The sequence below is a fragment of the Rutidosis leptorrhynchoides genome, chromosome 8 (genome assembly GCF_046630445.1).
Source record: "Rutidosis leptorrhynchoides isolate AG116_Rl617_1_P2 chromosome 8, CSIRO_AGI_Rlap_v1, whole genome shotgun sequence".
In the NCBI taxonomy this organism is placed as follows: domain Eukaryota; kingdom Viridiplantae; phylum Streptophyta; class Magnoliopsida; order Asterales; family Asteraceae; genus Rutidosis; species Rutidosis leptorrhynchoides.
The window spans coordinates 64,227,245-64,299,333 of record NC_092340.1 but is presented as its reverse complement, the minus strand read 5'-3'; positions in this window follow the sequence as shown (position 1 = coordinate 64,299,333).

The following is a 72,089-nucleotide window of genomic DNA, read 5'->3' as shown; positions in this document are numbered from 1 at the left end:
GTACCCGAGAATAAACATGCTTTAAAGTGTCAACCAATAGGTTGGTGAGTTCATTAGTTTATCATAAATAATCATTTCATAATTTTAATAGACCACAAGATTTCATATTTCCATTTCTCATAAACATACGTCCCATGCATAGAGACAAAATAATCATTCATATGGATTGAACACCTGGTAACCGACATTAACAAGATGCATATAAGAATATCCCCATCATTCCGGGATCCTCCTTCGGACATGATATAAATTTCGAAGTACTAAAGCATCCGGTACTTTGGATGGGGCTTGTTGGGCCCGATAGATCTATCTTTAGGATTCGCGTCAATTAGGGTGTCTGTTCCCTAATTCTTAGATTACCAGACTAAAAAGGGGCATATTCGGTTTAATAATTCAGCCATAGAATGTAGTGTTTGATCACTTGTGTCTATTTCGTAAAACATTAATAAAATCAGCGCATGTATTCTCAGTCCCAAAAATATATATAAAAAGGGAGTAATGAAACTCACGCATATAAATATTGTAAAACAATTAATAAAGCATTTGCATGTATTCTCAGCCCAAAAACGTAAAGAGTAAAAGGGAGCAAATGAAACTCACTATACGGTATTTTGTAGTAAAAATATGCATACGACGATACTGATCAATGCAGGGTTGGCCTTGGATTCACGAACCTATATCAAATATATATATTAACACATATAATTGTACTCAAGTAATTTCATCTATTAATTATATAATATATATATATATATATATATATATATATATATATATATATATATATATATATATATATATATTAGTGTAGTAGTTATATAAAATTTATACTAGATCGCAATTAGAATATATATATTTTATTTAGTATATCTTAAATTATATGTTATCGATATTTATCCTGTATATATATTTAAAATAATTAATGATTATAGTTATATCAATATATATACATATATAATTAGTATTATATTAGTAATTTGTTATATGTATCCTTTATATATATAAAAATTACGTTTAATATATAATTATATGTAAAAAAAAATATATTTTTATATGTAAAATATTTATTTGTCATAAAAATAATGATAATAATAATGATCTTTAATAAAAATGATAGTTTTAATAAACATGAAAATTTTTGTAATAATGATAATACTAATAATAATAAGAATGATAATAATTCTAATAATAATACTAATAATAATAATAATAACAACAATAATAATAATGTTTATAATCTAAAAGGAGACTACCTTCAAAGAGATTTAATAAGCTTCCTAAAAAAAATTGTCAGAGCCCGGCCTCGAACCCGCGTCCTCTCGTTCCCCTACCAAACGTCCAACTATCTACTCTACTTCTCATTTCTGTTTTTAATTCATACCCATGTCTATATATGTGTATTCGGCCCAACAACATTAAGTAGCCCAGTAGCAATTTGATAAGTCCAATAAGTAAAATTGATTCATAAGCCCAATATAATAGTCCATTAACAATAGTCCTGCTAGTTTCTGGAGCCCAACAAAAATGGTCCGGTTGTTTTAATTGTTAGTGCAAACGAAAAAAATAAAATAAAAGAGGTCGTCGTCTTCAATTCTTCCTTGTCTCATCATACAGTTTCAATCGAAAAGAAAAAAATAACCGCTGCAGCAGTTGTTAGAGACGGTTGTGGTGTAATTGATAGAAAACAACTAAGTTTACTTCATCATCACCATGATCTAATCATCCTCATCTTAACAGAATAGAGTAGCAGCAACAACAGTTAACAGAAAAACAAAAGAAAGAAAAAGAAAAGAAAAAAAAAATATTGTAGGTCGTCTTCTTCGTTTGATATCATGCATCATTATCTTCGTATTTTCTTCACTGTATTAGAAACAGGATAGAAGGGAGCTGTAGCAACAATATACAGGTGGTTTCAAGGGATTTATAGTTGTGTTTATCCAATCGAAAGTAAACAGAAAAAAAAATGTAATTGCAACATAAAAATTCATGGCGGTTTCTTAATGGTTATGGGTTGTGTATGGTGGTGATTTGGGATTGTTTACAGCGAAGTAAAAAGGATAGAAGCAGTAATTAAAGGTAGGGGAGATGATGTAGTCGTTGAAAAAAAAAATTGAGCAGCGGTTTAACCAGTCATTGGTGGTTTGTTGTGTTTGTTCCAAAGGTTGTAATAGAAAATTTTAAATAGAAGAAAGAAAAATAGGAAGGTGGCGTAGTAAACAGCTGCAAACAACAGTGAAAACTAGTAGAGGTCGTGGTGATTTGGTGGATTGAGATGATGGCGTGGTGTTGTTGGTTACTCAACGAAGAATCAAGGTGATGGTTAAGGTGGTGGTGATGTATAGCTCACAATGGTTTGTGGTGGCGGTGGTTTTCATGGTGGTGAACGGTTGTGATGGTGGGGGTGGCCGATGGTTGCTGGGTGTTCAAGGTGGAAGTGGGTTAGTTTAAATAAGTGTTTTGTGTTAATGTATATGTGCATGTCTATAAGCATACAGTAAAACCTCTATAATTTAATACTCGATAAATTAATAACCTCGATAAAATTAATAAATTGTCCGATCCCAACTTGGGACCAGTATAAAATTGGACACCATTCGATAAAATAATAAGATAATAATTTTTTTGAAATCCCAATGTACATATAGTGGTCCCAGCGAAACTATAAATTAATAATTACTAAAATATTCTAAAATTTTAGAATTTTCTAATAAAAAGTTAATCTATAGTGATCGATCTAGATGTGATTTTAAAATTTATCACTAGACATTTTATGGTGATCAATCCAGATTTATGTACATTGAACTTGACAAGTTCTTTTACGTGTGAATGTACAGTTCTTTTACGTGTGAATGTACGTACATGAGAATTTTGAAGGTCCTTGTTTATGTTTTATTCAAATAGGTAAAGTGAACGGACATAGTAATTTTGAATGTCGATGCATTATTTTGAGAGTTGCTCACAAATATAAGCCAATTTTTTTAATTAATAATTTATTAATTTATCGATATAATAATATCTCGCTAAATTAATAAAATATCTCGGTCCCAACATTATTAATTTATAGAGGTTTTACTGTATGTATATGAATATTTATAATATGTGAGTGGTGGTGTGTTGGTTATGATTTTGATCATACGGAAACAGAAATCAACAAGTTGGGATATTTGTGATTAGTGGTGGGTTCCTCTTATCTCATAACTCACTATATATATATAAATATAATACTAATAATAATTAATAATAATAATTATAATATAGTTTAGTAATAAGGCATGTGATGGTATATGTTTGATTGACTATGAAACAAAGACAAACTTACGTAGGAGTCCCACTTGTAGTTGTTGGATGGATGTAAAATGCATGTATCTATAAGTTAAGTATCATATTCATATTCATATGAGCTATATATTGCACAAATAAGTTCATCAATCAACAATAGTGATTGAATAATAATAATAATAATTTAATAATAATTAACAATAATAAACTTAATCACAATCATGTAAAGAACGTGCAGGAGGAACAGTGCAGCCAGATATTCTACCGACAGTTTTCTTGGATATTAAATCGTGTCCATTGCTAAACAGTTAAAATATAAAAGTGTTCCTAAAAATCCCAAATTTTTAGATTAAGTATATTTAATTATTTCACTCATTAACTGTTTGAAACCTAATCAAAAAGGTTCGATAATTATTTATTTTCTGTTCCAATTTATATGTACGGAGTACTAGTATTTAATCTTAAAAAGGTAAAAATATTTTCATGAAGCCTAAAATCTTCGTAATCGATTTACAGTTCAACCTTCATTTTAAATCTTCATACATATGTACTATATCATTATGAACACTAAAGAAATGTCAATCGAGTGTTACAGACATTTACAGAATAGGTCCAAAATCATATTTATTCAATATGCTCTTTATATATATAAGAACAGTTTTAAATAATAAATTTTTACTAAGTAAATATATTTATTAATTATATACTTTAAACAATTAAATTTAATATAACAATATATATATACACAAGTAATATTTATATATATACTTACACATATTATATATATATATATATATATATATATATATATATATATATATATATATATACATATTTACATATTTACAAACACTGGTTCGTGAATCATCGGAATTTGTCAAAGGGTAAATGAATACATGAACATAGTTCAAAATTTTTGAGACTTCAATATTACAGACTTTGCTTATCGTGTCGGAAACATATAAAGATTAAGTTTAAATTTGGTCGGAAATTTCCGGGTCGTCACAGTACCTACCCGTTAAAGAAATTTCGTCCCAAAATTTGAGTGAGGTGGTCATGGCTAACAATAAAAATGTTTTCATGACAAATATGAGTTGGTAAAAAAAAATTATCACCATTGTGTAATATGAATAAATAATTCAATTATTCGAAGAGTACGAATGAAGCTATCACAAAAGAGTGAAATGAGAGAAATAAAGTTTAGTCTAACTTTTGATGTTGTCTTGGTTGAATTCCGGAATTCAAGGAGTTTAGGGAAAATCTTCAAAATTTAAAAGATTTGATTCTTCGGTGAATAAGAAAATTATGATCTCTATAATTAAATACGGTGATCTGCCTTGATTACTATGTCTGATATTTCCATTATAACTTAAACTCTTCCGTTCCGTTATTCTCACCATTCTTATAAAAAAAAGAAATTTTCTTAGTTTATACATCCAAAAGATTGTGAAAATGCTTAATCCCGTTCTAATTCTTGATATTTTCCTAATTATTATTTCTGTCATCCTTCTTTTCAATCTTTCATCAGAAAAAACTGTTTACTTCTACTATTACCTTGGGGTGATACTATTCTTAATTCTACCATGTCCTTATATTGCTATTCATATTAATATCTATGGTTTGTAACCTTTGTGTTGTTATTGGGTTTTATATTTTCTCTTATATTTTGGATCTCTTTGCCTTTTTATTATCCTCTCGACCTCAAGTAAAGCGAGTAACGGTCTAGAATTCGTAAGTATGGAATTTCGAATGAACTTAATGTTCTAAGAAGGAAAGAACGAAATCGCACGATCTGATTTGTCAAATTACCTGAATCACTGAAAATAGAACTATCAAGAATATACCTTCTTGATATGTTCAGAAGTTAAGCAGAATGAAAGAGTTATGTAACATGACACATAATGACGTTAGGATCTGTGAATCATCATGTTCCATTAGAAACTCAGCATGACTTACTATAATATAATCACATTGATCAAGTGTCATTATATTATACTAACTCATGCATCAATTTCCATCACTACTTCAAAACCATTCATAATTCAAACTCAAATTTTAAAGAAATTTAGAAACTAAAGTAGTTTCCTTTATGATGTAATATAGATAGCACGAAGAGATAAATAATTTCGGACGAGAATACTTATGAAAATATCTTCAGAAATATCGAAGATATTTATGATGATATTTTGGAATTTACAAGTTCGAAGGTTGATGAAGAAAAATTTTCCGCAAGATTTTAACATGACTTCGGAGTAAGATATTCTCTAAGGATTTCAACGGATCCAGAATTACTTGGATTCTTTGAATATAGGGTATGGTCCTTGTATTTGTCCTTGGTCTCCTTCGTGGTTAGCTTAATCCGTTTTCCTGTTCCAACGTTTCTGAACTTTTCCAACATACTATTCTTTATCATCAAACTTCCGACGACTAAGGTCGTTTATAGTTGTCTACGGCTTCTGCTGCTTCATTCAGCTTTTTCAACATTCAGAGTATTGATTTGTAGACTGAGTGCTTTTCAGAATTTTAGAATGAAAGATCATAATTCTAAGAGATAAATGTTATACATATAACTGTTGATGTAGATATGCTGTGAGTTTTCAAAGTACTGATTGCTGATTCCCGGTAATTGGTATGGCAGTTCTCGTTACAAGATGCGGATGAGTATATGATAGGGTTTCAATGAATAAATACAATGATTTATCGGAGAGATTTAAGCCAAGAAGCAACGAGGTTGCTGGTACATCTGCTGGTAATATGGTAGAATATGAAAGGTTCTCCAGTAACAATAAATGAGCATGCATATATATCAAGGTTATAATAAGGTTGTTTCGAATGAAAAGTCGAAGTTGACTTGCTGGAGCTGTGACAAAATTGACTAATTTGGAAAGAGATTGCAAAGTTATTTTCGGTAATAATAACGCTAAAGAAATTAGCACAGCTACGCGTTAAATGTTTACTCAGTTTCTGAGAGTTTTCAGGTGCATAACTATACGCATCAATCTTTCTTTCTGTAGATGAAGTGTGGTTGGTTCATCCTCTCGATTGAGGTGTTTTCAAGAATCATGAAAGATTTTAACGCAGATTGTAATCGCAAGATACAAATGAGGTTTAAGACGAAATCAAGTGGCAAACTTGAAGAAATATTTAGTTTCATATGTTATAATCAATATTTTAATTCATTTTAATTGTCCAATGTTTTTAGTCCACAGTCGATAGTCCACAGTTAACAGTCCAATAATCCATATATAGTTTAATATATAATATTCGAATTAATTAATATGTATCGTGACCCGTGTACATGTCTTAGACTCGATCACAACTCAAACTATATATATTATTTGAGAATCAACCTCAACCCTGTATAGAGAACTCGATCATTACTGCATATAGAGTGTCTATGGTTATTCCAAATAATATATATAGATGTGTCGATATGATATGTCAAAACCTTGTATACATGTCCCGATATTTAAAGTGCGTAAAATAAATAACAGAAATTAAATGACGATAGATAAAGTGTGTAAAGTAAATAACAGAAATTAAATGACGATAAAATAAAATTGCGAGAATGTGAATTGCGATAGTTAAATTGCGATAAATATAATGTAATCAGTTAGCTAGGAAAAATTAGCTAGGATTTTGTTAGCGTGAATTCTTAACAAAATTTCTCATAGTTAATTTGTCTGTTTCTAACAAATTTTATTTTGTCAAATGTTTTCTTCATTATACCACTTGTTGGATTCTGATAGGTCAAAATCCAAATATGAAATTGAATGAAAATGGTTATTCTGCGGTGAACGGGTACGTATATCTGTGGATGTAAGTAGGATTGTAAATGACTGTTGAATCAGATTCGAAGAACGTACAATGTAACTTATTAATGTGAAATCTAAATATTCCTCGGGTATTACCTACTCGTTAAAATATTTTCACCATTAACAGTTTGTACAATAAAACTTTTAATTACAATCTTTATGAAAACATATTTACATATATATTTTCTTCAGACGAAATCATGGATTTAATGAGTCAATGTGATATTAAACTCATCAGATTTACGGCTAGAACTAGACTACATAATCTCTAAAACATTAGAGATTACATAATCGCCATGAAGGACGGAGATAGTTTATGTAGAACGATTCGTAGAACGATGATTATGCTTGAGGTATAGATTGCGAGGTTGAGAAGTGTGATGATATTGTTGCTTTTGGTACTGGTTATGCTGTTGGTGCTGCTGATGGTGGTACTGTTGCTGTCGGTGCTACAAGTGTTGTTGGTGCTGAGGTTGGTGATGATGTTGGTGTAGTAAGTATAGTTTATAGATTACGCACCATTCTTGTCAGGATTTCTATCCTACCCTCTATCATTTCTATCCATCCACTCATCTGATTCGATAGATCTTGATTATCAATTCGAAGTTCCCTTACTTCTTCTAATATTCCCCTTCGATTGGTATTCGGAAGTAGAGGTTGAATATTTTCTGAGATTGCAGTAATGCGACCTTCGAGGTGGAAAACTTTAGCAAGAAGGGTGAATACAGTGTTGCGCATAGGTTCACCGGTGAGTACATCGTTTTCTCCGATGTTAGGAGGTAAGTTTGGTTCGCGGTAGGGCTCACCTTCTTCATTTCTCCATCGATTGAGTAAGTCTTGGACCCACCCCCATCTCCTCCAGAAAGAAAAATAAATAAATGGTTGAGGCACTTCTGGTTCATTGACTTCGGAGTCTACTTCAATATACATCTCAAAATCGCTTCCGGAACTAATGGAATCCAAGCTAGGTGTAGGGTCCATCTCTCAAGGGTTTTGATATGAAATGATTTTCGAATATCGAATGATATCCTAATTATATATAGAATATCTATACATACTTCCAAAGATCCCGTGAATTACGGAGAAAATTAAGGAAACGTGTCAGATAAAGTCTACAGTGACAGATACGCTAATATATGGATTAGTAGATATGCTAAGATATGAATTTTTGTCTATACACTATTCATGCAATCAATGCAGTAAGATGTGTCTAGACTAGGAATGATAAGCAGGTAATTTCCTAAGGATAATAAGTAGATGATTTTCGACACGAATGATAAGAAAACTTTTGACATGAAGACACGGTCGAAGTCCTAACTCACTAATGCATCCTAACGACTTATCAGTTAGACACACTAATGCAGACCCGGTTCACTAAGACCACCGCTCTGATACCAACTGTAACGACCCGTCCTAATCCATCTGGACGAAGTCCATATCGATTACAAATGATTCATAATAGTTGATTACATCGCGAGGTACTTGACCTCTATATGATACATTTTACAAACATTGCATTCGTTTTTAAAAGACAAACTTGCTTTACATCGAAAGTTGACGACACACATACCATTTCATAAAATATCCAACTATAATTGACTTAATAATAATCTTGATGAACTCAACGACTCGAATGCAACGTCTTTTGAAATATGTCATGAATGACTCCAAGTAATATCTTTAAAATGATCAAAATGTACAGCGGAAGATTTCTTTCGTACCTGAGAATAAACATGCTTTAAAGTGTCAACCAAAAGGTTGGTGAGCTCATTAGTTTATCATAAATAATCATTTCATAATTTTAATAGACCACAAGATTTCATATTTCCATTTCTCATAAACATACGTCTCATGCATAGAGACAAAATAATCATTCATATGGATTGAACACCTGGTAACCGACATTAACAAGATGCATATAAGAATATCCCCATCATTCCGGGATCCTCCTTCGGACATGATATAAATTTCGAAGTACTAAAGCATCCGGTACTTTGGATGGGGCTTGTTGGGCCCGATAGATCTATCTTTAGGATTCGCGTCAATTAGGGTGTCTGTTCCCTAATTCTTAGATTACCAGACTAAAAAGGGGCATATTCGGTTTAATAATTCAGCCATAGAATGTAGTGTTTGATCACTTGTGTCTATTTCGTAAAACATTAATAAAATCAGCGCATGTATTCTCAGTCCCAAAAATATATATAAAAAGGGAGTAATGAAACTCACGCATATAAATATTGTAAAACAATTAATAAAGCATTTGTATGTATTCTCAGCCCAAAAACGTAAAGAGTAAAAGGGAGCAAATGAAACTCACTATACGGTATTTTATAGTAAAAATATGCATACGACGATACTAATCAATGCAGGGTTGGCCTCGGATTCACGAACCTATATCAAATATATATATTAACACATATAATTGTACTCAAGTAATTTCATCTATTAATTATAATATATATATATATATATATATATATATATATATATATATATATATATATATATATATATATATATATATATTAGTGTTGTAGTTATATAAAATTTATACTAGATCGCAATTAGAATATATATATTTTATTTACTATATCTTAAATTATATGTTATCGATATTTATCCTGTATATATATTTAAAATAATTAATGATTATAGTTATATCAATATATATACATATATAATTAGTATTATATTATTAATTTGTTATATGTATCCTTTATATATATTTATAAAATACGTTTAATATATAATTATATGTAAAAAGAATATATATTTTTATATGTAAAATATTTATTTGTCATAAAAATAATGATAATAATAATGATCTTTAATAAAAATGATAGTTTTAATAAACATGAAAATTTTTGTAATAATGATAATACTAATAATAATAAGAATGATAATAATTCTAATAATAATACTAATAATAATAATAACAACAATAATAATAATAATGTTAATAATCTAAAAGGAGACTACCTTCAAAGAGATTTAATAAGCTTCCTAAAAAAAATTGTCAGAGCCCGGCCTCGAACCCGCGTCCTCTCGTTCCCCTACCAAATGTCCAACTATCTGCTCTACTTCTCATTTCTGTTTTTAGTTCATACCCATGTCTATATATGTGTATTCGGCCCAACAACATTAAGTAGCCCAGTAGCAATTTGATAAGTCCAATAAGTAAAATTGATTCATAAGCCCAATATAATAGTCCATTAACAATAGTCCTGCTAGTTTCTGGAGCCCAACAAAAATGGTCCGGTTGTTTTTATTGTTAGTGCAAACGAAAAAAATAAAATAAAAGAGGCCGTCGTCTTCAATTCTTCCTTGTCTCATCATACAGTTTCAATCGAAAAGAAAAAAAATAACCGCTGCAGCAGTTGTTAGAGATGGTTGTGGTGTAATTTATAGAAAACAGCTAAGTTCACATCATCATCACCATGATCTAATCGTCCTCATCTTAACAGAATAGAGTAGCAGCAACAACAGTTAATAGAAAAACGAAAGAAAGAAAAAGAAAAGAAAAAAAATATTGTAGGTCGTCTTCTTCGTTTGATATCATGCATCATTATCGTCGTATTTTCTTCACTGTATTAGAAACAGGATAGAAGGGAGCTGTAGCAACAATATACAGGTAGTTTCAAGGGATTTATAGTTGTGTTTATCCAATCGAAAGTAAACAGAAAAAAAACGTAATTGCAACATAAAAATTCATGGCGGTTTCTTAATGGTTATGGGTTGTGTATGGTGGTGATTTGGGATTGTTTACAGTGAAGTAAAAAGGATAGAAGCAGTAATTAAAGGTAGCGGAGATGATGCAGTCGTTGAAAAAAAAAATTGAGCAGCGGTTTAACCAGTCATTGGTGGTTTGTTGTGTTTGTTCCAAAGGTTGTAATAGAAAATTTTAAATAAAAGAAAGAAAAATAGGAAGGTGGCGTAGTAAACAGCTGCAAACAACAGTGAAAACTAGCAGAGGTCGTGGTGATTTGGTGGATTGAGATGATGGCGTGGTGTTGTTGGTTACTCAACGAAGAATCAAGATGATGGTTAAGGTGGTGGTGATGTATAGCTCACGATGGTTTTTGGTGGCGGTGGTTTTCATGGTGGTGAACGATTGTGATGGTGGGGTGGCCGATGGTTGCCGGGTGTTCAAGGTGGAAGTGGGTTAGTTTAAATAAGTGTTTTGTGTTAATGTATATGTGCATATCTATAAGCATATGTATATGAATATATATAATATGTGAGTGGTGGTGTGTTGGTTATGATTTTGATCATACGGAAACAGAAATCAACAAGTTGGGATATTTGTGATTAGTGGTGGGTTCCTCTTATCTCATAACTCACTCTATATATATAAATATAATACTAATAATAATTAATAATAATAATTATAATATAGTTTAGTAATAAGGCATGTGATGGTATATGTTTGATTGACTATAAAACAAAGACAAACTTACGTAGGAGTCCCACTTGTAGTTGTTGGATGGATGTAAAATGCATGTATCTATAAGTTAAGTATCATATTCATATTCATATGAGCTATATATTTCACAGATAAGTTCATCAATCAACAATAGTGATTGAATAATAATAATAATTTAATAATAATTAACAATAATAAACTTAATCACAATCATGTAAAGAACGTGCAGGAGGAGCAGTGCAGCCAGATATTCTACCGACAGTTTTCTTGGATATTAAATCGTGTCCATTGCTAAACAGTTAAAATATAAAAGTGTTCCTAAAAATCCCAAATTTTTAGATTAAGTATATTTAATTATTTCACTCATTAACTGTTTGAAACCTAATCAAAAAGGTTCGATAATTATTTATTTTCTGTTCCAATTTATATGTACGGAGTACTAGTATTTAATCTTAAAAAGGTAAAAATATTTTCATGAAGCCTAAAATCTTCGTAATCGATTTACAGTTCAACCTTCATTTTAAATCTTCATACATATGTACTATATCATTATGAACACTAAAGAAATGTCAACCGAGTGTTACAGACGTTTACAGAATAGGTCCAAAATCATATTTATTCAATATGCTCTTTATATATATAAGAACAGTTTTAAATAATAAATTTTTACTAAGTAAATATATTTATTAATTATATACTTTAAACAATTAAATTTAATATAACAATATATATATACACAAGTAAATATACTTACACACACACACACACACACACATATATATATATATATACATATTTACAAACACTGGTTCGTGAATCATCGAAATTTGTCAAAGGGTAAATGAATACATGAACATAGTTCAAAATTTTCGAGACTTCAATATTACAGACTTTGCTTATCGTGTCGGAAACATATAAAGATTAAGTTTAAATTTGGTCAAAAATTTCCGGGTCGTCACAGTACCTACCCGTTAAAGAAATTTCGTCCCGAAATTTGAGTGAGGTGGTCATGGCTAACAATAAAAATATTTTCATGACAAATATGAGTTGATAAAAAAAATTTATCACCATTGTGTAATATGAATAAACAATTCAATTATTCGAAGAGTACGAATGAAGCTATCACAAAAGAGTGAAATGAGAGAAATAAAGTTTAGTCTAAATTTTGATGTTGTCTTGGTTGAATTTCGGAATTCAAGGAGTTTAGGGAAAATCTTCAAAATTTAAAAGATTTGATTCTTCGGTGAATAAGAAAATTAAGATCTCTATAATTAAATATGGTGATCTGCCTTGATTACTATGTCTGATATTTCCATTATAACTTAAACTCTTCCGTTCCGTTATTCTCACCATTCTTATAAAAAAAAGAAATTTTCTTAGTTTATACATCCAAAAGATTGTGAAAATGCTTAATCCCGTTCTAATTCTTGATATTTTCCTAATTATTATTTCTGTCATCCTTCTTTTCAATCTTTCATCAGAAAAAACTGTTTACTTCTACTATTACCTTGGGGTGATACTATTCTTAATTCTACCGTGTCCTTATATTGCTATTCATATTAATATCTATGGTTTGTAACCTTTGTGTTGTTATTGGGTTTTATATTTTCTCTTATATTTTGGATCTCTTTGCCTTTTTATTATCCTCTCGACCTCTAGTAAAGCGAATAACGGTCCAGAATTCGTAAGTATGGAATTTCGAATGAACTTAATGTTCAAAGAAGGAAAGAACGAAATCGCACGATTTGATTTGTCAAATTACCCGAATCACTGAAAATAGAACTATCAAGAATATACCTTCTTGATATGTTCAGAAGTTAAGCAGAATGAAAGAGTTATGTAACATGACACATAATGACGTTAGGATCTGTGAATCATCATGTTCCATTAGAAACTCAGCATGACTTACTATAATATAATCACGTTGATCAAGTGTCATTATATTATACTAACTCATGCATCAATTTCCATCACTACTTCAAAATCATTCATAATTCAAACTCGAATTTTAAAGAAATTTAGAAACTAAAGTAGTTTCCTTTATGATGTAATATAGATAGCACGAAGAGATAAATAATTTCGGACGAGAATACTTATGAAAATATCTTCAGAAATATCGAAGATATTTATGATGATATTTTGGAATTTACAAGTTCGAAGGTTGATGAAGAAAAATTTTCCGCAAGATTTTAACATGACTTCGGAGTAAGATATTCTCTAAGGATTTCAACTGATCCAGAATTACTTGGATTCTTTGAATATAGGGTATGGTCCATGTATTTGTCCTTGGTCTCCTTCGTGGTTAGCTTAATCCGTTTTCCTGTTCCAACGTTTCTGAACTTTTCCAACATATTATTCTTTATCATCAAACTTCCGACGACTAAGGTCGTTTATAGTTGTCTACAGCTTCTGCTGCTTTATTCAGCTTTTTCAACATTCAGAGTATTGATTTGTAGACTGAGTGCTTTTCAGAATTTTAGAATGAAAGATCATAATTCTAAGAGATAAATGTTATACATATAACTGTTGATGTAGATATGCTGTGAGTTTTCAAAGTACTGATTGCTGATTCCCGGTAATTGGTATGGCAGTTCTCGTTACAAGATGCGGATGAGTATATGATAGGGTTTCAATGAATAAATACAATGAATAAGAAAATTAAGATCTTTATAATTAAATACGGTGATCTGCCTTGATTACTATGTCTGATATTTCCATTATAACTTAAACTCTTCCGTTCCGTTATTCTCACCATTCTTATAAAAAAAAAAGAAATTTTCTTAGTTTATACATCCAAAAGATTGTGAAAATGCTTAATCTCGTTCTAATTCTTGATATTTTCCTAATTATTATTTCTGTCATCCTTCTTTTCAATCTTTCATCAGAAAAAACTGTTTACTTCTACTATTACCTTGGGGTGATACTATTCTTATTAATATCTATGGTTTGTAACATTTGTGTTGTAACCTTTGTGTTGTTATTGGGCTTTATATTTTCTCTTATATTTTGGATCTCTTTGCCTTTTTATTATCCTTTCCGAGGTAACAATAATTTCGGTATTAACACCTAGTTTTATCGTTCATAAATATGTATAAACATGATTTTGAATTCATTTATTTGAAAATTTTGAAAAATTTTACTAGAATTGGGTAGTCAGTATATAAGACTAGGGCTGTTCTTTATTATCAGAGAGCACTAGATTCTAATACAACTACTGCGTTACTAGTATTTTTAATGGTAACCAAGTGTTTAAGTCAAAAAAATTTAAAAATCCGAAAAATTTAACCCCTTCCCACACTTAAGATCTTGCAATGCCCTCATTTACAAGAAATCAGTAACAATTTAAATTATTGAGGGAAATTAGCGTAGAAAAATGATTAAATTTTATCAAAGTTTCCAAACATATTGGCGTTTGTTTGTTGAATGATAAATGGTGCACATCATTTGTTCATTCCGTCTTGTTGTTACATCACATATGTTTTTCATTTTGTCATCAAAATTAGTAGCTTTTGCTGAACTTAATGCCAGTCTTTGAAAATGCGCTGTTTTACCCTGTTGTGTATATGAAATAAAATACATACAATACAAATATAAACATGAATGGTAATTTGAAATGGGACTTAAAATCCCACTTTCAAATTAAATATGAAATATTAGTACAACATAATAAAAATATTAAACATTACAATAAAAGTATCACAATATTATATGTTTAAACATAAATAAATAGAAATAATAAATAATAAAAAGATAAAAATCATAGAAATCACCAACGGGAACTATATCAATCTGGATAGGGGTTCCAGTTCATGTCGTCTGTCGGGTTCCATGGTTGGTGATAGGTGTACTGTTAGGCCTGGTTAGGGTCGTAGAGAGTAAATGATGATCTCATCTCAGGCTGGTGTGGAGGATAGTAAGCGGGTCGGGTCGGTACGTAGTGATCCTGAGGTGATAGCCGACTCATGATCTGACACTGATGATAGTCCCATCTATCATGTTGTCGTTGCCTAGAATGCTCGTACTCATTCTGGGCTTGCCACTGCTCGCATCGATTATGTCTATACTGGTTTGTCATTTCTACCTCATTTATACGCTGGTAGACGTCAGTTATAGGCTCCCTAATGACATCCCTAATGTCATCTGCTTCCTCCATTTCCTCATCTGAACCTCTCTCTACCTGTGGATGACGACCAACATTGGGTACTGCCTGATTGTGTCTGCTCTTCAATAACTTAGCACCCTGATAGACCTTCAATCCTAAAGTATCAACCTGTTCCCTACAAACCAAGAGTGGACCCCCTTGATCCCTATCTACACCCAAATACTCTCCAATGAGAGTAATAAAAATACCTCCTCCTATTATTCCCCCTTCCTGTATTCCTTCCACTATCTTAGACAAATAAAAACCAACACAGTAGGGGATATTAACAAAGTTTCTTGGGTCTCGAATACACTTAAGGTAGAATAAATCATGTAAGGTCATTTTCTCCTTGTTGTGACCTCTCTGTGTAATCGAGTTAGCCAGAAATCTATGAATTATACGAAGCTCGGTTATGTGAATATGTAAGTAGGTGTGTGTTCATGCCCGCCCAAAAACATTATAATCCGACATATGCCTCCAGACGGCGTTAGCATCAAAATTCCTATCTACCCTTTCACCATGATAAATCAAATTCATACAATCGGGTAGTAGTAATTCAGCGGGCGTATATATCTGTAAAGCCCTGGCCATGTCCAGCATGGACATCCTGTACATCCTACGGCCAAGTATAAATCTAAGAAAACTTCTATCATCTAACCTAACTACATCAGCATTTAACGCTATAGTACTTATAAGCTCAACACACCATTCCTTATATACAGGTCTAAGAATGGTGAATAAACATTCCCAATCGGGAAAAGAAGTGCTGCCATACCTTTGGATCAGATGCTGCCTAACTGAGTTAGCAAGTTGGACCCTTTTCAAAGGCTCCCAATCGATTACCCTTGGCACTTCTAAATTTTTTGTTACCAGTTTGAATTTGTTACTTTGATATGTCGGGTAATCTCTCCAACTTCGATCAAACCTCAGATTAGGATGCAACTGTTCTTCATGAATCGTTGGGTGTTGTACTATCGGATGCATCGGAAATACTACGTATGCATCAATATATTCTTGTTGCGGATCATAATAAGGTACGTGTTGATCAGGTGGTTGTTGTTGTTCCTGTTGTTGCTCCTGTTCAGGTTCATATTGCATTTCTGGTTTAGGTTCTGGAGCAGGTTGTCTAGAAGATGATGATGATGCACCATTAGTATTAGTAAATCTCTGCAAAACACATTAAACACAAATTTTTTGCATCCAAATATGCATTAGTGTTAGCAAAATAACAACTTGAAACAATTACAATAACATGTTTAATCAAAATTAAACTTATACACATTTTCACAATTTTAACAATTCTACACTTTTTCAAATAAGCATATATGAAAATGTTTACAAAGTTCAAAAGCATTCAACTCAAATAACATGTTAAAACAACCATTACTAGCAATTAAACAAGTTTCAAATGGCATTTACATCAATTTAATCAAGTTCATGAATTTTATACCTAAAAAGTCCACTTTAATTCTCAAAAATCAAGTTTAGGATCAAAGTTTGGATCATTTAGCTACCTAAACATGTTACACTACTTAATTTAGCAATAATTCATGGAAAAAATCAGCTATAACCTGTTTATATCAAAAAGCCCCAAATTGCTCAAGAACACAAACCCTAGATTCCTAAAAATTTTGAAGTTTTTGGCCTTAAATCATGTTAAATAGCATCAATCTAGGTTATACATGCATAAAATACTAACAATTTAACTCTAATTACACTAGAAATTAACAAAATCAAATTAGGAAAATTTTAGCTCAAGAACACTAAAAATCAAATTTAAAGAGGTTTAGGGGTGAAATTGTTACCCTTCTTGATAAACTTCTTATCAAATTCATGATTAGAGCGGATTATAGCGAGAAATTTGGTTGATTTTGGTGAAAAATTGGTGAAACTAGGGGTGTTTGTGTGTGTATGTTCGTGTATTGTGTGTGTTGGAGAAGTGAGACAGCAGCAGACTCGCTGAGCTTTTGATCCTGGCCAGATTTTAGGCCTCATGCGATCGCATGAGGTTGAAGTGTAAACCCCATGCGATCGCATGGGGTCCGGATTTTTTTTTTTTTTTAACCTTATACTTTTTAAAATATAGATTAATAAATTTTAAAAATTTGTCCCTTTTTAGGAGTGAAGGCGTTTCGGATCGTTGTCCTAGTCCGTCCCTCGATAAAATTTTAAAATTTGTCATTTTTAAACGCAATTTTAAAAACAAAGATTTTTGTGTGTGTATGTTCGTGTATTGTGTGTGTTGGAGAAGTGAGACAGCAGCAGACTCGCTGAGCTTTTGATCCTGGCCAGATTTTAGGCCTCATGCGATCGCATGAGGTTGAAGTGTAAACCCCATGCGATCGCATGAGGTCCGGGTTTTTTTTAACCTTATACTTTTTAAAATATAGATTAATAAATTTTAAAAATTTGTCCCTTTTTAGGAGTGAAGGCGTTTCGGATCGTTGTCCTAGTCCGTCCTTCGACAAAATTTTAAAATTTGTCATTTTTAAACGCAGTTTTAAAAGCAAAGATTTTTGGGTTTTTTAAATGTTTTTGACATACTTTAATTCAATAAGATTAAAAATAATGATAATAAAAGTTCTCGTCCCTCCCTTGGGTAGAGCAATTTCAGTTCAACGACCTAGTTTTCAACTCACGACGAATTTTTAGAAATCACATTTTTAACTTAATGAAATAAAGTAAATTTTTGTTTTTAAATTCACACCAAACTTAAATTTAAAATCCATAAAATTAAAAATTCATATTATTAAAATTAAAAATTCACACCAAATTCATATTATATTTTTATTTTTAAACATACAAACTTATATTAAAAATATTAATTTTTTTAAATATTTACAAACTTAAATATATTGATTTTAAAAAGTTTACAATATTAATTTAATATTTATATATTAATTTTAAAAAAAAGGTAAAAAAAAAAATTTTGGTCTTTTATCCCACTTTAATCAATCAAATATTATCAAAAATATACGCCCCTCTTTTCGGTAAAATAATTTTGGTTCAACGACCTAGTTTTACTCCTGACGAATTTCTGAAATTTTTTAGGTTGATTGATTCAAGATATTTATACCTTAAGAATAAACGGTAAATTTCGCAGTGATGTAACACCCTAGGCAAATCCCACATCGCCCATGGACATGAGTGATCATGAGATTATAATGTAGTACTCACGCTTAAATGGCACAACACGTTTTGGGACCACATGCAGAGCGGGTGAGCGAGTACGTTGTGGTTAAGCTTGCTCGGGCGAGAGCACTACCAAGATGGGTGACCTCCTGGGAAAGTGCTTCTCGTGTGTGGTCGCCAAGAAAAAGCCGTGCGCCTGCGGGCAAAGCGGACAATATTGTGGTCATGTTAAGCTGGGGTGTTATAGAATGGTATCAGAGCCACTCATGTGTCGTTGGGGGGTGGTGGGGTAAACCTCATCGAGGACGATGAGTCCCTGAGGGGGGTGAATGTAACACCCTAGGCAAATCCCACACCGCCCACGAACATGAGTGATCATGGGATTATAAGGTAATACTCACGCTTAAATGACACAACGCGTTTTGGGATCACAGGCTGAGTAGAAGTGCGAGTACGTTGTGGTTAAGCGTGCTCGGGCGAGAGCACTACCAGGATGTGTGACCTCCTGGGAAAGTGCTTCTCGTGTGTGGTCGCCAAGAAAAAGTCGTGAGCTTGCGGGCAAAGCGGACAATATTGTAGTCATGTTAAGCTGGGGTGTTTTATTCTGTAACACCCCAGCTTAACATGACCACAATATTGTCTGCTTTGCCCGCAGGCGCACGGATTTTTCTTGGCGACCACACACGAGAAGCACTTTCCCAGGAGGTCACCCATCTTGGTAGTGCTCTCGCCCGAGCACGCTTAACCACAACGTACTCGCTCACCTGCTCTGCATGTGGTCCCAAAACGCGTTGTGCCATTTAAGCGTGAGTACTACCTTATAATCCCATGATCACTCATGTCCATGGGCGATGTGGGATTTGCCTAGGGTGTTACATTCACCCCCCCTAGAGACTCATCGTCCTCGATGAGGTTTTCCCCACCACCCCCAACGGCACATGAGTGGCTCTGATACCATTCTGTAACACCCCAGCTTAACATGATTACAATATTCTCCGCTTTGCCCGCAGGCGCACGACTTTTTTTTGGCGACCACACACGAGAAGCACTTTTCCAGGAGGTCACCCATCTTGGTAGTGCTCTCGCCCGAGCACGCTTAACCACAACGTACTCGCTCACCTTCTCTGCATGTGGTCCCAAAACGCGTTGTGCCATTTAAGCGTGAGTACTACCTTATAATCTCATGATCACTCATGTCCATGGGCGATGTGGGATTTGCCTAGGGTGTTACAAGTGATGTAATAAATTTTTGTATGATATCAATAATTTCGGTTACGCATACCTAATTTTATTGAATACCAATTTAATACTTTATAGCGAACGATTCAGCGTTTATTATCAAAAGGTTAAAAGCAATAAAAAAAGTAAAAACTGTACATACTTACCTGTGAGAAAGAATTCTCAGAGACCTGCTTTAGCCGACTCATATGAGAGTCGTGTGATTTGGTTTTCCATAGCTACATAAGCATAACCTCGAATCTTCAATATCTTTTCTTCTAAACATATAAACGGTCCTTCTCTGCATAGAGTAACAAATTCAGTATTTGAATATGTTTGATTGTTTGAACATTTACCTTCGTGTGACCATTTTCCGCATTTGTAACATCTTTCAAGGTGTCGTGCTCTTCTTTTGTTGCGGATTTTGATTTTCCTTTACCAAAATGTATCTTATGATAATCTTTTCTGAGTTCTTTTCTTACTTCGTCCATTTTGGCGCTTATTACTGACACCAGGTCATTCGGGAGTGTGTCATTATTACGTTTAGTAATCATAGCGTGTAGCATTAGACCATGGTTCAGATCAAAGGAATTTTTCATCTCGTAAAACCTAAAAAAAAATAAAAATTCAGAATGGGGGGAGAAGACTAGTTCTTTTGGGTCTGCTAGGGAAAGACCATACGGATTCCATTTTCGAAACTACACGAAAACAGAAAATCTAACTCTAACAGAAATATAAATAACTCTAAATAGATTCGATTCTCCCCACACTTAGTTAGCTGTGGTGTTGAAATTGTGATTAACTTCGTTTTCAATTGGACTATCAACAACTTGTATATCTTTGACTTTTACTTCAAGCCAATTGTTGATTTCCTCTGTAACTCTCACAAATTCAACTAACATTGCCTTTTCTTTTGGCGATAAATTGGATACTAATCGGTTACATAACTTAAAGTTCCCCTTAATCCTAGCATCGTGAATCCGTTTATAAAGTTTCTTCGTTGAACTGTTAAAAACGGGTTCATCTAATTTCGTATCATCAACGGGGTTCTTTGTTATCGGATCATCATTAAGTGTTTCTTCATCTTCCCCACACTTATGCGTTTTTATTGGTTTAACAGTTTTGGTTGGTGGAGATCTAAACTTTCGGTTCACAAAGGTGACCGATTTATCACCATCCCTAAGTGTCATTCTACCTTCTCTTACATCAATGAATGCTTCGGTGGTTGCTAAAAATTGGCGACCTAAAATTAGAGGAATATCAAGGTTTTCCTCCATATTAATAACTATGAAGTTTGCAACAAAGGTCAAACTTCCCACTTTAACAAGTAAATTATTTGCTATTCCAACCTGGTGTTTAATGGTTAGGTCAAATGATTGAACACCTATTTTGGTTGGTTTTAATTTACCCATACTTAATCTTTTGTATAAGGAAAGAGGCATAATATTTGCACTTGCTCCTAAATCTGCGAGTCCATTATATATAGCACCATCATTAAGCAAGCAAGAAATGATAAATTCACCCGGGTCTCCTACTTTAGTAAGTCGAGTTGGTTTGTTAACCTTTTTTGGGTGTTCTTTTCTTGGTTCTTTCACTTCTATTTGAACTTCTTTTTCTTCATTTCTTGGAATGGGAGGTTTGTATAGAAATTCTTCTTCATCACTCCAATTTGAATCCTCCCCTTTTTTTCAATTTTGATTTTTCATATGTTGTTGATAACATATTTATGTTTTCATTTTGAAGGTTTTCTAGGGTGGTGAAATTATGATTGACTTCATTGTCAACTTCCATCGGACCATGTATGTAATGTTTAACTCTGTGACCATTAACTTTAAATTCAATCCCTTTTGAATTTATTAATTCTACTGTTCCGTATGGGAAAATTCTTTTGACTATGAATGGTCCAGACCATCTTGATTTCAATTTTCCAGGAAATAGCTTGAATCGTGAATTAAAAAGAAGAACTCTATCTCCTTCCTTAAATTCTTTTGAACTTCTGATTCTTTTATCATGTCATTTCTTCGTTCTTTCCTTATAGATTAACGAATTTTCATATGCTTCATGTCTTAATTCTTCTAATTCGTTTATTTGACTTAATCGTAGACGTCCAGCTTCATGTAAATCAAGATTACATGTCTTCAAAGTCTAAAATGCTTTGTGTTCAATTTCTACTGGAAGGTGGCATGCTTTTCCGTAAACGAGTTTAAAAGGTGTGGTTCCAATTGGAGTTTTGTAGGCTGTTCTAAAAGCCCAGAGTGCATCCTCCAATTTCATGGACCATTCCTTCGGATTTGATCCTACGATTTTCTCTAGAATACGTTTTAATGCTCGGTTGGTATTTTCAACTTGTCCACTTGTTTGTGGATGATAAGCGGTTGAGATTTTATGAGTTAATCCATATCTTTTGAGAACTTTCTCAAGTTGATTATTACAAAAATGAGTACCCCGATCACTTATTAAAGCTTTCGGTGTTCCAAACCTTGCAAAAAGACGTTTTAAAAAGTTGACTACAGTTCGTGCATCGCTAGTTGGAAGAGCTTGTGCTTCCGCCCATTTAGATACATAATCAATGGCAACGAGAATGTAGAGATTATTATGAGATTTTAGAAATGGACCCATAAAGTCGATACCCCAAATGTCAAATAATTCACATACTTAAATGATATTTTGTGGCATTTCATCACGTTGACTTATTTTTTCGGCCCTTTGACATGCATCACAGGATTTGCAAAGAAGGTGTGCGTCTTTGAATATTGTAGGCCAATAGAATCCAGCGTCGTAAACTTTTCTTGCTGTGAGTTGAGGCCCATAATGCCCCCCTGTTGGTCCTGTGTGACAATGGTTTAAGATTTAACTTGCTTCATCCCCGAATACACATCCGCGTATTATTCCATCGGGACAGCTTTTAAACAAATGTGGATCTTCCCAGAAATAGTGTTTTATATCACTAAAGAATTTCTTTCGTTTTTGGTACGACAACCCTTTTTCAAGGAATCCACATACTAAGTAGTTTGCATAGTCTGCAAACTATGGAATTTCACTATAATCTATCTTCAATATATATTCATCAGGAAAGTTATCTTGTATGGCCGATTCATTGAGAACTTCTAATTCAGGATTTTCAAGACGAGAAAGATGATCAGCGGCGAAATTTTCTGCTCCCTTTTTATCTCGGATTTCAATATCGAACTCTTGTAAGAGTAAGATCCAACGGATTAATCGTGGTTTGGCATCTTGTTTCGAAAATAGGTATCTAAGAGCAGAATGGTCAGTATAGACCACCGTTTTAGCTAGAACGAGATATGAACGAAATTTGTCAAAAGCAAAGACAATAGCAAGGAGTTCTTTTTCAGTAGTTGTGTAATTCGTTTGTGCTCCTTGTAACATCTTACTAGCATAATATATAGGTTGAAATCGTTTTTCAATCCTTTGTCCTAAAACGGCTCCCATTGCAAAATCACTTGCATCGCACATGAGTTCAAACGGTAAATTCCAATTTGGAGTTATCATGATCGGCGCATTAGTGAGTTTTTCTTTAAGAATATTAAAAGATTTGATGCATTCATCTGAAAAGATGAATGGAGCATCCTTTTCTAGGAGTTTATTCATAGGAGTGGCAATTTTAGAAAAATCTTTTATGAAACGTCGGTAAAAACCGGCATGCCCTAGAAAACTCTTAACTCCTCTAACATTGGTGGGATGTGGAAGTTTAGCAATTACATCTACTTTAGCTCTATCCACTTCAATTCCTTCTTTTGAAATTTTATGACCAAGAACGATGCCTTTTTTAACCATGAAATGGCATTTCTCCGAATTAAGAACTAGATTTGATTGTTCGCATCTAATAAGCATTCGTTCAAGATTAACTAGACATGATTCAAAAGTATCACCGAAGATTGAAAAGTCATCCATGAAAACTTTCATGCATTCTTCTATCATGTCGTGAAAAATCGCCACCATGCACATTTGAAAGGTTGCAGGGGCGTTGCAAAGTCCAAATGGCATACGTTTGTAAGCAAAAGTACCATAAGGGCACGTGAACGTGGTTTTCTCTTGATCCTCGGGTGCTATTAGAATTTGGAAATATCCAGAAAAACCGTCAAGAAAATAATAGTAACTATTTCCGGCTAATCTTTCCAACATTTGATCAATGAAAGGTAAGGAAAAGTGATCTTTTCTGGTGGCGTCATTTAATTTTCTATAGTCAATACAAACACGCCATCCTGTTACAGTCCTAGTAGGAATAAGCTCATTTTTCTCATTTGTAATGACAGTCATGCCACCCTTCTTAGGTACGCATTGAACTGGGCTTACCCATGGACTATCAGAGATTGGATAAATTAAACCTGCATCGAGCAGTTTAATAATTTCTTTCTTAAAAACATCTTGCATATTAGGATTTAGTCTTCGTTGGCGTTGCACATACGTTTTATGACCTTCTTCCATAAGGATTTTATGTGTGCAATACGAAGGACTTATTCCTTTAATATCATGAATCTTCCATGCAATAGCTGGTTTATGAGCTTTTAGCACAGCAATGAGTTGAGATTTTTCATTTTCAGTAAGAGAAGACGATATTATTACAGGTAATTCAGATTCACCATGTAAATAAGCATATTCCAAATGGTTTGGAAGTGGTTTTAATTCTAATGTCGGTGGTTCTTCTATCGATGATTTATATCGATACCTGTCTTCTTCTTTTAGCATTTGAATTTCTTCTGTTGTTGGTTCATATCCATTAGCCATAAGTGTAGCTAACATTTCAGCTTCATCAATTGGTTCATTTCCTTCTCCTAAAGAACATTCTCCTGTTCCTTGTAATTCTGGAAATTCTTCTAATAATTCTGCATGTGAATCTATAGTTTGAATATAATAACATGTATCATCTGCAGATTGCGGTTGTTGCATGGCTCTATCAACTGAAAAGGTAACACTCTCGTCCTCTATACTTAGGGTCAGTTTCTTACCGAACACGTCTATTATTGCTTTAGCCGTGTTTAAGAATGGTCTTCCTAATATGAGAGGAACTCGAGAATCTTCTTCCATGTCCAGAATAACAAAATCTACTGGAAATACTAAAGTACCAACTTTAACTAGCATGTTCTCCATTATCCCTCTAGGATATTTTACTGATCGATCGGCTAGTTGTATACTTATTCTTGTTGGTTTCAATTCTCCGAGGTCTAGTTTAGCGTATAGTGAATACGATATTAAATTTATACTAGCACCTAAATCTGCCAATGCTTCTATTGAACTAAGACTACCCAGAAAATCTGGAATTGTGAAACTTCTCGAATCTGAAAGTTTTTCTGGTATCTTATTCAACAGTACTGCAGAACAATTAGCATTCATAGTAACAGCCGAGAGTTCTTCCATTTTCTTTCTATTTGTGATTAGATCTTTCAAGAATTTAGCATATCTAGGCATTCCTGAAATCACATCAATGAAAGGAAGATTAACATTTATTTGTTTAAACATATCCAAGAATTTGGATTACTCGGCTTCAAGTCTCTCTTTTCTCATTTTACTCGGGTAAGGAAGTGGTGGTTGGTATGGTTTAACATAAGGTTTAGCCTTAACTGTGTTTTCTTCATTAACCTTCTCAACTACCGGTTCTGTTTCCTTATCTTGCTCAGGTTGTGGTTCTTGTAGAGTAGGAACAGAGTCATCAGAAATTACAGGCATTTCAGGTGGTTTAAGTGTAATACCACTTCGTGTGGTGATGGCTTTAGCTGTTTCATTCCGAGGGTTAGCATTTGTATCACTAGGTAGACTTCCCGGGTTTCTTTCACCTATCAACCTTGCTAGGTTACTTACTTCTTGTTCCAGATTTTGAATAAAAGCTTGTTGATTTCTAAATGCTTGAGCATTTTGTTCATTAGTTTGTGTTTGAGATGTGAAAAACTGAGTTTGAGATTCAACTAACTTTGACATCATTTCTTCTAAATTTGGCTTTTTATCATCGGTTTGTGGTGGTTTATTTTGAAAATAGGTCTTTGCTGATTGTAAGGATTGTTGGATACTTGTTGATTGCTAGGACCTTGTTGGTTGTTGTATGGAACATTTCGGTTATAATTCTGGTTTTGATTGTAGATTGGTCTTGGCGGTTGATAATTATTCTGATAATTATTTTCAGGCCTTTGGTTCATGTATGAAACATTCTCTCTTTGTTCCATTGTTTGTTCAATACTGAGACAATCTTTTGTCAAATGTGGTCCTCCACACTGCTCACAACTAATTCTTATTGAGTGAATATCTTTAGTCATATTTTCCATTCGTCTCTCGACAGCATCTATCTTTGCGGAAATGGAATCTAAGTCATGGCTAGAATCGGCTCTAGCTTCTTTAGATGATCTAACGATATCTTTTTCTTGGTGCCACTCATGTGAGTGGGAAGCAGTGTTATCAATAATTTTGTAAGCGTCAGTTGCTGTTTTCTTCATAATGGAACCACCAGCTGCTATATCGATATCTTTTCTTGTAGTGATGTTGCATCCTTGGTAGAATATTTGTACTATTTGACAAGTGTCTAAACCATGTTGCGGACATCCTCTCAATTACTTTCCAAATCATGTCCACACTTCATATAGAGTTTCGTTTGGCTTTTGTGTGAACGCAACAATTTCTCCTTGAAGTCTTACGGCTTTAGATGCCGGAAAGAATTGTTTAAGAAATTTTTCAACTAAAACATCCCATGTATCAATCGCCCCTTCAGGTAACGATTCTAACCAATCTTTGGCTTCTCCCTTTAAAGTCCAGGGAAATAAGATGAGATATATCTGTTCATCCTCCACTTCTCTTATTTTAAATAGAGTACAGATCCTATTAAAGGTACGAAGATGTTCATTTGGATCTTCCTTCGGCGCACTACTAAATTGGCACTGATTAGTTACCATGTGTAGGATTTGTCCTTTGATTTCATAATCTGGCGCATTAATGTCTGGTTGAGTAATTGCGTGACCTTGGCCAGTGCGTTTAGCTCTCATTGGGTCTTCCATACTTAGAGGTTCCAGATTCTTCATGATTGAATTTGTTGAATCTGAATCACTAGAGGATTCTGATTTAATGGGTTGTTCCTTGACAATCTCTGTTAGAATGATTGGTGGTTCCGGAGGAAAGATTAATGGTTCAGGATCTCTGAATTGTCCCTGAATATCCTCCGGATTCTCAATTGTGAGGTCGGGTTCAAAAAATGGATTATCAGAAATTTGAATTGGAGTACTTGGTCGACTAGATGACGATTCTAAAGAAAAATCAACGGCGACAATATTGGCTAGATGTCTTGATCGAGTTACAGGTGGTGAACGTATGAAAGGTAGTGAACGTTTTGCTCGGTGCATTCACTGAATATCCTATTAGTTATAAAAGATAAAAATTATATACGTTATCAAATTAATAGACTTTTCTGATTTTGCCCACGTTTCGAATAGCCAATAGATGCAGTAGGTAGCCAGGACCCTTTAAATCGGAAGCCCACAACTCGCCACTAACAAATCCAACTATTACTACGAACCAGAAAATTTTGGATTTCTATCAATTTAACCACTTAAAATAATTTTTCGTTGAAATTTAAAGAAATTTTAGAGAAGAAATAGAAAATTCTATGTCCTAAAAACTAGAGCGTCTATGAAAAAGAAAAAATCCGTCGAATAACGTCGAAAAATAAAAGGTCGAAAAATAATAAAAAGAACGTAGCGCATCGAAACTTAAAAGTCTAAAAACTAAGAATTAAAAGTTTCGTTTAAAAATATTTAAGCTTAAAAGAAATTCTATATCCAAAACGGCAATAACTTAAAAAGTACTAAAATTTATAAAACGGCGTCGCAAAATTCTAAAGCACCTAAATCTTAGTCTAAAGAAAAAGCACTTAAGGGATTTTACGGCAAAGCCTAAAAATCTAGAAATAAAAATAACTATGGCAAAAACTATGACTTAGAACTAAATACGAACGAAAAATACAAATATTACGCTAAAACAAATAAAAAGATACAAAATATAAAAATAAACTTAAAGTTGTAAAAAGTACAATTTTTATAAAAATATTATTTTTATATTATTTATTTATAAAAGTATTAATTTTTTTAATTTATTAAAACTAATTAAAACTAAAAATACAAATTAAATAAATAAAACTAAAACTAAATAATTAAATACACTAACCCTAATTAGGGTTTTAATTAATTAATAATAATAATAATAATAATAATAATAATAATAATAATAATAATAATAATAAAAATAATAATAATAATAATAATAATAATAATAATAATAATAATTACTCCGTAATTAATGCAGTACCAGGTCACATGTGGCGTGTCTGATCAGGCCATGCGATCGCATGGTCTTTGCATTATAAATCCATGCGGTCGCATGGAGTAGGGTTTCGGGCCAGAATCTGGGCTGCTACAGTACCAGGCCGAATGTTTTATATTTTTTTTTCTGTTTTAATATTTATATAAAAATAAAATATTTATATAAATTAAATAAAAACTTATATTTTAAAAACTAAAATAAAAATAAAGAGACTTTATAATCTTATATATATATATCTAACAAACTCTTAAAAATATATATATTTTGTTTTTCTTTTTATATTTTTATATTTTTAATATTTAAAATGTATTTTTACAAAAAGAAATTAAAACTTAATAATTTTTTTTTTTTATATAGCGTTTCGCTTCCGGCTTTTAAGCAGTTTCCCCGGCAGCGGTGCCAAAAATACTTGATGTTAAAGCGAAGGGGTACAAAATAGTTATATTTTTATTAGGAAATACTATTAAATACGATACAATTTTACACAAGTTATTTATTTATTTATAGAGTGGATATACCTAAACCTTGCTACAACACTTATAGGCAGTGTACCTAATCGTACAGTAGTGTAGTTTTTAGTAAGTCCGGTTCGTCCACAGGGAACTAGCCAAGTTTAACGCTATATTTTTAAAACTATATTTGTATAAATATAAATATATATAAATATAAGTAGTATTATTATTATAAAAGGGGGGGTTTTTACCGTTTAATGACCGGTTTGTCGATTTCAAAACTTTAGTCGCAGTTAAAACCTAATGTAAAAATATTAAAAATAAATATAACTTAATTTAAAGCATAAAGTAAATGACAATAATTAAAGTGCAATAAATAAAAGTGCGATAATTAAAATGACAATAAATTAAAGTGCGATAATTAAAAGTGCAATTAAATATGAAATAAAGGAATTATGCTTATTTAAACTTCCGTAATCATAATGTTCGACGTGTTGTTTTTAGTTTAGTACCATGGGTTAATTGTCCTTTGTCCTGGATTATTTGATATGTCCATACGGTTTTGTCCATAATAGTCCATCAGTCATAAATATAAAGTGCGAGAGTCTTCGTCAAATTATCCTTATACCCGAAGTCAAATATTCCAACTAATTGGGGATTCGAATTGTAACAAGGTCTTAATACTTTGTTTAATGAATACACCAGGTTATCGACTGCGTGTAATCTAAGGTTTTATTACTTTGTTAACAATTACACCAATTACCCTTGAATGTAATCCACCCCTGTTTCAACTAGTCCATTAACTATTAATCCAGTTCCGTGTCCAGTAAAATGAACAATTATTGGTATTTATAGATATCCCGCCCACCGTACCCAGTCAAGCGTATGTGGTTATATATAAATACGTCAAATTATAAGTCTATATATTAAATTAACGAGGTATCGTTTAGTTAACATAAAGCCCATTAATAGCTCATAGTCTAATTTCCACAAGTGTCGTTCTTTTATCCAAACCCCAATTATAGTACAAAGCCCAATTATCCCGTCTTTAATATTTAGCCCAACATCACAATTACTTCGGCATTAAATAAGCATAATAATAACTTAGCTACGAGACATTAATTAAAAAAGGTTGAACATAACTTACAATGATTAATAATAGCGTAGCGTTACACGGACAGAATTTCGACTTACACCCTAACAACATTCGCTAACATACTCTTATTATTTATTATTAATCTTAAATTAAAATTAAAATTAAAATTAAAATATAATTTGAAAGGACCCGTCCTAATCCATCTGGACGAAGTCTTCAACAGTTGGTCCCATTGCGAGGTTCTGACCTCTATATGCCATGAACGACTCCATGTAATATGAGCAAATGCACAGCGGAAGATATCTTTCATACCTAAGAATAAACATGCTTTAAAGTGTCAACCAAAAGGTTGGTGAGTTCATAAGTTTATCATAAAACAATAAAATTCATCATTTTGATAGACCACAAGATTTAAATCCTGCATGGTACAAATGGGCCCGAATCCTATACCCACCTGTAATGTACATGCGATACCTTTTAAATACAGTACACATTTCTCGTGTACGAAATCCATTTTTCATAAATTATAGTAACCGTACACATATCTCGTGCACAAAAACTAATACACATAACCTGTGTATAAAAATCATTCTCTCGATACATAACATTCACATCAATTGGTGGTAATTATCATGTCCACATAATTCAATGGTGGCAATTATCATGTCCACATAATTCAACGGTGGCAATTATCATGTCCACATAATTCAACGGTGGCAATTATCATGTCCACATAATTCAACGGTGGCAATTATCATGTCCACATAATTCAATAATAATCCGCAGAACTTCTGTCTGCATAATAATTCATTCGAGGAATGTTTTGCTTGTGTCTATCTCGTCAAAAATTTATAAAAACATTTCATGTATTCTCAGTTCAAAATATATTTCAAAAGCATTTAATAAAGCAGTTGTAAAAATAGCGCATGTATTCTCAGTCCCAAAATGTAAAGAGTAAAAGGGAGCAAATGAAACTCACCTAATGTATTTTGTAGTAAAAATACATATGGCTAAATTGAACAATGCAGGGTTGGCCTCGGATTCACGAACCTATATCATTTGTGTATATATTAAAACGTATTCTTGTAATCGAATAAATATATATATTATTATTAATGATATAATTTTTTATATTATTAACTGATATGTTTTTCATTTTTAAATGTATTCTTTTGTATATAAAAGTATTAATATAGTTAAATTATGTATGTTAAATATATTTTTATTGATATCATTTTATATTAATAACTTGTTTGTTTCGTAAATGTATTCATTTTATGTACTTTAAATAAATAAAAATATAGTTATATTATATGTATTAATTATAGTTTTATATAACTAAGTTATTTGATAAAATAATATTAATGTTAAAAATAATAATAATAATAATAATAATAATAATAATAATAATAATAATAATAATAATAATAATAATAATAATAGTTATACTAATAACAATTTTACTTTTACTAATAATGATCTTTTTAACAATAATGTTAACAACAATAATATCAATAATGCTAATAATAATAATAATAATTGTAATAATAATAATAATAATAATAATAATAATAATAATAATAATAATAATAATAATAATAATAATAATAATAATAATAATAATAATAATAATAATAATAATAATAATAATAATAATAATAATAATAATAATAATAATAATAATAATAATAAGGATTAGGATAATATAATAATAATAATAATAATAATAATAATAATAACAATAACAATAATAATAATAATAATAATAATATTAGTTATAATTTTATACTTAAATAAAGATAACCTCGTTTGATGAGTTCCAAAATCAGATCGAGCATATCAGGAGTAGAACGCAGAAAATAAAAAGAAGAAAGAAAAAAAAAATGAACTCATCATCGTACAATCAACCAACAATCCTCTTCATCATCAATAGATCAATTAAACAGCGAGCAGGTCATCTAATCATCATCATCTTGGTTCGATCATCAGTCACCATCGTTGACCAACATTATCATTAGGTATAATGATTTTATTTATTTAATTGGATTCGGAATTAGTTGAATAACTCAAAAGCATTTATCATATCGATAACTCGATTAATCCTTCGATTTCACTTCTCATTGACGTATTGAGTTACCGGTGAAATTAGGGTTTTGATCTTGATACAATTCGAATCAATTTGATTAAAGGTATGAATTTATATTCATTCATAAATTATACTGAGTATTTTAGATTTCTGATTGATTTGATAATTTATTTGGTTAAGTTCTAGGTTTTGATATCTTCATAGTTACAATAGGTAATTGAAAAAAAAAATCAGATAAATGATCACGCACATAGATTTAAAACAGTACCTGCTTTCTCTTGGTCTATACTTTCGAACAGAGCAAAAATAATCTAGATAGGAGTAAGTAAACAAGGGAGATGTACTTGGTTGATGATTTGATTCGAAATAGAAATCAGTACATAGCCAAACGATAGTTGTTCTTGGTAGTGGATTCGCAATGAATTAAGAAGGAGAATTAAGGGAGTAATTGATATGTACTGTGGTGGTTTTGTGTGTTGGTAGGGTGGTGGTTTTGGTTAGATGGAGATAGCAAATCGGCTAAAATATCAATGGTTTGGTTAAAACTGGTCCCGTAACTAAAGTTGTTCTTGTTCCGGATGCAGGTGTGACTGGTTGAGGAGTCACTGTGTAATGACTCGGATTTTTCCGATCGTTCTATACTTATAAGATTAATATTTACATAAATTAAACCTTACTAACATGATAAGCAATCTAAATTGTTGAGAATTATGTTTTTGAAAAGAGTTTTACACAACGTTTGACCGTCCAATTTGACCGATGACATCACGAACTATATAACATACGATAATTATATGTTTGTGTATATATATGTATTTATATATATTTAACATGATCTAAGGATGGTTTAACATCTCATTGTATACTAATAACAAGGGATTATAAGTATACTTTGAAACTACTAACTTATGTTTTCAAAACGATAACTATACGTAACGTTCATTGACATAAATACTTAAAACTTATAATGCTTATACATGTATTGTATAGATATGTATTTAATCACTTTTAAAGGGCTTTTATACATAAAACAATATAAGTATATTTACAAAATATAGTTATATTTTAATTCTAGTTCCGTTTTCTCAAGATTTTTACACGTATATCTAGAGTATATGTACTCGTAGTGTACGCAGCTTCTATACGTATTTACTATTGATATATACATATCAAATCAACTTATAATCAGTCCTATAGTTGCCCTCATCAAGAGGTAAACTCATTTTAACATCTAGCATCAATAATTACACAAGGTTACAAGATAAAATTTTGTTTTTGTCTCCCATGAAAAACGCCATTTAATGGCTATAAGTATCATCATTTTGATTCAATTTTTATCATCATTTCTTAGCTAAACACACACACTTTCATAACCCTTAAACACCTACTTCAATTCAGCAAGTTACCATGAAGATCTAGCCATAAAAACAAGCCTTAATCTTCATAAGAAAAACCTTCCAAGAACACTTCAATAATCCTTCCAAGTATACAAGTTTACTTCCAATCTTTCAATCCCACTCCACCACTCTTTTGGATCTAGGGTTTTTCTTATCTCTTACAGTAACTTTGTCCAAGTAACTTGAGGTAGTAACCTTATTCATAACTTTATTCGATTCATCTTTATATAGCTATCTTATTTTATGTTGTAAAATTTTAACAACAAGAACATAGTTTGAATGATTTCAAACTTGTTTGCAAACTAAATAGATCCTTCTAACTTAACTTTTAAAATACTTCAAAACCTGTAATATATCATAATGATATACTAACTTAACAAGATATAACTTGGTTTTACAAAGAACACCTTAAAAACTGAATCTACGTCGTCGGAGTGCAACCGGGGGCTGTTTTGGGTTGGATAATTAAAAACCATCTTGAACTTTGAATTGGAAGTTAATGTTCTGGAAAAATGATATTTTTTATGAATATGTTAACACATAAAAATTTCATGGTTTAACTCAAAGTGTAAGTATTTTTAGAAAAATGATCATTAAATGTTGTTTTTATGATGGAAAATGATCACTTTCATAAGTTTCACCAAAGTTTGACCTATAACCTGTGATTTCGAATACAAACTAAGGTATTTTCAGTTCATATTCTTAAAATTTGACTCGATCCAAGGAAGTGGCAAGTTGAACCAACAAAAACGGAGTTGTAATGAAGAAACTACGACTAAAACAAGATTGGGTATCCGAAGTTAGTTTAGCTACGAAAATATTTGGAGAAAAAGTAAATTAATCATATCTTTGCTAATTAATATGATATTTTATATATATTTACTTATGTTTTGATTTTATATATTTCAGGACCACCCGTAAATAACACGAGAAGATTAATCATAAGACCTCATGATTGTACACAACACGTCATTTGACAACACGGTACTTTATGTACGCAACACGTCATTTGACAATATGTACCATGGGTCGAGATTAATTCTGATCAATACGAATATGATGAGGTCTTTATTTATTTTATTGAGCAACTAATTGTGGACCATTAACATCGGACTGCTAACTACGGACTAAGAAAATATTAAAAGTATTATAAGTATGTATATATATATATATATGTAACGATTACTTGAAAAGAAAATATGTTGATATATTATATATATGGTTAGGTTCGTGATATCTATCGGAGACCAAGTCGAGTTAAATACCTTCAAGGCAAAAGTGAGTATATAGTCCCACTTTTAAACTCTAAATATTTCTGGATGAGAATACATGCATTTTATGATTTACGTTATGGACACAAGTGATTAAAAATATATATTCTACGTTGAGTTGTACCACTGGCATACTTCCCTGTAACTTGGTAACTACTATTTACATGAGGTATTGTAAACGCGAATCATGTTGATAGATCTACCAGGCCTGACAACCCCAACCGGACTGGACGACCAGTATTCAACGGTTGCACAGTACTTCGTTTCGGTGACTACACTTGGTACGGTGTAGTAAGATTTCATAATAAAGGGAATATGCGACGTTGATTAAATGTTAAGTATGGTTATCAAGTGTTCAACAACTTAGAATATTTTTATTAAAACGTTTATATATGAAATCTTGTGGTCTATATTTATAACGCTGCCGAAATTAAACCTATATCTCACCAACTTTATGTTGACGTTTTAAGCATGTTTATTCTCAGGTGATAACTAAAAGCTTCCGCTGCAACATGTTGATTTTAAGCAAGATCTTGAGTATGCATATTTGTGTCAAAAATAAAACTTCATATCGGAGAAGTTGTAATATAAAATATGTTGGAACTCGTGTTGTTATCATCACATGTAAAGTTTGTAAGGCTAAGATTATCGCTAAACGATAATCATTATTATGTTGTTTAAACCTTGTATTTGTAATAAAAGTTATGGTTTGTATTGTAAAAACGAATGCAGTTTTTGAAAAACGTCGCATATAGAGGTCAATACCTCGCGATGAAATCATATGTTATTGTATTTGTCCTTGTGGTTAAGGCCGGGTTATAGCACACGGCCCTTCACTATGTTACTAAGTTCGAGAACACGATGGACGCTAAACTTATGGTGTCAAAAGATCCGGTATTGCACAGGTTACTAATATGGAAAGATATATTGCGGTAAAGTTGGCTACCTGGTATGGTTGACACGATACACTGTGATATTTGTTGGGTGTGACTAAAGATGAGCTGGAAGAAAAGTAGTAAGAGTCTGTATAGTGAAGTTTCTGGTGTTGATCTTATTAACTCATTCATTACTGCAGTTTTTTTGTGTGTGGTTAGTACATATCCATGTATGTTTACTTGCAGGATACAAGGAGTTGCTACTTTCGCTCACTTCCATAGCATGTGACGATGTAGGTTGAATTTGTAAATGGATTATTCGTGTGTATATGTTATATCTCAGAATGCATATGTGTACATATGTATACAGAATAGAGAAAATGAAAGAGAAAAAAAATGATTGAGAATGTGTGTTGGTTTTAGTTGGTGGTCATAATCATATCTTTGTATAATATGTTTTGTATATGAATTTTATATATATTAGAGGTAAATATAGATAGTGGTGATATGCAGGTAAAACAAATAAATCAATTTTTGCACAGTGAAGGATTTTGGTGTTTTGTTGGTGGAGTTGACAAGGAACAGAAAAAGTGTATGTACACTAATCAAATTTTTAATATCATTTACTAATCAAATGGTAATGGTTGTTTGGTAGTTTGATTTGCTCGTCATAGAATTTTGATCAGGTACAGATTTAGGTATAAAAAATTTAAAAGAGAAATTGATGGCTAACTGCTTTTGTCAAGCTCCTGTGATGGGACTCGATTTGTGATTCAGTTTAGGGACAAACAAAAATGGATTACAGTTTTGATTGCAATTGGTAACCAATCTGTACGATCTTCTTAACTTTATGTTTTATATAATTAAGTTTAATGATTAATGATTTAGTAATTATATAAATAATAATAATAATTATATTAATAATAATAATAAGTACTAATGATACAACTAATAATAAAAATGGTATTATAAATCTTAAAATGTATTATTTCCTAATAACAATAATTTGTATGTTTCAATTTCTATATATGGCATTTAATAGTTATATATTTCATATACTATAATATACATACAATCTAAATTTTAGTATAGAATCATATATATATATATATATATATATATATATATATATATATATATATATATATATATATATATATATATATATATATATATATATATATATATATATATATAGATAGATAGATTTATTTTAATAACAGCTTGATTATTTTTGTATATTATTTTACATTTTTATTTATAATAATAATTTCATTCAACGATTAATAACATTTATTATGTACATATATTTATTTGTATTTATATATATATCTACTCACAAATAGTTGTTCGTGAATCGTCGGGACTTTGGTCGAGGTTAAATGAATGTATGAACACATTTTAAAATTCTTGAGATTTAACTTAACAACTTTGCTTATCGTGTCGGAATAATATAAAGATAAAGTTTAAATTTGGTCGGAAATTTAAGGGTCGTCACAGTACCTACCCGTTAAAGAAATTTCGTCCCGAAATTTGAGTGTGGTGGTCATGGCTAACAATAGAAATGTTTTCATGATGAATATGAGTTGATAATTAGAATTTTATCATCATTGATTAATATAGATAAACAATTCGATTATGTGCAATGTACGAGTGAAGCTGTCACAAAAGAGTGAAATGAGGAATTTAAGATTCGTCTTACTTTTGATGTAGTCACGTTTGAATTTAGAAAATAAGGTGCATCTTAACTATTGACGTTGTCTAGGTTGAATTCCGGAATTTAAGGGATTTAGAGAAAATCTTCGAAATCTAAAAGATTTGATTCTTCGACGAATAAGGAAATTAAGATCTCTATATTTAAATACGGTGATCTGCCTCGGTTACTCTGTCTGATATTTCCATTACAAATTAAGCTTTTCCATTCCATTATCCTCACCATTCCTATACTCAATTTCTAAATTCAAAAGATTATGAAAATGCTTAATCCAGTTCTGATTCTTGTTCTTATTCTCACTATCGCAACAATCATTCTCCTTTTCCAATTACCACCGGAGGAATCTATTTTCTTCTACTTCGCTCTTGGGGTTATAATGTTTTTAATTCTCCCGTGTCTTTATGTTGCGATAAACATTGATATACACGGTTTGTAATTCCTGTGTTTGTGATCGGCTTTATATTTTCCTTTATTTTTCGGAGCTCCATGCTCTTGTTTCTCTTCCCGACTCCAAGTCAAGCGAATAATGGTCCAGAATTCGTAGATATAGGGTTTCGAATGATCTTAATGTTCTAAACAAGAAAGAACGTAATAGCACGATTTGATTTGTCAAATTACCAGAATCACTGAGAATAGAACTATCAAGAATATATTTTCTTGGTATGTTCAGAGGTTAATTAAAATGAAAGAATCATGTAACATGGTACATGATGATGGTATGATCTGTGAATCATCACGTTCCATTAGAAACTCATTATGACTTACTGTAATATAATCACGTTGGCCAAGCGCCATTATATTATACTAACTCATGCTTCAATTCCCAACACTTCTCCACAATTCATTCATAATTTATACTTAGATTTTACAAAAGTTTCCAATATTATGGAATACAGAAAGCATGAAGAAGTAGATAATTTCAGACAAGAATATTTATGAAAATATCCTCAGAATTATCGAAGATATTTATGATGATATTTTTGAATTTCTAAGTTCGAAGATTGATGAAGAAAAATTTTTCGCAAGATTTTAACATGACTTCGGGGCAAGATATACGCAGAAGACTTCATTGGATACAGAATTATCTGGATTCTTTGAATATAGGGTATGATCCTTGTATTTGTCCTTGGTTTTCTTCATGGTTTGCTCAATCCGTTTTTCAGTACCAAATTTTCTATCGAGCATTCCCAACACTCGATTCTTTATCATTAAACTCTTGGCCATCTAGGCCATCTACAATTTTACTGTTTCCTCTGCATTTAATGCGGCCATATCTGGATTGTCGGTTATCCATCCGTGGTGGTTTTTAAGAGAATTGTGTCTTTAGATGATTAAACGCTGATGGTAATATGGTGGAATATAAAAGGTTCTCTGGTAATAATAAATGAGCACGCATATATATCAAGGTTATAATAAGGTTGTTTTGAATGGGAAGTCGATGCTGTCTTGTTGGAGCTGTGACAAAATTGGCTATTTTGAAAAAGAATTGCAAAGTTATTTTCGGTAATAACAACGCCAAAGAAGCTAGCAAAGATACGTTTTAAATGTTTTTCTCAGGTTCCGAGTGGTTTTCAGGTGCATAGCTATATGCATCAATCTTTTCTTCCGTAGATGAAGTGCGGTTGGTTCATCCTTTCGATTGAGGTGTTTTCAAGAATCATGAAAGGTTTGGAACGCAGATTGTCATTGGCAAGATACAAATGAGGTTTAAGATGAAATCAAGTGGCAAACTTGAAGAATTATTTAGTTTCATATGTTATAATCAATATTTTAATTCATTTTAATTGTCCAATGTTGGTCCTCAGTTGATAGTTCACAGTTAGTAATTCAATAATTCATATATAATTTAATATATAATATTCGAATTAAATAATACGTATCGTGACCCGTATACATGTCTCAGACTCGATCACAACTCAAAGTATATATATTATTGTAGAATCAACCTCAACCCTGTATAGCTAACTCCTGCATTACTGCATATAGAGTGTCTATGGTTATTCCAAATAATATATATAGATGCGTCGATATGATATGTCAAAACCTTGTATACGTGTCCCGATATTTAAAGTGCGTAAAATAAATAGCAGGAAGTAAATGACGATAAATAAAATTGCGAGAATGTAAATTGAGATAATTAAATTGGAGTAAATAAAATGTAACCAGTTAGCTAGGAACAGTTAGCTAGGAACAGTTAGCGTGGATTCTTAACAAAATTCTTCCCATAGTTAAATTGTTTGTTTCTAACAAATTTTATTTTGTCCAATGTTTTCTTCATTATACCACTTATTGGATTCTGAGAAGTCAAAATCCAAATATAAAATTTGAATCAAAATGGTTACTCTGTGGTGAACAGATTCGTATATCGGTGAATGTAAATAGTATAGTAAATGACTGTTGAATCAAATTCGAAGAATGTACAATGTAACTTATTAATGTGAAATCTAAATATTCCTAGGGTTTTACCTACCCGTTAAAATATTTTCACCATTAACATTTTGTACCAAAGAACTTTTAATTACAATATTTATGAAAATATATATACATATATATTTTCTTCAGATGTAATCATGGATTTAATGAGTAAATATGATATTAATCTCATTTGCTTTTCGGTTTGAGCTGGAATAAGTAATCTCTAAAACCTTTTGAAACAACATATTCTTCGCAGAATATTTATGAAGTTATGGTTCAATACTTCATTGTTCATTGTTGTTGGTACTCATCGGTATATATGGTGCGTACGATGTTGTCGTTAGTGGTAAAGATTTTGATGTTGAGGTGTGGGATGCGGATGTTGATGTTGGTGGTACTGGTTATGCTGCTGGTGCTGCTACTGGCGTTTGTAACCTTCGCACCATATTCTCTAAAGCCACTACCCGAGCGCGAAGTTCGTTAACTTCTTCCATCATCGCGGGATGGTTGACGGTTGGAACGAGCAGATGAATAAGGTTTAGAATTGTAGAGATTATGTAATCGTTGAGAGCTATTCTGGAGATGAGAGTGAAAATGGTATTTCGGTTTGGTTCGCCGGTAAGTGTTTCAGATTGTTCACCAAGAGGTGAATTCGGTTGGTGGAAAGGATCACCTTCTTCTTGTCTCCAATGATTTAGTATACTACGAACCCATCAGATGAATTGGGGATGGCTGATTGGTTGATTCATTCTGGTGACACTGCTTTCAGAGCTTAGGTGAAACTCCATATCGAAATCCGAGGAACTTGAACTGGTGACGAGTTCCATTTCGTACGATTGAATAAAGGAATTTTTGATATGAAATGAGTTTTGGCTATCGGATGGTATTCTAATTACATAGAATATCTATATATATATAGAACAAAGGATTTCGTAGATTACGGAGGGATTTACAGAATATGTCAGGCAAAGTTTTACAGTAATAGATCCGCTAAGATATGAATTTATCTACACAATGTCTATGCAATAGAGGCAGTAAGACATGTCTAGACTAAGAATGATAAGCAGGTAATTTCTTAAGGATGATAAGCAGATGATTTTCGACTAAAAATGATAAGCAAAACTTTTGACATGCAGACACAGTCGAAGTCCAGACTCACTAATGCATCTAAATAACTATCAGTTAGATACACTAATGCAAGACCTGGTTCGCTAAGACCACCGCTCTGATACCAACTGAAAGGACCCGTCCTAATCCATCTGGACGAAGTCTTCAACAGTTGGTCCCATTGCGAGGTTCTGACCTCTATATGCCATGAACAACTCCATGTAATATGAGCAAATGCACAGCAGAAGATATCTTTCATACCTGAGAATAAACATGCTTTAAAGTGTCAACCAAAAGGTTGGTGAGTTCATAAGTTTATCATAAAACAATAAAATTCATCATTTTGATAGACCACAAGATTTAAATCCTGCATGGTACAAATGGGCCCGAATCCTATACCCACCTGTAATGTACATGCGATATCTTTTAAATACAGTACACATTTCTCGTGTACGAAATCCATTTTTCATAAATCATAGTAACCGTACACATATCTCGTGCACAAAAACTAATACACATAACCTGTGTATAAAAATCATTCTCTCGATACATAACATTCACATCAATTGGTGGCAATTATCATGTCCACATAATTCAATGGTGGCAATTATCATGTCCACATAATTCAACGGTGGAAATTATCATGTCCACATAATTCAACGGTGGCAATTATCATGTCCACATAATTCAACGGTGGCAATTATCATGTCCACATAATTCAATAATAATCCGCAGAACTTCTGTCTGCATAATAATTCATTCGATGAATATTTTGCTTGTGTCTATCTCGTCAAACATTTATAAAAATATTTCATGTATTCTCAGTTCAAAATATATTTCAAAAGCATTTAATAAAGCAGTTGTAAAAATAGCGCATGTATTCTCAGTCCCAAAATTTAAAGAGTAAAAGGGAGCAAATGAAACTCACCTAATGTATTTTGTAGTAAAAATACATATGGCTAAATTGAACAATGCAGGGTTGGCCTCGGATTCACGAACCTATATCATTTGTATATATATTAAAACATATTCTTGTAATCGAATAAATATATATATTATTATTAATGATATAATTTTTTATATTATTAACTGATATGTTTTTCATTGTTAAATGTAATCATTTGTATATAAAAGTATTAATATAGTTAAATTATGTATGTTAAAAATATTTTTATTGATATCGTTTTATATTAATAACTTGTTTGTTTCGTAAATGTATTCATTTTTTGTACTTTAAATAAATAAAAATATAGTTATATTATATGTATTAATTATAGTTTTATATAACTAAGTTATTTGATAAAATAATATTAATGTTAAAAATAATAATAATAGTTATACTAATAACAATTTTACTTTTACTAATAATGATCTTTTTAACAATAATGTTAACAACAATAATATCAATAATGCTAATAATAATAATAATTGTAATAATAATAATAATAATAATAATAATAATAATAATAATAATAATAATAATAAGGATTAGGATAATATAATAATAATAATAATAATAATAATAATAATAACAATAATAATAATAATAATAATAATAATAATAATAATAATAATAATAATAATAATAATAATAATAATAATAATAATAATAATAATAATATTAGTTATAATTTTATACTTAAATAAAGATAACCGCGTTTGATGAGTTCCAAAATCAGATCGAGCATATCAGGAGTAGAACGCAGAAAAGAAAAAGAAGAAAGAAAAAAAAATGAACTCATCATCGTACAATCAACCAACAATCCTCTTCATCATCAATAGATCAATTAAACAGTGAGCAGGTCATCTAATCGTCATCACCTTGGTTCGATCATCAGTCACCATCGTTGATCAACATTATCATTAGGTATAATGATTTTATTTATTTAATTGGATTCGGAATTAGTTGAATAACTCAAAAGCATTTATCATATCGATAACTCGATTAGTCCTTCGATTTCACTTCTCATTGACGTATTGAGTTACCGGTGAAATTAGGGTTTTGATCTTGATACAATTCGAATCAATTTGATTAAAGGTATGAATTTATATTCATTCATAAATTATACTGAGTATTTTAGATTTCTGATTGATTTGATAATTTATTTGGTTAAGTTCTAGGTTTTGATATCTTCATAGTTACAATAGGTAATTGAAAATAAAAATCAGATAAATGATCACGCACATAGATTTAAAACAGTACCTGCTTTCTCGTGGTCTATACTTTCGAACAGAGCAAAAATAATCGAGATAGGAGTAAGTAAACAAGGGAGATGTACTTGGTTGATGATTTGATTCGAAATAGAAATCAGTACATAGCCAAACGATAGTTGTTCTTGGTAGTGGATTCGCAATGAATTAAGAAGGAGAATTAAGGGAGTAATTGATATGTACTGTGGTGGTTTTGTGTGTTGGTAGGGTGGTGGTTTTGGTTACATGGAGATAGCAAATCAGCTAAAATATCAATGGTTTGGTTAAAACTGGTCCCGTAACTAAAGTTGTTCTTGTTCCGGATGCAGCTGTGACTGGTTGAGGAGTCACTACCCTTTACTAGGTTACTAAGTTCGAGAACACGATGGACGCTAAACTTATGGTGTCAAAAGATCCGGTATTGCACAGGTTACTAATATGGAAGGATATATTGCGGTAAAGTTGGCTACCTGGTACGGTTGACACGATACACTATGATATTTGTTGGGTGTGACTAAAGATGAGCTGGAAGAAAAATAGTAAGAGTCTGTATAGTGAAGTTTCTGGTGTTGATCTTATTAACTCATTCATTACTGCAGTTTTTTTTTGTGGTTAGTACATATCCATGTATGTTTACGTGCAGGATACAAGGAGTTGCTACTTTTGCTCACTTCCATAGCATGTGATGATGTAGGTTGAATTTGTAAATGGATTGTTCGTGTGTATATGTTATATCTCAGAATGCATATGTGTACATATGTATACAGAATAGAGAAAAAGAAAGAGAAAAAAAAATGATTGAGAATGTGTGTTGGTTTTAGTTGGTGGTCATAATCATATCTTCGTATAATATGTTTTGTATATGCATTTTATATATATTAGAGGTAAATATAGATAGTGGTGATATGCAGGTAAAACAAATAAATCAATTTTTGCACAGTGAAGGATTTTGGTGTTTTGTTGGTGGAGTTGACAAGGAACAGAAAAAGTGTATGTACACTAATCAAATTTTTAATATCATTTACTAATCAAATGGTAATGGTTGTTTGGTAGTTTGATTTGCTCGTCATAGAATTTTGATCCGGTACAGATTTATGTATAAAAAATTTAAAAGAGAAATTGATGGCTAACTGCTTTTGTCAAGCTCCTGTGATGGGATTCGATTTGTGATTCAGTTTAGGGACAAACAAAAATGGATTACAGTTTTGATTGCAATTGGTAACCAATCTGTACGATCTTCTTAACTTTACGTTTTATATAATTAAGTTTAATGATTAATGATTCAACTAATAATAATAATAATTTCCTAATAATAAATAAATAATAATAATAATTATATTAATAATAATAATAAGTACTAATGATACAACTAATAATAAAAATGGTATTATAAATCTTAAAATGTATTATTTCCTAATAACAATAATTTGTATGTTTCAATTTCTATATATGGCATTTAATAGTTATACAGTTCATATACTATAATATACATACAATCTAAATTTTAGTATAGAATCATATATATATATATATATATATATATATATATATATATATATATATATATATATATATATATATATATATATATATATATATATATATATATATATATATATATATATATATATATATATATATATATATATATATATATATATATATATATATATATATATATATATATATATAGATTTATTTTAATAACAGCTTGATTATTTTTGTATATTATTTTACATTTTTATTTATAATAATAATTTCATTCAACGATTAATAACATTTATTATGTACATATATTTATTTGTATTTATATACATATCTACTCACAAATAGTTGTTCGTGAATCGTCGGGACTTTGGTCGAGGTTAAATGAATGTATGAACACAGTTTAAAATTCTTGAGATTTAACTTAACAACTTTGCTTATCGTGTCGGAATAATATAAAGATAAAGTTTAAATTTGGTCGGAAATTTCTGGGTCGTCACATAATTATATATATATATATATATATATATATATATATATATATATATATATATATATATATATATATATATATATATATATATATATATATATATATATATATATATATATATATATATATATATATATAAGATAGAGAGTAGAGAAAGATGTGTCAAAATTCGGCCAAAACACGCGAACTTTATAGGACCTGAGCTGATACTGTTCACCATGCGACCGCATGGATTTTGCACTTCCAGGCCATGCGATCGCATGGCCTGCTTTTCCAGCTCACATGCTTTTGTTTGCTTCTTGCCGACGGTTTTATAAATATAATATATATATATATATATATATATATATATATATATATATATAATTTTAAGAATTATTTATATATTATATTATATTTATGTGCATAGTTGACTTGTAATTTTTAGTCCGTTGCGTCGAGCGTTGAGAGTTGACTCTGGTCCCGGTTCCGGATTTTCGAACGCCTTTTCGTACAATTTAATATCTTGTATTTTGCGTTTTGCGGCTCGTACTCTTGTAATTTTGAGACGTTTCTTATCAATAATTTGAACCACTTTGATTGTTTTTGTACTTTTGAGCTTTTTGGTCGTTTGCGTCTTCAAATCGTCGAATCTGTCTTTTGTCTTCACCTTTTATTATTTAAACGAATATCACTTGTAAATAGAACAATTGCAACTAAAAGCTTGTCTTTCTTGAGGGATAATGTTATGAAATATATGTTCGTTTTTAGCATTATCAATATTCTATATGCATTTGTTAATGTCGGTTACTAGGTGTTCACCATATGAATGGATTTTTATACAGATGAGTGTTCCTGTATTATAATATTTGCAGATGAGTGTTCCTGCAGTTAACTATGAAAATGAAATCTTGTGGTCTATTAAAATATTGAAATGATTGTTATGATAAACCTATGAACTCATCAACCTTTTGGTTGACACTTTTAAGCATGTTTATTCTCAGGTATGAAAGAAATCTTCCGCTCTGCATTTGCTCATTTTAGCAATATTACTTGGAGTCATTCATGGTATATTTCAAAAGACGTTGCATTCAAGTCATTGAGTTCAAAAAGACTGTTATAAAAGATTAGTCATTCATATTAGGAGAATCATATATCATTTGTATCGAATGGTTATATTTTGAAATGAGTTGTCTTTCAACGAATGCAATGCTTGTAAAACGTATCATATAGAGGTCAAGTACCTCGCGATGAAATCAATTGAGATGTATTCGTCCAGATGGATTAGGACGGGTCGTTACATGTACTCTTACGAGTCCCATGAGGGCAAGATAGTTTATCTCCAAAAGGTTTAAGGGAAGGTTTTAAATTCGGGGTGAGAGGTAATTAGGCGACATTGGCGGCAGTCGTTCTTGATCACTTGTTTGTTTGATTATTTTTGTTTGTCGTTATGTATATTATGCGTCTGTTTGTTCGTTTTTTTGGTTTGCGGTTTATTTATAGGTCTTGTTTAAGTTTTGATTGCCCTATGTTGGTTGTTTATGGGCCCGGTTTGTTTGTTTGTTTGTGTTTTTCTTTGTGGCTCGGCTCACCCGCATTAGTTGTTAAGTTTGTTTTGTCGTTCAGGGTCTTGACGGGTTTTTCTCTGTGTTCGTTGAGTTCTTTCATCTTTTGATAAAGGCTATGGTTATAAAATTTAAGTTTTTTGTAAAAGTATAAAAATTAAAAATTGGGTTTTTAGTGTTGTAAATATCGAGGTTGTGGTGGCTTTGATGATATTAGTTTTGTTATTGTAATGATGTTTGTTTATGATTCTTTAATACGAACAATTTTTTTGTTTGACAAATAGATCATATGATTCGCTTAGGTCGACATCAATTATAGTAACTCATACGATCAAGGGCGGTACTATGTAGGGACGGGAGAGGGCCACGGCCATCCCTGAAGTTTGAGTAATAATGTAAATATCGTGTGTTTTAAAAGTAGTTTTATATATTTTAAAGGATATTGGTGTGTTTTTCACTTATGTGGCCCTCTTAAACTTACACCTTATCACTCTACACTCTCCCACTGTTGGTTTACTAGGTGCTCGTTTTAGAGTCCAAGTTCCAAAGTTACATACATCGATTTGTATATATCGTTGTATATCTTCTTATAATGAGTAAATACTTGAAAGTAGATAACCAAAGTTGTTGACTAGCCCTTCATATTTTTCTTTTCGCCGTTTAAAAACTATTCTTATCTGTAAATTTTATACATTATACTTATTCATAAAAAAAATTGTCGAATGGAGGTTTCTAACAATTAAAATGAGAGAAACAAATTTATAAAATAATTAAATCTTTACAATTTCTTAATCAAAAGCTACATGAACAAAATAAAAAGAAAATTAAAATAATTTCGTAGTTTTTTTATTTTCAATCTCAAGATACTACATTACATCTAAAATAGTGTTGTGAATTTACATATACCATCTCAAATAAATGTTGAGGGTTCTTACATATACGTATCTCAAATAAATGTTGAGGATTCTTAAGGTAGATTTACATACTTAATACCAAAAATTTATCATCTATTAGCTAAATGTCCGGTTTTATCGATCTCTCTAGCAAAGTTATCATTCGTCCATGCAGAATTATTTCCGGCCCTCCTGTAAATATTATTCAAGTTCCGTCACTGCATACGATTTTATGATCACTTTTATTTAATTTTAATATATAGTTTTCATATTTTCTTTTGTTTTTGAAAAAGTACTTGAAAAGTGATATTGATAGTAATATATAATTTTTTTTTGAACAGCGATTGGGATCACCCGAGGGGGACTTTACCACCCGTTGCGATCATCTCCCGTTTCGACTATGCCGATGCAGCGATAATAACCCCGCCCCCATCGCTACCCGAGAGGAAACCTTGAAACCGATCCAAGGGTACGGCCAAGTAAAACTCCCCTCTCCTTTACCCCCCACCCCCCCCCCCCCCCACACACACACACACACAAACGATATGGGAAAGATGCCATGGGTGAATACTTCATGGCATGGATGAAATTGTGTTTTTAATATGTAGCCAACGGGGTCGAACTCCTAACCTCCCCTAAAGGAAGCAGGCCACCAACCGCTGGACAACATCACAACTTCATTATCATTATAATTTTTTTAATAGCAAAACATATTAACATTATCAATTATACTAATCTAGGTGAGATTGTGAACAATACTGGGTCGATCCGACCAGACTGGGTTTAATCGGGTTCACCCATTCCGACTCGTTTTTTCTTTTTTGAAAAACTTTTTTTTTCCCATTATTTTTTTTTCAAATTTATTTACTTCATTTTTTCTTCCTTTTCCATTTTTTCTTTAAATGTTTAGTTAACCGACCTTTAACAACTTTTTTAAATGCAAATTAACCGACCCTTAACTAAAAAAAACACCCTACAACTAAGTTATTTTTTTATAACTTTCTTTTAGATCCTTTTTTCCTTTTTTTATTCGTTTATTTTCTAAATTAGTCTAACCATAGCTCTTAGAGCTATACTTAAGAATTTTTGAATACATAATTTGTTGTACATCAAGTTAGTGGGATGAGGTGGTTTTTAAAAGTCACTGACCAGTTACTAAATTATACAATAGTTTAATTTACGTCTCAGGTTTTTAAAGATAGCCCTTAGGACTAATGATAGAAAAACTCTTGTTTGTATATTTTTTTTTTTACCGTTTGATTATCTTGTCGTTAACTACGAGAAATCTCCTCGGAGCGAAGCGCGAGTTTTTTATACTCGTTAAAAACAATTCGCAAGGAGATTGATCAAAAATAAGAATGATGATTACCCAATTATTAAAAGTTAAAAACATATCTACTTTTCTGGAGTTTGAAAAGTCATAGATTCTATCATTTCACTAAGGCCACTTGCTATGGCTAGTGAAACACCACCGCCACCAGCCGCCAAGTGGTAACCACCACCACCAGCATTTCGTGAAAGCTGCAACGAGGGTAACGGGACTGATAGTGGGCTCGCTTTTTTTTTTCAAACTCAAATTCCTCATTTATTACTTTTTGATCTTTTCTTTTTAACATCTTCAAAAATCTAATAATTTTGAGATGAACTATACCATTCCGGCGCCCGCGACGGAGGCGAAGATGTGTTCGAAGATGACCGCCGCCAACCTCGGGCTGTGTGAGTTTGTAGACCAAGAAGAAAGTTCAATAATGGTATGATTATTTATTTTCACTTCATATTTCCAAATATATAGTAATCTGTAATATGTAAATATATTATATAGTTTTTATGGTGGTGTAGTCAATCAGTAAATGGTCTTTTACTTGAGATTTTTGAAGGTTTAGATGAATTATTCTTGATTTTGTTTGTGTAATGAAAACTGTTGAAAACTCTTGATTTTGTTTGTTTGATGAAAACTGTTTGTGTTTGATTTAATTTTTAATAATGTAATATTTTTATTTTATTTAATAAAATGTTATTTATATTTATTTATTGTATTTGAATAATAAATTTAAATTAATTAAAGTTTGATATGGAGTGTATGATAGTGAGTGTTCAGTGAAAGAAATGTGAAAGAAATGTTAAAGTGTTTGTGCTGATGTGGCAGGGAAAATGAATGTGAAAGACTTGAACCATAAGGTCACATACAATCATACAATTCTTTCACTGAACTTCTCTCCTCCGCATCAGCGCCACAGCAGGTCAGCAGCGCAAACCCTTTCACATTCCTTTCACTAAACACTCACAATCATACACTTCATTTCAAACTTTAACCAATTTAAATTATTATTTAAATACATAAAATAAATACCAATAACATTTTATTAAATAAAATTAAAACATTACATTTCTAAGAAATTAAAAAACATTACATAATTAAAAATAAAAGACAATACATAAAATATATATAAAAAAACGTTGCATAATTAATAAAAAAACAAATACGAACTTATTATTAAAAAAAGAGCTACTCGAGTGGTGTCGGGTCGTCGTCTTCGTCTTCGTCTTCATTTTGTTGTTCTTCGGTGTCTTCTTCGGTTAACAAGATCATCTTCATTCTTTGTCGATACTTTTGAAGTATTTATTGGTCTTCCGTTGGCAAGTCCGGGTTTATACTTGTGTTGAAAATTCGAAAGGCGCGATTCATTACTTTCATTAAAGACGATTACCGTTTTTGTTTTTGAGTTAAAGCAATTTCTTTTTGGGCCTCCAACAGTTGAGAACGAACTTCTTCGGATGAACAAGACGAGGCGGCATCGGACGAAGCCGATGTAGAGACCCATCCTAATTCATCCGGACGAAGTCCATATCGATTATAAACGATTCACAACAGTTGATTACATCGCGAGGTACTTGACCTCTATATGATACATTTTACAAACATTGCATTCGTTTTTGAAAAGACAATCTTTCATTACATCGAAAGTTGACGGCATGTGTAGAAACCCGTCCTAATCCATCCGGACGAAGTCCATATCGATCATAAATGATTCACAACAGTTGATTACATCGTGAGGTACTTGACCTCTATATGATACATTTTACAAACATTGCATTCGTTTTTGAAAAGACAATCTTTCATTACATCGAAAGTTGACAGGCATGCATACCATTTCATAATATATCCAACGATAATTGACTTAATAATAATCTTGATGAACTCGACGACTCGAATGCAACGTCTTTTGAAATATGCCATGAATGTCTCCAAGTAATATCTATAAAATGAGCAAATGCACAGCGGAAGATTTCTTTCGTACCTGAGAATAAACATGCTTTCAAGTGTCAACCAAAAGGTTGGTGAGTTCATTAGTTTAACATAAATAATCATTTTCATCATTTTAATAGACCACAAGATATTCATTTTCAGATCTCATAAATGTACGTCCCATGCATAGAGACCAAAATATCATTCATATGGATTGAACACCTGGTAACCGACATTCACAATATGCATATAAGAATATCCCCATCATTCCGGGATCCTCCTTCGGACATGATATAAATTTCGAAGTACTAAAGCATCCGGTACTTTGGATGGGGCTTGTTGGGCCCGATAGATCTATCTTTAGAATTCGCGATTCTTAGATTACCAGACTTAATAAAAAGGGGCATATTCGATTTCGATAATTCAACCATATAATGTAGTTTTGATTACTTGTGTCTATTTCGTAAAACAGTTATAAAAACAACACATGTATTCTCAGTCCCAAAAATATATATTGCAAAAGCATTTAAAAAGGGAGCAAATGAAACTCACAATACTGTATTTTGTAGTAAAAATACATATGACGACGTTGAACAATGCAGGGTTGGCCTCGGATTCACGAACCTATATCATTTGTATATATATTAAAATATATAATCGTAATCGAACAAGTTTATATATTATAACTTAAATTATATATTATACTTAGTTTGTGTATATTTTCAAAATGTTTAATATCTATATAATTAGTTATATTAATATATATATATATATATATATATATATATATATATATATATATATATATATATATATATATATATATATATATATATATATATATATGGTTAGTATTATATAAAAGATATCATTAGTTTGTTATATGTAAGTATTTATGTACTCGATAATAATGTTATTATTAAGCATATTTTATGTACAAAATATTTATCTGTGACAAAATGATAGTTTCGATAATAATAATTTTATTAATAATAATAACTTTCTTAATATCGATAATACTAATAATAATAACGATATTGTTAAAATTTGATACTTATATTAATAATATTAATAGTAAAACTAATAATTACAAAAAAAAATATTAATACTAATATTAGTGAAAATAATAATAACTTGTATTGATTTTATAATAACAATAATAATAATCCTAATCATAATAATACTTATATCGATATTGCTAATACTAATAATAATAACACTATTAATATTTAATGATGTTACTTGATAACAAAATGATAATAATATTAATGTTATTTAAATTTGTAATTATATTCATAATAATATTAACTAACACTTATTTTTGCATTACTAATAATAATAGTTATGATACTTGTAGTAGTAATAATAACTAATTATAACAATAACAATACTAATAACAATAGTATAATTAATATTCATAATACTAATAATAACAACAATAATAATAATAATAATAATAATAATAATAATAATAATAATAATAATAATAATAATAATAATGATTGTTAAAATTAAAAAAAAAACTACCTTAGAAGGCCCATTAATAAAAATTGCACCACCAGGGATTGAACCCAAGACCTCTCGTAACCCAACACAACACTCAACCAACGAACCATCTATACTTTTCTGATTTATAACCCCACTTATATCTATATATCAACTATAATTATCTGTTTGTATTCTTCTTCTTTCTCAAAAAAAAAATTCACACGGCACCAACACCATCAATCATAACCGTGAATATAAATTGGGCTAAGACTTAGAATTAAGTTGTAATTAACTTGGTTTGTGAATTGAATCAAATAGAAACGAAAAAAAAAAATATATATATATATATATATATATATATATATAAATATCTATACATAAAGGCTGCTGTCGCAGCTCAAAAAAAAAAATGATTTCCACATTACGTGCGTTTTTAGTCAATTGTTATAACACAAACTTGGTTCCAAATGATTCGTAAAAGCTTTGTGAACCCTCAATTGAAACAGAAACATTAAATTAAAATCGGATTTCATGAAGAACATAAAGTTTGACTTTTAAGTTTCAAAACTTTGACTCTTGAATTCGAATTCAATATGCAGAATTTGAAATCCAAACTTTGCAGATAGTTTTCAAATGAAATTCCTAACTGATCTACATTTATACATTTTGGAATTAGATTTGATTTCGAGATTTTTGATTTATAAACCACGATACAGAGATATTTGCTGTAAAAAAAAAAATTAATCCAAAAAGATAGAGAAGTTTGAGTAATTAACAAAGATGATTAATCACGAGCATAGATAAGGTGATTGATTTTATGTCGACTAGTATTACGAGCATAATAGCAGATAAAGGAAAAAAGATAACGACTGGTACAACTCTTTTGCTTAATATCACTTTGTATATTATATTTAATAGTTTATAAATATGTTAATAATAATAAATCATATTTATTATTAATAATAATAATAACATTATTGATAATGATAAATAATAATAATAAAACAATAATAATTTCCTAAAAAAATATAGGTTCAATAATAATAATTAAATCTAATGATACCTAATGATGAACATTCTACTTTTACTACTTGTTAATAATAATAATGATAATAAAATTTCAACTTTTTATTTTTTTTTAAGAATAGGTATGATAGTAATAATATGATAATATTGATAATAACAATAATGATAACAAATAAATAATAATAATACTCTTAATCAAAATTTTCCTACTCATTATAATATAATAGTGATATTAACAATGATGACAAAATAATAATCATAATATTTATAATTCTTAATAATAATTACACAAATCAATAATTATAATACTAATACATAATAATAACAATTATAATAACTATAAATATTTAAATTACAATTAATATGTATTCATAAAACTAATATTGATATTGATATTAGTATTGTATTAATAATTAACAATGAAAGTTATTATGACAACTATATTCTTAACTTGTATTTATATTTGATATATATACAAATTTTTAATTATGTAATATTTAATAATTATATATATAGTAACTTATATTGGGTATTATATTCTTATATATAGGTTACAATATACATTTTATAATAATTATTTATAATAAGCATATATTTATATGTAAATTCATTTTAAATTTACACTTAATTATTTTGTATTCTATTTTACATATTTAATTCTAATGCTTAAATTAATTAATATACATATACTTACATTTACATATACATATTTATTTACAAACAATTGTTCGTGAATCGTCGGTAATAGTTATAGGGTAATGCATTCATGTAAATTGTTCCAAAACTTTTTGAGACTCAACATTACAGATTTTGTTTATCGTGTTGAAATCATAATAAGATTAAGTTTAAATTTGGTCGAAAATTCCTGGGTCGTCACAGTACCTACCCGTTAAAGAAATTTCGTCCCGAAATTTGAGTGAGGTGGTCATGGCTAACAATAAAAATATTTCCATGACGAATACAAGCTGAAAATTATATTTTTTTACCATAATTGAGTAATATAGTTAAAACAATTCGATTACTCGAAAAGTATAGATGATGCTATTACCAAAAGAGTGAAATGAAGAAATAGAGATTCGTCTTAGCTTTTGACGTAGTCAGAGTTGAATTCCGGAATTCAAGGGATTTAAAGAAAATCTTCGAAATCTAAAAGATTTGATTCTTCGGCGAATAAGGAAATTAAGATCTCTATAATTAAATACGGTGATCTGCCTCGATTACTCTGTCTGATGTTTCCATTATAAATTAAGCTCTTCCGTTTCACTATTCTCACCATTCCTATACTTTCCTTCTTGTTTCATACATCCAAAAGATTCTGAAAATGCTTAATCCAGTTCTGATCCTTGTCCTCATCCTTACTATCGCAACAATCATTCTCCTTTTTCAACTTCCACCAGAGGAATCTGCTTTCTTCTACTTCACCCTTGGGATTATAATGTTTTTAATTCTCCCGTGTCTTTATGTTGCGATAAACGTTGATATACACGGTTTGTAATTTATGTGTTGTTATCAGGCTTTATATTCTCCCTTATATTTCAAAGCTCTATGCTTTTGTTTTCTTTTCCCGACTTCAAGTCAAGCGAATAATGGTCCAGAATTTGTAGATATAGAGTTTCGAATGATTATAATGTTCTAAGCAGGAAGGAACGTGATAGCACGATTTGATTTTCAAATTTATCAACATCTCGGAAGATAGAACCATCAAGAATACATTTTCTTGATTTGTTCAGGAGTTAAGTAGAATGAAAGAGTTATGTAACATGATACATGATGATGTTAGGGTCTGTGAATCATCACGTTCCATTAGAAACTCAGCATGACTTACTGTAATATAATCACGTTGATCAAGTGTCATTATATTATACTAACTCATGCATCAATTCCCAACATTACTTCAATAACATTCATATTTTAAGCTCGAAATTTTACAGAATATAGAAACTAACAGTTTCTATATGATGTAACACTGATATCATGAAGAGATTAATGATTTCAGATAAGAATAGTTATGAAAATATCTTCAGAAATATGGAGGATATTTATAATGAAAGATACGATGATATCTTGGAATTTCTAATATCGATGGATGATGAAGAAGATTTGTCCGCAAGAGTTTGGAGTCAAAAGCAAGGTATTCGCTAAAGATTTCATCATAAACAGAATCATCAGGATTCTTAATGTACAAGTTTAGTCCTTGTGATTTATTCAGAGACTCCTTCGTAGTTTGTTCAATCAGTTTTTCAGTACTAGATTTTCTATCGAGCGTTCCCAACATTCCATTCTTTATTATCAACTTTTGGCCGTTTAGACCATCTACAATTTTGTTGTTTCCTCTGCATTTAATGCTACCATATCTGAATCATTGGTTATCAATTCGAGGTAGTTTCAAGAGAATTGTGTTTTTAGATGATTAAACGCTGATGGTAATATGGTGGAATATAAAAGGTTCTCTAGTAACAATAAAAGAGTAGGCATATATATATCAAGTTGATGAATAGGTTGTTCCGAACAAAAATTCGAAGTTGACTTGCTGAAGCTGTGACAAAATTGGCTACTTTGGAAAGGGATTTTAAGGTTATCTTCGGTAATAACAACGCCAAAGGAGCTAGCACAGATATGTATTAAACGTTTAATCAGATTCAGAGTATTTTTCAGGTGCATAACTATATGCATAAATCTTTTCTTCCGTAGATGAAGTGCGGTTGGTTCATCCTCTCGATTGAGATGTTTTCAGGAATTATGACAGGTTTGAACGCAGATTGTAATCGTCAAGATACAAATGAGGTTTAAGATGAAATCAAGTGGCAAACTTGAAGAAATGTTTAGTTTCATATGTTATAATCAATATTTTAATTCATTTTAATTGTCCAATGCTATTAGTCTATAGTCGATAGTCCACAGTAATAGTCCAATAATTCATATATAGTTTAGTATATAATATTCGAATTAATTAATACTTATCGTGACCCGTATACTTCTCAGACTCGATCACAACTCAAACTATATATATTATTGTAGAATCAACCTCAACCCTGTATAGCTAACTCCCGCATTACTACAAATAGAGTGTCTATGGTTATTCCAAATAATATATATAGATGCGTCGATATGATATGTCAAAACCTTGTATACGTGTCCCGATATTTAAAGTGCGTAAAATAAATAACAGAAATTAAATAACGATAAATAAAGTGCGTAAAGTAAATAACAGAAATTAAATGACGATAAATAAAATTGCGAGAATGTAAATTGCGATAATTAAATTGCGATAAATAAAATGTAATACGGAATTAACAGTTAGCTAGGAACAGTTAGCTAGGATTTTGTTAGCGTGGTTTCTTAACAAAATTCTTCTCATAGTTAATTTGTTTGTTTCTAACAAATTTTATTTTGTCAAATGTTTTCTTCATTATGCCACTTGTTGGATTCTGATAAATCAAAATCCCAATATGAAATTGAATGAATATGGTTATTCTGTGGTGAACGGATTTGTATATCGGTGGTTGTAAGTAGGATAGTAAATGACTGTTGAATCAGCTTCGTCGAATGTACAGTGTAACTTATTAAAGTGAAATTTAAATATTCCTCGGGTATTACCTACCCGTTAAAATATTTTCACCATTAACAGTTTGTACGAAAGAATATTTATTTTATTTTTTTATTACAATCTTTATGAAAATATGCTTGTATATATATTTTCTTCGGATGCAATCATGGATTAATGAGTTAATATGATATTAAACTCATTTGATTTACCTTTTAGAACAAGAATATATAATCTCTAAAACATTAGAGATTACATAATCGCCATGTCGAACGAAGATAAATGATGTAGAACGATTCGTAGAACGATGATTATACTCGAGGTACAGAATGCGATGTTGAGGCATGGATTGTTGAAACTTGGGTTGTTGGTGGTACTGGTGCCATTGGTGCTGAGGCTGGTGATGTTACTGGTGTTGGTGATACTGCTGGTGTTTGCAAATTGTATACCGTGCTCTCTAAAGTTAATACTCGAGCTCGGAGTTCTCTAACTTCTTCTACTAACCCTGGTTGATTATCAGTGTGAGGTAGAGGTCGGATATCTTCTCTAGTTCCGTTAATGGTAGCTTCGAGACAAAAAATCCTTGCAAATAGGGTATAAACGGTGTTGCGAACGGGTTCGCCGGTGAGCGGGTCAAGTACTCCAAGGTTAGGTGGTAGATTAGATTCATGATATGGAGTACCTTCTTCCCTTCTCCATAGGGTGAGTATGTTGCGAACCCACACCCATTTTCTCCAGTAATCACGGTAGTTGGTTGGTTGGTGTGCTCCTGTCACACTGTCTTCGGAGTCAGAGGAACTTGGTCGATTCGTAGAGGCCATCTTACGCGATCTCAGAAAAGATTTTTGGTATGAAGAGTTTAATCACAACAATTGATAGTTGGATGTATTCTCAATGCATAATATTCATAGATATATATAGTACCAGGATCCCTTAAATTAAGGAGAAATTTACGAGAGATATCAGGCAAGGTCTACAGTAACAGATACGCTAAGATATGAATTGTCAGATACGCTAAGATATGAATTTTATCTATACACTATTCATACAGTCAATGCAGCAAAATGTGTCTAGACTAAGAATAATGAGTAGGTAATTTCCTAGGGATGATAAGCAGATGATTTCCGACAAAAATGATAAGCAAAACTTTCGACATGTAGACACGGTCGAAGTCCAGACTCACTAATGCATCCTAATGACTATCAGTTTGACACACTAATGCAAGACCTGGTTCGCTAAGACCACCGCTCTAATACCAACTGTAGAAACCCGTCCTAATCCATCCGGACAAAGTCCATATCGATCATAAACGATTCACAACAGTTGATTACATCGCTAGGTACTTGACCTCTATATGATACATTTTACAAACACTGCATTCGTTTTTGAAAAGACAATTTTTCATTACATCAAAAGTTGACAGGCATGCATACCATTTCATAATATATCCAATGATAATTGACTTAATAATAATCTTGATAAACTCGACGACTCGAATGCAACATCTTTTGAAATATGCCATGAATGTCTCCAAGTAATATCTATAAAATGAGCAAATGCACAGCGGAAGATTTCTTTCGTACCTGAGAATAAACATGCTTTCAAGTGTCAACCAAAAAGTTGGTGAGTTCATTAGTTTAACATAAATAATCATTTTCATCATTTTAATAGACCACAAGATATTCATTTTCAGATCTCATAAATGTACGTCCCATGCATAGAGACCAAAATATCATTCATATGGATTGAACACCTGGTAACCGACATTCACAATATGCATACAATAATATCCCCATCATTCCGGGATCCTCCTTCGGACATGATATAAATTTCAAAGTACTAAAGCATCCGGTACTTTGGATGGGGCTTGTTGGGCCCGATAGATCTATCTTTAGAATTCGCGTCAATTAGGGTGTCTGTTCCCTAATTCTTAGATTACCAGACTTAATAAAAAGGGGCATATTCGATTTCGATAATTCAGCCATATAATGTAGTTTTGATTACTTGTGTCTATTTCGTAAAACAGTTATAAAAACAACACATGTATTCTCAGTCCCAAAAATATATATTGCAAAAGCATTTAAAAAGGGAGCAAATGAAACTCACAATACTGTATTTTGTAGCAAAAATACATATGACGACGTTGAACAATGCAGGGTTGGCCTCGGATTCACGAACCTATATCATTTGTATATATATATTAAAATATATAATCGTAATCGAACAAGTTTATATATTATTATAACTTAAATTATATAGTATACTTAGTTTTTGTATATTTTCAAAATGTTTAATATCTATATAATTAGTTTTATATATATATATATATATATATATATATATATATATATATATATATATATATATATATATATATATATATATATATATATATATATATATATATATATATATATATATATATATATATATATGGTTAGTATTATATAAAAGATATCGTTAGTTTGTTATATGTAAGTATCTATGTACTCGATAATAATGTTATTATTAAGCATATTTTATGTACAAAATATTTATCTGTAACAAAATGATAGTTTCGATAATAATAATTTTATTAATAATAATAACTTTCTTAATATCGATAATACTAATAATAATAACGATATTGTTAAAATTTGATACTTATATTAATAATATTAATAGTAAAACTAATAATTACAAAAAAAAAAATATTAATACTAATATTAGTGAAAAAAATAATAACTTGTATTGATTTTATAATAACAATAATAATAATCCTAATCATAATAATACTTATATCGATATTGCTAATACTAATAATAATAACACTATTAATATTTAATGATGTTACTTGGTAACAAAATGATAATAATATTAATGTTATTTAAATTTGTAATTATATTCATAATAATATTAACTAACACTTATTTTTGCATTACTAATAATAATAGTTATGATTCTTGTAGTAGTAATAATAACTAATTATAACAATAACAATACTAATAACAATAGTATAATTAATATTCATAATACTAATAATAACAATAATAATAATAATAATAATAATAATAATAATAATAATAATAATAATAATAATAATAATAATAATAATAATAATAATAATAATAATAATAATAATAATGATTGTTAAAATTAAAAAAAAAAACTACCTTAGAAGGCCCATTAAAAAAAATTGCACCACCAGGGATTGAACCCAAGACCTCTCGTAACCCAACACAGCACTCAACCAACAAACCATCTATACTTTTCTGATTTATAACCCCACTTATATCTATATATCAACTATAATTATCTGTTTGTGTTCTTCTTCTTTCTCAAAAAAAAAAAAAAATTCACACGGCACCAACACCATCAATCATAACTGCGAATATAAATTGGGCTAAGACTTAGAATTAAGTTGTAATTAACTTGGTTTGTGAATTGAATCAAATAGAAACGAAAAATATATATATATATATATAAATATCTATACATAAAGGCTGCTGTCGCAGCTCAAAAATAAAAAAAAATGATTTCCACATTACGTGCATTTTTTGTCAATTGTTATAACACAAACTTGGTTCCAAATGATTCGTAAAAGCTTTGTGAACCCTCAATTGAAACAGAAACATTAAATTAAAATCGGATTTCATGAAGAACATAAAGGTTGACTTTTAAGTTTCAAAACTTTGATTCTTGAATTCGAATTCAATATGTAGAATTTGAAATCCAAACTTTACAGATAGTTTTCAAATGAAATTCCTAACTGATCTACATTTATACATTTTGGAATTAGATTTGATTTCGAGATTTTTGATTTATAAACCACGATACAGAGATATTTGCTGTAAAAAAAATTTAATCCAAAAAGATAGAGAAGTTTGAGTAATTAACAAAGATGATTGATCACGAGCATATATAAGATGATTGATTTTATGTCGACAAGTATCACGAGCATAATAGCAGATAAAGGAAAAAAGATAACGACTGGTACAGCTCTTTTGCTTAATATCACTTTGTATATTATATTTAATAGTTTATAAATATGTTAATAATAATAAATCATATTTATTATTAATAATAATAATAACATTATTGATAATGATAAATAATAATAATAAAACAATAATAATTTCCTAAAAAAAATATAGGTTCAATAATAATAATTAAATCTAATGATACCTAATGATGAACATTCTACTTGTACTACTTGTTAATAATAATAATGATAATAAAATTTAGATTTTTTTTTTTTAAGAATAGGTATGATAGTAATAATATGATAATATTGATAATAACAATAATGATAACAAATAAATTATAATAATACTCTTAATCAAAATTTTCCTACTCATTATAATATAACAGTGATATTAACAATGATGACAAAATAATAATCATAATATTTATAATTCTTAATAATAATTACACAAATCAATAATTATAATACTAATACATAATAATAACAATTATAATAACTATAAATATTTAAATTACAATTAATATGTATTCATAAAACTAATATTGATATTGATATTAGTATTGTATTAATAATTAACAATGAAAGTTATTATGACAACTATATTCTTAACTTGTATTTATATTTGATATATATACAAATTTTTAATTATGTAATATTTAATAATTATATATATAGTAACTTATATTGGGTATTATATTCTTATATATAGGTTACAATATACATTTTATAATAATTATTTATAATAAGCATATATTTATATATAAATTCATTTTAAATTTACACTTAATTATTTTGTATTCTATTTTACATATTTAATTCTAATGCTTAAATTAATTAATATACATATACTTACATTTACATATACATATTTATTTACAAACAATTATTCGTGAATCGTCGGGAATATTTATAGGGCAATGCATTCATGTAAATTGTTCCAAAACTTTTTGAGACTCAACATTACAGATTTTGTTTATCTTGTCGAAATCATAATAAGATTAAGTTTAAATTTGGTCGAAAATTCCTGGGTCGTCACAGCATGCATACCATTTCATAATATATCCAATCTATAAATGACTTAATAATAATCTTGATGAACTCAACGACTCGAATGCAACGTCTTTTGAAATATGTCATGATTGACTCCAAATAATATCTCTAATATGTGCAAATGCACAGCGGAAGATTTCTTTCAAACCTGAGAATAAACATACTTTCAAGTGTCAACCAAAAGGTTGGTGAGTTCATTAGTTTATCATAAATAATCATTTCAGATAGTATAATAGACCACAAGATTTCATTTTCATAAACATCATTCTCGTATCAGGCATTTCGCAAACTGCATAGAGATAAAAATCATTCATATGGATTGAACACCTAGTAACCAACGTTAACTTAATGCATAGTGTGATGACCCGGAAATTTCTGACCAAATTTAAACTTAATCTTTGTATGATTAACATTTCTGACACGATAAGCAAAGTCTGTAAAACTGAATCTCAAAATTTTTGAACTACTTTCATATATTCAAATACCTTTCGATTGTTCTTGACGATTCGCGAACAATTATATGTATATAGATACATATATATATATATATATATATATATATATATATATATATATATATATATATATATATATATATATATATATATATATATATATATGCTATAACTTGAAAACGTAACAATGTATTAATTGTTTGATACCGTATATTAAACTTATTGGTTTAAATATTTATTTGAATATATATGATAAGTTGGAATATTAATTATATGAATAACTTGCGACGTATATTTAAAACGTGTTTATGAATATTGAAAATATATATTAACTTGGTTATAAAACGATTTGTTATTATATATATATTAACAAATAGCGAGACAATGATTTATAGAAGTAAATGACCAAAACACTCGAAAGTTTAAGATACACTTTGAATGATATAGTTTATTGATAATTTAAGACTATATTTTGACAAAGGTATGAATCACAAAACGTAAATTGCGAGTTTTCTAAGCGTATGAAAATGCGTTCGAGAAACCGAAATCGAGACATAAGTCGAGTGACAATGTACGAGTCATCGGAATGAAAATTACAAGTCGACTATGCACATGAATTTAATACAATATATAATTAATTATTTAAATTATATATATTATATATATTATATAATAATATGTCGACAAACAAGAAAACAAAAACATTTTGAGCTGGATCAAGCGGCCATGCGATCGCATGGAAAATACACTAAAAACCCATGCGATCGCATGGGTATCAGATTCCAAAAAGTTGCCTATAAAAGGCCAGTTTCTGCTCGAGTTTATTTACACATATATTACTCCATAAGTTATTTATTTATTTAAATTATTATTATTATTATTATTATTATTATTATTATTATTATTATTATTATTATTATTATTATTATTATTAATAGTATTATTATTATTAATAATCATATCACTTAAAATACTACGACGAGGTCATGAGCGTGTCACTTTCAAAATGGGTTTTCAAGCGGGATAGAGCTAAGGAAACTATGGGTTACTACTAAAGAGGTTATGGGTATTGTTCGAGGGTATTGCTCGTAAGTCAAACTAGTGTTTATCATCTTCGTTATGTCTACGTACTTTTCTGAAATATTGAATCACAATATTGATACGTAAGCATTTATATTTTATCTTTTATAAATTAATAGTGTATCCATGTCTAGTGCTCGAGTATATATGTTTATGCATGCTTGTATACTAAATTTCATCGTTAAACAGTTTATAATGAATCACTAATTAAATACATATACTACTGGTAAAAGGTATATGATATACATGTTTTTGGAAAGCTGGCGAAAAATCAATAACTTTTCATTTAGATATCGAATAGTTTCGATGAACGGATTAAAAGATATGATCAACTGAATTATGATTGACGTTAATTGAAATTGCTTTTAAATCTGCAATTAAGATTTAAACAACTTATTTACGAGATCGATAAAGTGAACATTTAACTATTACCAACCGAGTAAATGAATCCTTATATAAGGTACGTCTCGTTTGTTGAACTATTGTCAAAATTGACTTTTTGAAAGGACTTTGGATAACTTTTGTATGTCGATCTCGAGCATTAGGATTGTGATACACTATGACCTGACCTAGCTTGATAGACATTTATTGACCAACATATGTTCTCTAGGTTGAGATCTAGGATTATTTGATATTCTGAGTTTCGGTCACATTACGATGAACAACTTTATGTGCTGCTAAGGTGAGTTTCATTGCTCCGTTTTTAATTGCTTTTGCAATATATATTTTTGGGCTGAGAATACATGCAATTTATTTTAAACGCAATGGATACAAGTACATACTTAATTCTACACTGAGTTTGAACCAAAAATCCCTTAGCTTTGGTAACTAGTAGCTGCCAGTACATAGGATATGGACTGGTGGGCGTGAATAACAGTATATGGATCCATAGGGCTTGACATCCCCGTCCGAGCTAGAGCGCTAGCCTTTTAACGGACGTGTGTTATTTTAGTTTAGGACACGTTGGTTTGCGTGTATTAAAACGAATGGGGTATTTATCATTATAACATTAAAGCTTAGTTACCAGGGTGCTCTGTTACGTAGAATCTATTGACAAACTTTTGATAAACGTTTCTGGATGAAACAACTGAAATCTTGTAATCCACTTTTATATACAGATTATACGAAACAATAAAACTATGAACTCATCAACCTTTGTGTTGACACTTTTTAGCATGTTTATTCTCAGGTTTCCTAGAAGTCTTCCGCTGTTTGCTTATATGTTAGACAAGCTATGTGCATGGAGTCTTACATGACATACTTTTCAAGGAAACGTTGCATTCACCAAATCATCACCATGTATCTTATTTTGACTGCATTGTCAACGGAAGTATCATTGTAAACTATTATATTACGATGATTGTCTATATGTAGAAATCATCAGATGTCGAAAACCTTTGATTTAAATATTCATTTATGGTGTGCCTTTTCAAAAGAATGCAATGTTTACAAAACGTATCATATAGAGGTCAAATACCTCGCAATGAAATCGATGAATGACGTATTGTCCATATGGATTTGGAGCGATCGTCACAGTTGGTATCAGAGCTTTGGTCCTAGCAAACCAGGTCTTGCATGAGTGTGTCTAACTGATAGTTGTTAGGATGCATTAGTAAGTCTGGACTTCGACTGTGTCTGCATGTTAAAAGTTTTGCTTATCATTTCTTGTCGGAAATTACATGTTTATCATTCTTAAGTCTAGACACGTTTTCCTGCATTTATTGCATAAATAGTGTATAGACAAAAATTCATATCTTAACGTATCTGTTACTGTAAACTTTTCCTGACATCTTCCGAAAAATTCTCCGTGATTTATGGAATTTGGTATTATATATACATATGTAAATTATGTATTGAAGAATACCAAACTAAATTCTATAATCTAATTCATATCAAAAATCATCTCCCTAATTATACAAGATGGATCCCGTATCTAGTTCAAATTCCTTAAACTCCGGCAGCTATTCCAATATGGATATTCACCTGAACTCCGAAGACAGTGTAACCGGAATGAATCAACCAATCAGCCATCACCTATTCTGGATGAATTAGGGATGGATTCGTAGCTTACTTAATCATTGGAGACAAGAAGAAGGCGATCCCTTCCATCCACCACATTGCCCTCTTGGCGAAGAACCTGAAGCACTTACCGGCTAACCTGTTCGAGACACCATTTTCTCTCTCATCTCCAGAGTATCTCGTCATGATCATATACTCTCTCAAATTCTGGATCTTATTCATCCGCTCGTCCGAACCGCCAATCATCCCGGTGTAGTAGAAGAAGTCAACGACCTTCGCGCTCGGGTAGTGGCTTTGGAGAATATGGTGCAAAGGTTACAAGCACCAGCAGAATCACCGGCATCAACAGTACCACCGACAACAACACCAACAGTACCATTACCACCACCAACAACATCCGCACCGCAAGCCTCAACATCACAACATGTACCTCGAACATCAATGTCATACGCACCATAGATACCAAGGAGTACCAACAGCAATAACCGATGAAGTATTGATTCATAACTTCATTGGAGAAATATTCTGCGGCGATTATGTAATCTCTAAAGTCTTAGAGATAATCTATTCCAGCTGTAATCGTAAATCAAATGAGTGGACCGAAATGATAGAAGGAAGAGTAGAAACCCTGACCGGAATGGTGCACGATTTACAAGCTAGACTTGTTTTACCAGCAGCATCAACAGTATCGTCAGTATCACCAACACCAGCAAAACCTGTAGCACTACAAGTTCCGCCAATTTCATAATCACCAACATCATCACAAATCAACAACGCGTATATTGTATCAACGAGTTATGAAGTATTAACTCATTTTCCCTGAAGAAATTATATGTATATTTTATATATATATATGTGAAATTTGAAAACAAAATAAATCTTTTCATACTAAGCTATTACATGTGAATCATAACTGGTAGGTACTACTCGGTTAGTTCATGTTACTAATATGCTATACATCCTTCGTTAATGACTTAACAATCGTTAACTACAATATCTGTTTCAACTCAATGAATTCCATTTCCTAATAAACCAAGTGTATTATTCAATTACATAATTGATTTTACATTTTCATTTTCGATGTACTCGAAACTTTCCAGAAAACATCATCTGTGCCTTGTAAGGTTCACAAAAATTCCACGAGCATCAACATCCTTCACCGAGGAATATCAATAAGAATAAATAATGAAGTATTGATTTCAATAGTGAAATACTCCGCGAAGATTAGGTAATCTCTAATGTTTTGGAGATTATTCATTTCTAATTCAAGCCAAAAATCAAATGAGCTTAATATGATATTATCTCATTAAATCTGTATTACATCTGAAGAAAATATACATACAGATATTTTCATAAAGACTGTAACGAAAATTCTTTATACAAAGTATTAATTGTGAATTTTTTTTTAACGGGTAGGTAATACCCGGAAAATATTTAAGTTTGCAATTAATATGTTACACTGTACATTCTTCAACTTTGATTCAAAAATGATTAACAATACTCACAACGATATACAATCATTTTCATACAAATTCAATTACATATTCTGATATTGACGGATCAGAATCCAAGTCATAACTCTGAACCGGTGACATTATTTTTAGATCTCTACATCTTTCAAAGCTATACTTTGACTTCAAAACTGTGCAAGATCCTTTAATGTTGTTAATACCGAAAATAATCTTGCAATTCTTTTCAAGATATCAATTTTCATCACCCTTCCAACCAGTCAACTTCGACTTTTCAGATTAACTTTATTGTAACCTTGACATATATGTTCTTGTTACTGGGGAACCTTTCATGTTCTACCACATTAGCAGTAAATTTACCAGCAACTTCATTAATCTATGACTTAAGTTTCTTCGAAAAGTCACTATAATTATTCATTGAAACCCTATCATGTACTCATCCACATCTTGTAACAATAGTTGCCATTCCAACTACTGGGAATTAGCAATCAGTATTTTGAATTTCGCAGCAATTCTACGCCAACAGTTATATATATAATGTCTATCTCCTAGACTTAATTACTTCGAATGTGAAGTTTCTGAAAAACACCCCAAACTGTGAAACTAGTCCTCCGAATTTTGGAAAAATGCTGATGAAGCAGCAAAAACTATAAACGTCCTTAACAGTCAAAAGTTGGATGATAAAGAGTAGTGTGTTGGAAAAGCACAGAAAAAGAGAAGGTTTGGAACTGGAAAACGGATTGAGCAAACTATGACGAAGGCTGTGGACAAATCACAAAGACTAAACGTGCCTTCAAAGAATCCAAATGATTCAGTATCTGCTGAAGTCATTAACGAATACCTTGCTCCTGACTCCAAACCTTCACAGATAAATCTTCTTCACCATCCGTTGATATTAGAAATTCTAAGATATTATCATATCTTTCATTATAAATATCTTCGATATTTCTGAAGATATCTTCATAACTATTCTTATCTGAAATCATTCATCTTTTCGCGCTATCTGTGTTACATCATAAAAGAAACACTCGAAAATCTGAAAATTCGTAAAAGGGATGTTTGAAGTAATGTTGGGAATTGAAGCATGAGTTAGTATAATATAATGACACTTGATCAACGTGATTATATTACAGTAAGTCATGCTGAGTTTCTAATGGAACGTGATAAAGATTCACAGATCACACCCTCATCATGAACTATGTTACATAACTCTTTTATTCTATTTAACCTCTAAACATATCAAGAAAATATTTTTCTTGATGATTCGGTCTTTTTCGGATATTCTGGTAATTTGACAAATCAAGATCGTGCCATTACGATTACCTTCTCAGAACATTAACTATGTTCATCCAAAACTCCATACCTACGAATTCTGGACCATTATTCGCTTGACTTAAGGTCGGGAAGAGAAAACGAAAGCATGAAGCTCCGAAATATAATGGAGAATATAAAGCCCGATAACAACCCTGAAATTACAAACCGTGTATATCAATGCGTATAGCAATATAAAGACACGGGAGAATGAAAAACACTATAACCCCAAGGTAATGGTAGAAGAAAATAACTTCCTCTGGTGGTAGATGAAAAAGAAGAATGAAAGATATGAAAGTTAGGAGTATATCAAGAATCAGAACTGGATGAAGCATTTCACAATCTTTTGGAAATATGAAATAAGGAAGAAGATGTAGGAGTGGTGAAAATAATGAAACGGAAGTGGTTAATTTATAGCGAAATATCAAGCATAGCAATCAAGGCAAATTACGCATTTAATCAAAAGAAATCTTAATTTCCTTAAATTCCGAAGAATCAAATCTTATTTAGATTATGAAGATTTTCTATTCTTTAAATTACGGAAATCAATCGTTAATATGTCAAGAGTTAAGACGAATCTCTATTCTTCATTTCACTCTTTTACGATAACTTCTCTCATACGCTTCGAATAATCGGATTGTTTTATCCATATTATTCAACGGTGATAAAACTCTATTTATCAACACATATACGTCATGAAAACATTTTTATTGTTAGTCATGACGAACTCACTCAAATTTCGGGACAAAATTTCTTTAACGGGTAGGTACTGTGATGACCCGGAAATTTCTGACCAAATTTAAAGTTAATCTTTGTATGATTAACATTTTTGACACGATAAGCAAAGTCTGTAAAACTGAATCTCAAAATTTTTGAACTACTTTCATATATTCAAATACCTTTCGGTTGTTCTTGACGATTCGCGAACAATTATATGTATATAGATACATATATATATACTATAACTTGAAAACGTAACAATGTATTAATTGTTTGATACCGTACATTAAACTTACTGGTTTAAATATTTATTTGAATATATATGATAAGTTGGAATATTAATTATATGAATAACTTGCGACGTATATTTAAAACGTGTTTATGAATGTTGAAAATATATATTAACTTGGTTATAAAACGATTTGTTATTATATATATATTAACAAATAGCGAGACAATAATTTATAGAAGTAAATGACCAAAACACTCGAAAGTTTAAGATACACTTTGAATGATATAATTTATTGATAATTTAAGACTATATTTTGACAAAGGTACGAATCACAAAACGTAAATTGCGAGTTTTCTAAGCGTATGAAAATGCGTTCGAGAAACCGGAATCGGGACATAAGTCGAGTGACAACGTACGAGTCATCGGAATGAAAATTACAAGTCAACTATGCACATGAATTTAGTATAATATATAATTAATTATTTAAATTATATATATTATATATATTATATAATAATATGTCGACAAACAAGAAAATAAAAACATTTTGAGCTGGATCAGGCAGCCATGCGATCGCATGGAAAATACACTAAAAACCCATGCGATCGCATGGGTATCAGATTCCAAAAGGTTGCCTATAAAAGGCCAGTTTCTGCTCGAGTATATTTACACATATATTACTCCATAAGTTATTTATTTATTTAAATTATTATTATTATTATTATTATTATTATTATTATTATTATTATTATTATTATTATTATTATTATTATTATTATTATTATTAATTAATAGTATTATTATTATTAATAATCATATCACTTAAAATACTACGACGAGGTCATGAGCGTGTCACTTTCAAAATGGGTTTTCAAGCGGGATAGAGCTAAGGAAACTATGAGTTACTACTAAAGAGGTTATGGGTATTGTACGAGGGTATTGCTCGTAAGTCAAACTAGTGTTTATCATCTTCGTTGCGTCTACGTACTTTTCTGAAATATTGAATCACAATATTGATACGTAAGCATTTATATTTTATCTTTTATAAATTAATAGTGTATCCATGTCTAGTGCTCGAGTATATATGTTTATGCATGCTTGTATACTAAATTTCATCGTTAACTAGTTTATAATGAGTCACTAATTAAATACATATACTACTAGTAAAAGGTATATGATATACATGTTTTTGGAAAGCTGGCGAAAAATCAATAACTTTTCATTTAGATATTTAATAGTTTCGATGAACGGATTAAAAGATATGATCAACTGAATTATGATTGACGTTAATTGAAATTGCTTTTGAATCTGCAATTAAGATTTAAACAACTTATTTACGAGATTGATAAAGTGAACTTTTAACTATTACCAACCGAGTAAATGAATCCTTATATAAGGTACGTCTCGTTTGTTGAACTATTATCAAAATTGACTTTTTGAAACGACTTTGGATAACTTTTGTATGTCGATCTCGAGCATTAGGATTGTGATACACTATGACCTGACCTAGCTTGATAGACATTTATTGACCAACATATGTTCTCTAGGTTGAGATCTAGGATTATTTGATATTCCGAGTTTCGGTCACATTACGATGAACAACTTTATGTGCTGCTAAGGTGAGTTTCATTGCTCCATTTTTAATTGCTTTTGCAATATATATTTTTGGGCTGCGAATACATGCAATTTATTTTAAACGTAATGGATACAAGTACATACTTAATTCTACACTGAGTTTGAACCGAAAATCCCTTAGCTTTGGTAACTAGTAGCTGCCAGTACATAGGATATGGACTGGTGGGCGCGAATAACAGTATATGGATCCATAGGGCTTGACATCCTCGTCCGAGCTAGAGCGCTAGCCTTTTAACGGACGTGTGTTATTTGAGTTTAGGACACGTTGGTTTGTGTGTATTAAAACGAATGGGGTATTTATCATTATAATGTTAAAGCTTAGTTACCAGGGTGCTCTGTTACGTAGAATTTATTAACAAACTTTTGATAAACGTTTCTGGATGAAACAACTGAAATCTTGTGATCCACTTTTATATACAGATTATACGAAACAATAAAACTATGAACTCACCAACCTTTGTGTTGACACTTGTTAGCATGTTTATTCTCAGGTTTCCTAGAAGTCTTCCGCTGTTTGCTTATATGTTAGACAAGCTATGTGCATGGAGTCTTACATGACATACTTTTCAAGGAAACGTTGTATTCACCAAATCATCACCATGTATCTTATTTTGACTGCATTGTCAATGGAAGTATCATTGTAAACTATTATATTACGATGATTGTCTATATGTAGAAATCATCAGATGTCGTAAACCTTTGATTTAAATATTCATTTATGGTGTGCCTTTTCAAAAGAATGCAATGTTTACAAAACGTATCATATAGAGGTCAAATACCTCGCAATGAAATCGATGAATGACGTATTGTCCATATGGATTTGGAGCGATCGTCACACATAGAATATCCCCAAAATAGAACCTCTCGTCTGTATAATAATCTCGAAGTACTAAAGCATTCGTACCTCGAATGGGACTTGTCAAGGTCCATAGATCTATCTTTAGGATTCACGTCAATCAGGGGCCATTTCCCTAAATTCTTAGGTTACCAGACTTGATGGGTGATATTCGGTTTAATAATCCAACCATAGAATGTAATTTTAAGTACTTGTGTCTATTTCGTAAAACATTTATAAAATCAGCGCATGTATTCTCAGTCCCAAAAATATATATAGCAAAAGCATTTAAAAAGGGAACAAATGAAACTCACAATACTGTATTTTGTAGTAAAAATACATATGACGACATTGAACAATGCAGGGTTGGCCTCGGATTCACGAACCTATATCATTTGTATATTCATTAATACATATAACCGTACTCAAACAATTTCATATACTATCTCTTTATATATTATTTATTTAATTTGTATATATTTATATATTTGTAAATGATTATTACTTATATAGTTATATATATAGTTATGTTGTATATATATTTAAAATGATTAATATCTATATATTTATTTATATTAATATATCTAATATCTATATATATCTGTATATATATATATATATGTATATATATATATATGTATATATATATATATATATATATATATATATATA